The following is a 69,980-nucleotide window of genomic DNA, read 5'->3' on the forward strand; positions in this document are numbered from 1 at the left end:
ATCCATCTAAGGCTAATGCTTCACCAATTGCCCTTAAGTGGAGCAATTGTTCTATCTTAATGTCTGCTTTGCTGACACGTGGATCGCAGCATTTCTCATTTCTACTTAAGGTACATACAGCATTCTTTAATTCATTCTATTTCTTTAATAGAATTCGTTTCACTTTCACAATCCCGCCTTTTGGTCAAGCTTACGCAAAGACCAACAATTACTGGGTTCCACATATTAATCGTTCTTTATCTCTTCGTTCATCAGTGATATTTAACATCATCATATTAGCACACTGTTTTGGGGCAGTCACCTGGGTGGCATACCTTACACAATTCTGGATACAACAGGAGATTAACTGAAAACATACAAAAATCATTAGGATTCCAAACAGGATAGTCAGGGCTCCCTGAAACAGCCAGTTTCCTATGCCAGAGACATTGAACAGGTTACATAGCCACTTCCATAAAGAACTCAGCTCTTCATGGGGAAGATATGGGATTTGTTCTAAGTGGCTAGCGCGATCTATTACCTCACTGGTGTCGTCAGATATAAACACACAACATTCTTTTCCAATGAGAGCACAGGTCCCTCCTTTGGCCGCCAGCACTATGCCCAATGCCTGATGGTTTTGGAGGGCCATCTGTCAGATCGCCCCTGTTTCTTTGGCCAGGGTTTTTAAATTCTCTCCGGTTTCATTTGCCATTATTTCAACTACTGCTTGTAACCTCAGGAGCCTTTTTGCATGGTGTATTACTCCCCCAAGTGGGATAAGGGAACCGCCAATGGCCTCTTCCCAGGTTAAGGGGCTTATGTTATTTACATACCATTGGGCATCTGGTAAATCCCTTCTTCTTCGCCTGAAATTACGGAGGCGTTCTCGTGGGAAGTACCCTAGCACTCGGAATTGTGGGAAGACTCGGGCGGGATAACAGATACCTGACCAGTTAGCTGGTAACACAGTATAAGCTTTGGTCCCACAAACCCAATGATGGCCTATTAAGGCCGGGAAGGGTCGGTTGCACCCATTTGTCACATAGGTGCCTGCAAAGGAGGAGTAATATCCTCCAAAGGGCACAGGGTAATTCTCCTTACGAGGAGTGGTGTTATTTGCATGGCATTGAAAGATTGTATTGTTTTCACTAAGATTACTGTAGGAGGAACAGGAGATTGATTTTTCTGTTTGATCCCAGGTCGAAAAAAAAATTCATATCCCCATACCCGGCCTGCCACTCTTCAGTTTTGTTTGAATAATCCCATACACCATTGGCCACAATATGCTGAAGGCAACGTTTTTTTTCCCAGATCCAGCCCGGTCCCATTACACACCCAACACCAATGACCTTTTCCCTCCACCACACTTATCCATTTAGATACATTTATTCCCACTGCTTCCCAAGTGTCATTGTTGTTCCATGTTTTGTTAAATGGACAAGGTCCTCCAGTGAGGTCTGGGGAATTGAGTGGGATTGCCAGGACAGGAACACCAGCTTGAGAGTGGGCTGGGATGTGACTACAGACCCAGCCATTAGAAATATTAAGGGTCTGAGCTATCCACACTTGCTGCTGGATAAAACAATTGTCATTGTGGACTCCCCAGACCTTAAGACACCAGCAGCCGAGGAACAGGCGCCACCAGAGGCGCATGTTGGAGGCAAGGCCCTTCTGGTTCTGACAACCTCAAGCGAGGGAACCGCAGTCACGGTTTTACATCCACCAGGCAGCAGGCGCTAGGCTCACTAGTGCTCCTTCTCGGGCCTTGCTTGAGGTCGTCGTCTGCTTCTGGCAACACTTACGAGAGTGTAGATTGTAAGGTAGTGCAGGCTGTTCCTCTACGTCTTCTTCCGGAGTCAAAATTGACTCTGCGTGCTCCTGAGGTGATGATTGGTTCGTGGAGGGAGGTGCCTTCTTACACTGCGAAGCATGTATCCACGCTGCGATGCCAGACAGTTTAACAGCCGGCTGGATAGTAAGCAGTACCTGATGATTCTTTGATGTCCTTTAAGTCTCTTTACTTCTTTTTCCTTAACTCTGGCTATAACAATGGCCTTCACAACTTATCTTTCCTGATGCATACATTCCTCATTCACACAAACAGATTGTATTCTCAAACAGTAGTATTCATATCGAGCAAAAAGGCATTGCAAATTGAACCTTGCTAAGTTTTACAATCAATAACCAAGACAATCAAATCATACATAAATTCTTATGGGACATTAATAATCTTAGTGTCAAAAGGGGGATATGTAGGAGCAGGATTTTATAATCGCCAGTGTCACTTCTTATTTAGTCCACGTAATAGAAAATACTGGGAGGTGATATGGGCCTGTGGCTCTAGCTTTGCATACATTTGTTTTATTCAACAGCACATTTCAATTAAACACATACAATTTAAAACCAAAAACAATTAGGGGTAGTAACATTAGTATGCCAGTAGTTGTGGGAGACCATTCAGAAAATATGTTATACCAATGGTAAGCTGTTATGTCTTTCTGCAGTGGCAATTCTTAACATGTCCCCATTTGCGTGTATAATGGTTCACATTGCCTTTTTGTTTTGTTTTTAGGAACTATGTTACCTTTTAACAGATGATTGGTAACTTTCTGCCATCCAATGCCAAGATTGATCGAGAACTCAGCTAAATCAGTGCTTACAGTAAGTGGAGACTATTTGTTTCTCTATTAGATTGTCCTGTAGCTGGTATCAGCTTTTTCTGAAAGACAATAACATTTTTCTACCGCTTTTGGGGTGGCATTTATTATTGCTTAAAATATTCCTTTCTTTCACAAATACCCTTGCTGATTGCAGGCAAAACAAGAGCAATTAACTCCATATTTGCCTGTGGTTTTGTTCTATAGGCAGACCAGGTTTCAATGGCTTCTATCTTTTAAGGGTTATGGGGAAATTATTTCACTGTTCAGTCATTAAATCCATGTGTACCTCAGTCTTTTCATACAGCAGACCAAGTTTGTAATGTTTTTCCTGCTGTGTTAAGCTTTTAGTTTATTTACAGGTAATAGCTGAGAAGCATCGTTACCAAAAAGGATTTTTTTGGAAAAATCCTACACACTATACATTGTTACAGGGGTACTTATTAACATTAAACTCATTTCAATTAAAGGTATCTTGTTATACCATGCCTTTTATTTAGACAATTTGTTTGCTGACCAGGTATGTCCTGTATCTGTAGCTGCTTTGTGCTGGCAGTTTCCCTCCCCCCCCCCCCCCTTCATCAATCAGTTAGGTAATTTGCATCAACACAGACTTAGCTTTTGGATTCAAAGCCATCAGCAGACACAATTAATGTTTACCAGAGTTTTGATTCCTTTTAACTCTTGCTTCCAAAACACACACACATCTGAAAAAGAAAACACAATCTATTGTGGCTCCATTGGAGCCCTGATAGGATTTTAATTAAGTAGCATGTTTCGCTTGCATTTCTTTCACTCCTTCTATAATAGACACTGCACATGTCCTGGGGAAAATGCACATTCCTTCTATAGTTTAACGTCTACACATATCAATCATGTACCCTTATCAAAGTGACAGTCTGATTACACAGAGCCATCCCAAGGCTCAGTGTTTCTAACATTGCTTCTTTTTGTTTTGTGCACCTCACCCCTGCTCTTGTTTCAGAGGGGCACTGTCTTTATCCTTTTACTACAGCTCTCATCTGCTATTTTGTTACAAAAAACAAACAAAAAAGAATCCAGAATCTCTCCCTAGTCTCCTGATTTTGACTGCCCTGCTGCAGCCATGACTTGGTCTTTATTTAAAACCATTTTAAATTTTGTAAAAGAATCAAGTTACCCCGTAAGTGTTAAATACCAAATCCCAAAGCCAAACAACACGGATTACCTGTGTCTGGCAAAAAGGTCGTGTCAGTTTTGCAACTTTGAATTAAAGAGTCAAATGGATTTTTAGTGGCATTATTAAAAACAACACAAAACCGATTTATCTTAAACCTACAAAACAGGAGTTTTACAAACCAGGTGAGTTGGTTTAGGTTCTTAGAACCTCACATATTTCCACAGACAGAAACATACACATTTTCTTTTCCTTAACATTCCTTCTACACTGTTCTGTTTTCCATAGCTGTATATAGATGATATTCCCTTTATACATTTGGATCAGTTAAGTTCCAGTAGAACACCCCCCCGCCCCCTCCCCGGCCCATGTTCTAGCAAATTTGACTAAATTGTCCATAGTCAAATGATTTCAATCAGAGTGTCTCTTTATTTGGATTATTTACAGACATTCTTTTGGAAAAGGGCCCATTTTCCCTTCAGAATGGCTGCAAAGAAACCAAGACTTTTTTCTTTTTTTTTAAAAAAACATGGTCCTTAACATTTTTACAAGGTTTAACTGCTTAATTCTTTCCAGCCTCCGTAGAGTTAACTTTTCACTCTCTTTCCTTAAATCACTTGTTTATCTCCCTTATCAACCCAGATTTCACCATTTTAAGTATTGTTCCAGGGATTCATGCCTTTTCTTACTCCTGACACTATGCCCTTAGGGCTTCCAACCTGTTTCTCAGTTTCTCTCTTGCTTGCCTGGGCCCGATCCTGCTTTTTCCAATGAACCGTTTTTGTGAGGGATATTGTGGTCACCTCACAATTCCGAAAGAAACGTCCAAGGAAAGGGACCAGAAAGGGTGGGGCCAGCCGAGGAGCCCACCCTCCCTGCTGAACCGGTAGTGGAACACTAAAGAATCAGTTTCTGAGGCAGACAACAAAGGGGAACAGAACAAGGGGCTTTTTTTCTTCTTCTTTCTTTTTACAAAGAGATGGGAGTATGAAGGGGGTTGAGATCGATCCGGGGTGTTTTGGTTTTTTTTCCCCTCGGAGAACAGGGTAAAGGGGAGCTCTCGGTCTGGTGGTGGGAGAGGAGGCCAGAGGAGCCCTGGCCGAACCATCCCAGCTGCCCCAAGTCCCTGATCCGAGCTGAGCCCCCCCACCAGCTTATACCCGCCACCCATGCACAGAAATCTACCAGACAGACCCACATGGCACCTGCTTTGTCAGGATGAGGACACTGCTCAAAGACACCTAGAAACCTGGCAGGACCCATCAGTTTGAAAGACACCTTTGATTTTCCCAACAGATGCAGGAATTGGCAAGGAGCAGAACCCCCCCAACTGCCACACCCAAGCAGAAATCTTTCTGCTGCTAGAAATACACCAGGCCGATGCGCATGGCGTACGTCAGCAGCAGATGCCAACACCTGAAGATATGCAATCAGTTCAGAGAGAACTAGGAGTTTTATGGATCTGTCAACATTTCTTCCACGCCTCGGATATGTATGTGAGCCCGAGACAACTACTGGACAAAGCTGCAGGCTGGACATGGGCGCTTTAGCATGATGTAGCCTGCAACGTATCAAGGAGCAGGTGACCAACTATCCCGTCATGAAATACTAGGGTGTGAATGGAGAGACAGCCTGGCAGTGGAATGGGGCTCGGGGTCTCACTCCTACAACAGGGAGAGACGGCAGCTTTCACACCAAGGTCGCTGTCGCCAACACAACAAGGAAACGCTCAGTGGAAAAGGAATGTCGTGCAGTAATATTCACAGGTGATCAGGAAACCGTTTGAGTAATGTCAGGTGGGGGTTGCCAGGCCTGGAGCAGAGGTGCCAGCCACGCGCCTCTGCGCAAACATCAACTCCCCTCCTAGGGGGTCAGAGTTAACCCCTGGAACGACCACCACACATAACAGCACAACACTGTTCTGTGACCCGGGCAAAGCCCGGAGCAGACCCAGGCCAGGATCCCCAGTAGGGGCACACCTGGCTCGACACACACAGACTCTCTGCCCCGTGCCAATGCAACCCCCTCCCCCTGGGGTCAGCCCAGACGGCCCATGATCAGGATGGTGCTGGCGGGCTGGGTGAGCTCAGCCTGGTGGGTCGGTTACTGGTCTCAGCTCCTGTCTGCTGAAGGCTGAGAGTTTACACAAATCCCCTTTTGCCAGCAGCCGGCTCTCCTGCCAGCAGCTCCCGCCCTGCCCCAGCTCAGGGCTCCTGTCCTGCAGCTTCTCTGTTTTCTTTCCAAATTTCCCAGGCTGCCCCACACCATTCGTTCAACCCCCCACCCCCAGGGTCAGAGTTAACGCTGTGTGTTTGAGTGGCACTCCCCCAGCCAATCAGGTTTTTTCAGTGTAGCCTGGGGGGCGGGAGCTCTCTCCCAGCTTCACACCAGAAAGTGACTATACACCAGCTGGTGGCCCCCAAGGGCCTGCCCTACATGCGGCTGATACCGCGATGCCACAGCTCTTAGCCATCAGCTACTAGAAAGGGGCTGGGATGTGCATCACCGACTTCTTACCCAGGGCATTTACTCTGGCACTTTCCGCTCAGAACCACGTCCATTACCTGCAGCCTGGCTGCGGGGGTGGGGGGGAAGGAGGAGAACAGCTGCACTGCACAGCTGGAAAGGCGCCCCCTGGTGGGTGCCCGGGGCAAGGCCCCTCCAGCTAGAAGACCTGCCCTTCACCAGAGGCAGCTGGGTTGGGATCCCCCCCACAGCTCTGCCCCAGGGGCCTTGGCGGGTCTCTGACTTACAACAGGGCTGGATGGGAACTGCAAGGAGAGAATCTCCCCAGAGGAAAGCATTCAGTATTAACGTCCCAGAGACTGGGGAGACCTTGGTGCCTCTGTCGGCGATGGGGCCATCCATAGGCCAGAGTGCCCAGGGCTGGGGAGCTCAGGGACAGGGGGGCAGGTGTATCGGGGTGTGAGGAGCCACTGGTGGACATCACACTTCTGACCAGGGGTTCAGGTCCCTTGGGACTGGAATTGGAGGTGGGGTTGGGTGCAGGTGGCAGTTACATGGCATTGGCTGGGGTTGGCATGAGTTAAGCCTTGAGAGGCCTTTGTTGATTTGGTGTCTCTTTAGAGGACAGCTAGATCCTGGTGGGGGTCTCAGAGGCCTCCAGGGGGAGGAAGAAAAGCAACCAGGAGCCACCATTAGGTGGCTCCTGACCAGGGTACGCTTGGCCCCCCATCTCTTCTTCCCCACATGGAGCCTGCAGCTCTATTTGTGGGGGCAGGGTGGGGTGAATGGCGGCACAGCAAGGAGGCCTGCCTGGGGCACGTGGGCAGCGGAGAGTGGTGGTTTGGGGGATTAAAACGGGCTGGGGGAGGCATCTCAAAGGAGCTCTGTGCTGGGGCCGGGCTGCCTACGGTGTGCTGGGTTCGGAGTTGCTGTCTGTCTATTTCTGTTTGTCTGCTTAGACTGGCAGCTCATCGGGGCAGGGACCGTCTCTCACTCTGGTGTGGGCAGCTCCAAGCAATGGCCCTGGTCCTGACTGGGCCTCTTGGCGCTACCGTAACCCAAATCAACACTAATATGAATGGTCCTGCTCTTCAGTCTGTGCCAGCACAAAGCCAGAGGCTGATATGGCACCACCCTCCCTGATCGGACCCCGGATGGGCCCGCCCGGGCCTTGTGCAGCATAGACCCAGCTGAGTGGTTTGGCTGGGACCTCATTAACTCGGCCCTCCCTGGACGGGACTCGAGGAGGGTCGGCTGGACCCGAGAGCAGCTCGCACGGAACTGAGCATTGCCAGCTGGGATGACAATGACCTCACCCAGCTCAGAACGTCTGATGCCGTTTGGATCCAAACAGTCTGATGCCGTTTGGATCCAAACAGTCTGATGCCGTTTGGATCCAAACAGTCTGATGCCGTTTGGATCCAAACAGTCTGATGCCGTTTGGATCCAAACAGTCTGATGCCGTTTGGATCCAAACAGTCTGATGCCGTTTGGATCCAAACAGTCTGATGCCGTTTGGATCCAAACAGTCTGATGCCGTTTGGATCCAAACAGTCTGATGCCGTTTGGATCCAAACAGTCTGATGCCGTTTGGATCCAAACAGTCTGATGCCGTTTGGATCCAAACAGTCTGATGCCGTTTGGATCCAAACAGTCTGATGCCGTTGGGACCAGAACATTCCAGGACTATTTAGACCACAACAGTCTGGTGCCCCTTGGATCAAACCCTTGGCTCAGGTCAATCGTGATCCTGTCTCTGCTGCCTGCACTGTGAGATCTGGAGATTTAGCAGGAGAATTGGACCAGAACCGCCATCCCTTCCCCAGCAGAGACCCGGACCTCCTGGCTGGTGGAGGACAGAGAATCCAGAAGGTTTCGAGGATTGTGACAGGCACCAGCCTTGGCCCGAGTCCCCAGAGCCAGGACCATGGTGCACAGCCAGGGGCTTCCTGCTGAAGCCCCAGAGACGATTCCTGGAGCTGCCCAGGAGGGGTCAGGTGAGCAGGACGTTCCCTGGGCCCACAGGACACTCGGGGGAGAGGCTGGCAGGGGTCCTAGGTCAAGGATGAACTCGAATTCTCTCTCTGCCTGCTTCAGGGAGGTCTCAAAGGGGGAGGGGGAGAGAAACAGAGACCCCACCAGGGCACAGTGGGGGAAACAGACTCCAAGTGGGGAGAGACAGAGCCCTCTAAATGGTTAAATGGAAAAGAGGAAGGGGGAGACACAGACACCCCCCCACCCCAAGGGTGAAGGAGACACCAGGAAGAGGCGATATCTGGGGGCACGAAATGGCTCTTCCATGTAGAGATGCCAGTGCAGAGTCCTGGGCCCGTGGGGTAACGAGCCTAAGCCAGGGGCCTTGGAGATGGGCACAGCCAGGTCTCAGGCTGGGGCAGACCAATGGGGCAGAGCGTCCATCCCCCCCAGGGCCAGGGCAGCATCGACACCGACAGGACGTTGTCTAGGGCTCTGTCCAACCTAGTTGCCAGTGTGCCAAGCAAGGGGGCTCCGGCCCTTCCCTGGGTGCAGCGTGTCAGATCCCTGACTGGTCGCTCCCCTGATATTCGTACTCAGTGAGTCCCCTTCCCGACCCCCTCCCCCTGCCCACAGAGGCCCCTTTGGGCCTGGGACACAGGGCTGGGAGCCGGAGGGGGACGCACCGCAGGGGGCGATGGCCGCAGGAGTTAGGCTTTCATTCTGCTTTCAGAGTCGCAGAGATCAGGGGAGTCGCCCCCTCGTCAGGGGGTCTCTGCCGGGAGCTCCGTTCCTGGGGAAACAGCGGAGCAGGGGGTCTCTGCCTCTGCAGGCCCCAGGGACCCAAACCAGCAGACCTCCACAGCCACATCGGTCACCAGCCACACCTCCGCCCGCGGCGTGCAGCCTGCGGCCTCCAACCGCCTGTGTGCACAGCCCCCAGGGGATCCACCCGGCGCGGGCGTGAAGAGAAAGCGCTCGGCACGTGTCAGAGAGGCCGAGGGGGAGGGAGAAGAAAAGTCCCTGTTCTACATGAAGATCAGGGCCGTGAACGGCGTCTCGGTGGCCTGGGAGACCAGGGCTGGCTTTGGAACCATTAGGAAGCGCCCCCGCATCTTTAAGGCCAATTACAGGGGAGGAGAAAGCTTTGCCGGCTCGGACCTGAGCAGCTCCCACACCAGGTCCGATCTGGGGGACGTGGACCCCGAGTCAGAGAGCGGCGCGGGGGGGCCAGCAGAGGAGGCTCCGCAGCAGCCGATGGGAGCGCCCCCTGAGTGGCTCCTCACCCCCGAGCAGGGCCTGCGCTGCCTGGCCTGCTGCCGAGTCTTCCCCAGCCTGGAGGCCCTGACCCAGCATGTGAAGCAGGGGCTGCGCGAAGGCTTCAGCTGCCGCGTCTACTACCGGGTGCTGGGGCAGCTCAGGGCGGGAGAGCCGCCCCGGAAGAGACGGCAACGTGGGGGCCGCGAGTGCAGCAAGTGTGGGGGAGAGATACGGCGCCCACGCAAGGCTGCCAGATAGGCCTGGCAAGGACGCGCCGGGGGAGCCCAGCTGCTGGCTGAGACCAGAGACCACTCTGCCAGCGGAGACCCGAATACACAGGGTGGTGACCACAGCCAGCAGCGGTTCTGGGCACACACGCCAGTCGCTGCGCCCGGCTAGGAAGCCCTGCCCGCTGCCGGCTTGCCAGCCAGACCCGATCTCCACGTGAGGCCAGGACAACGAGCTCTGGGACTCGCCGTGATACACCCGGGCCCCTGCTTGGGAAACGCCAGCGCTACGAGCATCGGGGCTGAGAACTGGCAGCTCCAGCAGTGCCAGGCCAACGGCATCCCAGCCCAGCGCGCCAGATCCACACCAGGCTCCCCCCCGGGGCCAACAGGCCGAACCGGAGCTGCCAGGCTCCCTCCCCTCCCCCAGCCCGGAGGAGCAACCTGCAGCTCCCGCAGCAAGGCCCTGCCCGATGCCAGCAGAGCCCCAGACAGCAACGCCGAGCCCCACCCCTCCATAGGGCTCTGGCCGCACCGCACCCAGCCACCAGGGACAGGGAAAGAACTGACGCCATCAGCCAGCCTTCGCCCTGCCGGGACCCAGCCTAAAGCCTTCGCCACCGCCCAGACGTATGGAGGGTCGGTAGCAGATCCGCATCCTTAGAGACACACACGGACTCCGGCCCATCGACGGGAGGAAGGTAATGAGAAGACGTCTCTCTGCAGCATCCCCAGAGACGGACGCACAGGGCGGCTACGACGCACAGCCCCTGAAGGCTGAGCCACGGAGCCAGGAGCTGGGAGCGCACCCCACCGGCACAGACATCAGCTAAGTAACTTACTGCGGGGGTCTCGTCTGGGGGCGGGGGGAGGACGCCCTAGGTTCCCAGAGCATCTCAGGGGCTTGTGAGCTAGGGCAGGTAGCTAAATGGTCTGGGCAGGGAGCTGGAGGTCAGGAAGGCAGATGTGGTCAAGGGCTCGGTGAGAGAAAGGGGGGTGTGGGCGGGGGCATGGGTCAGGATGGGAGGAAGGGAGGTGTGGGCGGGGACTAGATGGACCCAGCCCATCCTCCCCCCACCCCACAAAATTCACCTCATCCCCTCCCCCTGCCATTACCCCTCCCTCCTTTCTCCCCACCACAAAATCAAAGTCCTCGGCCTCCCACCACGACCAAATCCCTCCCTCCCCTAGGACCCCATCTGGCTCTCACTACCTCCCTGTGACGGGGTTGGGGACTCACCACCGCAGCGTCTCCTACTGGTTGTCTCGGGAATTAGCTCTGTCCAGTGGAGCGCCCCCTCCTGGTGGTGTCCCGTCCGTCGTCTCGCCCTCGATTGGCTTCTGAGCCCGCGTCGCTCCCAACTCACGGTGTCCTCTTCTGGACCACTGCCCTCCGGCAGTGCCCCTTAGTCCATCCACACCCCCTTCCGGGGCGGGGGGTCAATCAGCAGTCAATGCCCCCACCACCATGTCCAACCACACACCCCAAAGTCTAATCCCTCTTGTCAGGGATCTGGTGTAGTCTATACTGGCTGCTCCCTATGGCCGATGGCTGGGTGTACTGCAAGGGGGGGAAAAGGGGGACTCAGGCCGACCCACTACTCTGGGTCCCAACCCAGGGACCCTCTAGTGGCAGCCGTCCTACCCTCCTTCTCTCCCTCCATCTGTCCACGTCCCTGGGCCGCTTCCCCTTTGGCCCCTCGCACCGGCTAGGCCCTTCCCCTCAGGGCCTGCAGCCTGGCAGACACCGGGGTGGAGTTACCCTCTGCTCCCCCGGGCCTGCCCAGCCCTGCGCTGTCCCGGGTGCTAATCTCCCAGCTGTGGAGCCAGACCTTCCCCTCTCGAAGACCTGGGACAAACTGCCTCTCCTCTCTCTGAGCAGCCTTCTTATAGGGCTGAGCCTGGCCCGGATTGGCTGTCTCCAATCCGGGCCCTGATAGGCTCCCAATAAGCCCTTCTCTTATTGGCTGACGGGCTGCACAGGCCCACTGGCCTGCTGCAGCCCCTTCTAACATGGGGGTGGGGCAGACACCCCCCACACTCCCCCTCCTCCCAGTCCATCCAGCCCACCTCCTCCCCAGTCCCCAAATCCACCTCTCCCCCTTCACTGTCCCACAGAGTCCAGCTCCTGTCTTGCTCTCACCCCAAAATGGTTCTGCCCTTTCCTCCCCTCCCCTCCCCAGCTCCTCTTCCCCCATCCGTTTCCTCTGCACCCCACCCCATGAGCGGGATTCAGCTGTCCCAGGTCCGGCCTTGGCTCCTGACCACGCCACACCTCGACCAGCCACAACGGAGCTAAAGCTCTTACCTGCATCTTCACTAGGAGCAGGTGTAGCTGATCCACATTAGATCCACCTGACCTAAACCCCAGCCCATGTTTTAGTCCAGGCAAATGGCCGGTGTCCTGCTCAGCACCAGGCCCAGCTCGGTCAGGTGCTAAATTGAGCAAGAGGGACATAAAAATCTGCTCGGCGGCTTTGACATGCTCAGGCTGGCGCTCAGATGCCAGCTGTAAAGCAGGGGAAACATTCTGTGCTCCAAAGTGCACCAAACGCCACAGCCGCCCGCCCGCCCTTCAGCTGAGGGGACGAAAGGCTTTCACCAACATTCATTAATGAAGCTTCACGCCCCTTGTCAGGAGTGTTAGCATCCAGAGCCTTGTGCTGCCGACCGGGAAACTGAGGCACAAAGAGGCAAAATGACTCAACCGAGTTCACACAGTCACTCTGGGAATCTGACATTTCTTTGTGCCAGACAAAGGCAGAACCCCTTCCATGCAAAACAGCAACTAACCTGGGAAGGGAAGCAGTGTGTGTGACCATCAGAGTATCCCCCGTTTAGTTTGGCTACTAAGGAGCACAGCCTTAACCCCCTGTTCATATGTTACATTCCATGCAGCTATCCATTGTTATCAAGGGCACTAAGCCCTGTCGGAGGCAGTGTCACCTAGTGGATACAGCCCTGGACTAAGCTGCAGGACACCTGGGTTCTAGTCCTGGCACTAGCCAGCTGTGTGACTTTGGGCAAGTCACTTCCCTGCTGCGTGCCTTAGTTTCCCTGTTTGTACAAAGGGGACACTGACCTCCACTGTAAAGTGCTTAGCGATCTATGGATGAAAAGTGCTGTATCACAGCGAGGTATTAGTATTAATTCCTTTTCTCTTCCTCCCATTTGTGAGCCCCAGCTACTGCCATAAAGACCCCTGTGTTCCAGAAAGAACGTCAACCAAATGCTTCCCGAGTGACCTACTCAGGGTGCCACTTGCCCCCATCCAGCCAGGAGGTAAATATCAGAGTGTGGTCGACGTACCGGGTTGACTAAAACAATCGCTTGCCCTTTATCCACAAACCTGATGATTCTCAGACCCAGTTTTTGGTCTCCACCAACCGTCCCGCTTGGTAGCAGAGTTTTAGTAGCAGAGGCTGTAGTGAGGACTCGCAGGGCTAAGATCATGCTAAAAACACTGTGGAACATTCATATATCAACCTAAAGGAACAGAGTGCATTGTGGGATATGTTGGCCTCGCCTATCTTTATCATGTGTGCAACTTCCTGGGGGATAGGGTGACCAGACAGCAAATGTGAAAAATCGGGATTGTCCCTATAAAATCGGGACATCTGGTCACCCTACTGGGGGAGGGAGCGGGGGTTGTTTGCAAATTAGCAAATAACCAAACAACAATAGTCACTCCCCGAATTAACGAGGTTTGGCTAGAGAGTTACTAAGGGGCAGCTGGCGCTAGGTGCCGCTGTTGGCTAATGGTAATATCTGTAGCAGTGAGACGTTTCTGTACTTCCACAGCGCTGGGCTAGCAGGGACTTGGCCCTGCAGGCAGCAGGCAGGTGCTTTGGCAGAGCTGGGGCAGGGAGGAGAATTGGACTGGCAGGGGATACTCCAACCTCGGACAGCAGTGCATTGGCAGAGCGGGTGGGAGCTGTGCTGGAGTAGCTGGGAGCGTGGCAGGCCATGGTCATGGTGTATGGACCAGTCTGTGTTGGGGGACCACAGATTGCAATAGCACAAGATGTAGGTCCGATTGAGGTGTGTTGTCAGAGCTGGGGGAGGCAAGTGCCCACAGCAGCAGCCCCGCAGCATCGTGCCTGGGCCCAGGCAGCTCTGTCAGCCTCCTGCGTTCAAGAGACCCGATTTCACTCCAAAGAGGAGAGCATTTCCGGAACAAGTGCCTTCGTTCCCAGCACGCTCACAGTAACTGCCCTGGCCGCATGGCTGCCTGCCATGAGCAGAGTCTGGGTGTGACTCTGCATTTCTTAAGGGAACCTGCCTCACAGCTCTCTCTCTGTTCACAGAGTGACACTCGCACAGGGGAAGGTCCCGGAAGGAAGTCTGCGTTGCTACGGTTTGCGTCCAGGTTGCGGGGCAGACACAGCAGGAGCTGACCACATCCCCAGCTTAACACTCCCCATTCTTATAGCATCGCCGGGTCCTTTGTTAAGGTCAGACGTCGGCAGCTGAAAAGGAGCTTTACATCTTGTATCACAAGATCTCATTCAAACAGGAAAACAACGAAAGGCAGAAGGCAAACTTTGAGCCCTCTTTGAATTCCTCCTGGTGGTTTGAAGCAAAGCAGTCCCACTGAAAGCAACAATTCTCCATTCTTCAGTAGGGGCCCAATCCTGTGACAGTTTTTGTTGTTTCGGCCGGGCAGCGCGGGGGGTGTTTCGGCGGCACGGCGCTGCGGGAGGGTTGGGGCTTTGGGTAGCCCGGCCCGGCGCTCCAGGGGTTTGGGCGGCCTGGCCCCGCCCGGCGCTCCAGGGGTGGGGGTTTGAGCGGCCCGGTGCGGCGCTCGGGGGGGGGCGTGGGGGTTTGGGCGGCCCGGCGCGGTGCTGGGGGGGCGGTTTGGGCAACCCGGTGAGGCGCTCGGGGGGGGGCGGATGTTTGGGCGGCGCAGCACTCGGGGGGACGGGGGTTTGGGTGGCTCGGCGCTGGAGGGGGCGGGGGTTTGAGCGGCCCGGTGCGGCGCTCGGGGGGGGCGTGGGGGTTTGGGCGGCCCGGCGCGGCGCTGGGGGGGCGGTTTGAGCAACCCGGCGAGGCGCTCGGGGGGGGGGGCGGGGGCTTGGGCGGCCCAGCGCGGCGCTCGGGGGGGGGCGGGGGCTTGGGCGGCCCGGCGCTCGGGGGGGGGCGGGGCTTTCGGCGGCGCGGCGCTCGGGGGGGGGGTTCGGCGGTGTGGCGCTCAGGGGGGCGGGGTTTGGGCGGTGTGGTGCTGGGGGCGGGGGGGGTGTTACGGTAGGGCGGCGCTCTTCTTTTTTGCCTGGGGCAGTAAAAAAGTTAGAGCCGGCCCTGCCTGAAGCTCACAGAGATGCAGGGTCTGCAGAGAAAGACTGTTAGCTGGCCCCAGAAGAGCAGGGGTACCAGGGCTAAGTCGGGCCTACCTAAATCTGGAGGGAAATTGTCTACATGGTAAGTTAGTGCGCAGCACGTTAGCATGCTCTAGATTCACACCCTGGCTTGCCGTGCACTAACTCGCCCTGTGGACAAGCCCTGAGAGAGGTGCAGCTCATCCCTGAACTGGGACAGGAACAAACTATCAACTTCCACCCTTTCAGTTTACGGACACTGGTCCAAAATTTTCCATTGCAAGATTTTTTCTGTTGAGAGAAAATGGCCTTTCTCTAGCAAAAAAATCCATTTTCACCTGAATTGTTGGGGGGGGAGGCTGTAGCAATGTGGGACTCACCCCTGCGGCACCTCCTGCTGGTCATCTCAGGGAATTACCTCGCCAGCCTCCGGAGCACCCTCTGCAGGCCAGTGATCTGCCTTACCGCTGTCCCCGTGTCCCTCCCATACCCCAGTGCCCTTTTATCTGGGGTGCTGCCCCCTGGCAATGCCCCCACACTCTGCCTCTGGGTCTCCCCTCTCTGGGGAACCCCCAACCCTCTAATCCCCACCTTGCCTCACTGTGGGCTACTGCCAGTCACCAACTAGCCCCCACGCCCTGGGGCGCTGCAGTGTCAGCCACTCATCAGAGGCAAGGTCAGGTCTGGACCTGTTGCCTCTCTCTGCAACCCAGTGCCTCTATGGGGCCTTGGATAGGGTTACCATACGTCCGGTTTTTCCCAGACATGTCCGGCTTTTTGGTAATCAAACGCCCGTCTGGGGGGAATTTCCAAAAAGCCGAACATGTCCGGGAAAAATACTCCCAGTTTTGCCGGCATCCCTGGCTTACCTTACAGCAGGCTCCGGCGACTGCTGCTGCTCCCCCCAGACACCTCATCTCTGTGCAGCTGAAGAGCTGAGCTGCCCGAGCGCTATCGGCTTCACGGTTTGCCGGGCAGCCCCCAGACCTCCAGACCCTGCGTCCCCAGCCGGGCGCTTCCCCTCCCGGGCTCCGGCTGCGCTGGGGAAGCGCCCGGCCCGGGGCGCAGCGGGTCTGGAGGCTGCCCGGCAAACCGTGAAGCCGGTAGCGCTCGGGCAGCTGTTTCGCGTGGCTGGGAGGGAGGAGGGGGAATGCGGGATGCTCAGGGGAGGGGGCAGAGTTGGAGCTGGAACTTTGGGGGAGGGGCAGAGTTGGGGAGGGGAAGGGGCGGGGCCAGGGTCCCATGGAGTGTCCTCTTTTTTAAACCTTAAGTATGGTAACCCTAGCCTTGGACAAGGCCCTGCAGCCTGGGGAGTTGTCAGCCTGGAGCTCCCTTGCCCCTCTGGCCTTTCCCCAGCCCTGCCTCACTCTGGGTACCCTGAGCTTCCCAGCAGCCAAGCCAGGCCGCGCCGCGCCGCCCCGCCCCAGCCTCCCTGGAGGCAGAGAGAGTCTGTCTGCTTCTGGCCCACTCTCCTCTTATAAGGGCCAGCTGTGGCCTGATTGGGGTGTGGCCACAGCTGTGGCTACTTCCCCAATCAGCCCAGGTTTCAGAGCTGCAGCTGCAGGGAGCAGAGGGGGTTATATGGGTCAGGAGTTCTGGGGGGGGCCTGTCAGGGGGTGAGGAGCGGTTGGATAGGCGTGCAGTCCTGGGGGTCTGTCTAGGGGCAGGGATGTGGATAAGGGTAGGGACAGTCAGGGGACAGGTAGGGGGTAGGATCCTAGGGGGGCAGTCAGGGGACAAGGAGCAGGGGGGGTTGGAGGTTCTGAGGGGGGCAGTCAGGGGGCGGGAAGTAGGAGGGAGTGGATGGGGGCAGGATGGGGGTGGGGCTAGGGCAGGGTGGGACTCCCTGGGTGCACACTCTAATGAAATGGGCTGCGCACACCTATACGCCTATGTGTATAACATCTGTATCCTATATGGCAAGGTAGTATTTGAGCAGTTATATTGTAAGCCTCTGTAATTTTATAAATCACCTGACTGGAGAGAGAGATTAACTAGTGTGATGGACGGATCTGCAACTGAAGGTGTTACGTCCTGCTTAGCAAGAAAGGCCCATTGACACCAGATGGACTATTGTGGACAAAGGACAAAAGACTTTGTTGCTCTGCTCTTCCTCCCTCCCAATGAAGATGAGTCATGCAATTGGATTCCTCACATCAGTTGAGTTTGCAACTCAGAGCACATGAGAGGAGGGGGGATAAAACCCCTAACAAGGAGGCACTGATTATCTTTGTGCTGCTTGGAGTCTGGGGGGGGGCAAGGTTTGTTAGGCATAAGCAAGAGATCCCCAGTTGCTTAGTCTTAAAGGACATATAGAGCTTGCTTATTATAGACTTCTATTACCTTTTGAAACTTAAGATTGTAACTCATTTGTGTGTGTATGTTTACCTGCTTTAACCTTGTAAATAACCCTCTAGTTTCCTTTTCCTATTAATAAATCCCTATATAGTTTATTATAGGATTGTCTACAAACGTTGTCTTTGGTATGAGATTTAAGGTACAATTGATCTGGGGTAAGTGACTGGTCCTTTGGGACTGGGAGTAACCTGAATATTGCTGTGTCTGATGAAGTGGGCATTCACCCACGAAAGCTTATGCTCCAATACATCTGTTAGTCTTAAAGGTGCCACAGGACTCTCTGTTGCTTTTTACGGAATATTGCTGTGATTCTTGGTGTAAGGGACCATCTATCACAAGGGTAGCTCACCTGGGTGGCAAGACAGATTGGAGTACCCAGGGGGACTGTCTGTGACTCCATGGTTAGGCTCTTTTAGTGCCTGAGGAGTTTGCACTCGATGGTTGGTTGGTGAAATCTAAGGGTAGAACTCACAGCCAGTTTGGGGTTTGTGCCCTGGGGTTGGTACGCAGGCTCTTGGGGCCTGGCAGGCACCATGACAGAGATTAGCTGTAGGGGTAACAGTTTACAGAGGTGCTGAGACAGGTTTTCTAACCTTAGCAGTAGATGGGGCTGTGACCACAGCATTGCTCAGCCCAGGCATTTGAGCACCACTAGTCAGCCTGGCTTCAAAACCATGAGATTTTTTTCTTAGAGTTACACCTGTCTCCCATCCCCGTAGTGTTGGAGCATCCCCCAGTCTCTACAGTATTTACCCTCACAGCACCTCGTGCGGCAGGGCTGGTATCCCCATTGGACAGCCGGGGAGCTGAGGCTGAGACAGACTAAGGCCCAGACGCTCAAAGGTGTTTAGACTCAATGGAAATTAGGTCCCACAGGGAGTCTGCGGCAGCGCAGGGGCCTGAAGCCAGTCTCCCTGTGTCCCAGGCTGGAGCGCTGACCTAGGCCCACCGCCGCTGTCTTTTATTTGCCTTCTGCTTTTGAACCTCGAGGGGTCACGTTTCAAAGAAAAACGAAAGCCGAGAGTCCCCTGGGATCACAGGAGTCTGGGAGCTGGGGCTTTAAGCAAAAACACCAAAATCATGAGCTGCCCGTGCTGTGACACTGGTTTTGTAAACGAATAGACCCTCTGGTGACGTCTTCAGTTGGATTCTCACCTAAGCTTTGCCCCTGTTACGATACCGCCTCCCAGCGATGTTCTTACACTACGTCATTGCAGGGCTGCCCCGGGGATCTTCCTTAAAGGGTTAAAAAAAACATTGCCACTTTGAGCTGAACGCCGCAAACCGTGCCGGTGCACGTTCCGCTGCAGCCTTGTCTGCACTATTGCTACAGTAACCCACGGTCACATGGTGTCTCTGTCCCCCTCTAGTGGCCAGGCCATATACAAAGGTTTACGTCCCCTCCAGCGCTTGGGTTAACACAGCTGGGTCCTTTAACATGAGCAGCGACCAATCCTGCTTTTAGAGTCTCTCGGACGTCAGCTGCGAACGCTGTTTTAAGCGCTCTATCCATGATACCTACTCTGAGCAGGGACAGCTAACACGGTGTGTAAAAAAAGCCAGCAGCCCACCTACCCTCAAGCTCCCACGGCCGCTATGACCCATGGGGCTGGCCCGGTGCTGGTGGGAAGTGTTTGCAAACTTTCCCTGGCTCAGACAGAGTTAAGGAAATTCAGAAACCAGGATCCCGACATGAACGTAAATCCCGACCGATTGCGACTTAAACTCACTGCTCGCAAAAACGTATTGGTGACGGGGGGAGCGGAAAAGCCCCCGACAGCTCGTGCCCTCGCAGCTAACGGCTGCTGCATTAGGACCACAAAGGCAGCAGGCCCGGAAAGAATTTGTACCACCAGTGTCAGAGGTCATTGCATCTGGGAGGCAGCAGTGCCAGCAGATGCGCTGTATTTACTCAGGCAGTCACTAGAGGGCGCTGGCGCCATTGTATTGTTGCCTTGAACCTGTTGCCCAAAGCACCTTACGCTTAAGCTGAGATTCATTTTTACCCATTGCCACAGGCTGGGTCCTGCCATTTGGACTGTCGGGGCTGTGCGGGGCTGTGATGACTGTGATGCCGGAAGCAAACCCCTCCCAAACAGCCTGGCACGCAGCACGCTCCCTGCACCATCCAGCTGCCCACAGTGCCCCTCTGCAGACCAACGGGTACAGCCAGGACCCTGTCCCTTCCCCACGCTAGGTGGGGGCTGTCTACTTTGTCCATGTGCCTCTAGGGGAACAATCTGCTGCCCTAAGCCATTGTTCCTGGCAGCCTCCTCCTCTCCCACCCCCCGGGGGCGGACCCCAATCCAGCGCCTAATTAGCAGCCATAAATCAGTTCCCTTTCTAGCAGACAACTCCACTGGTGCTCCCGGGGCGATCTGCGGCACACTGAGGTGATCACCTGAGCGGGCGACACCGTTCTCACTCCTGCTGGCGTCGCTCAGGCTGTGAGAGCTCGCGGGGACATTTCTGTAACACACAACAGCCCATCCGTTAGTCCGGTAGCAATCCACGTGAGGCTAACGTGGCTAAGCCACTGGGCCACTCTTCAACCTCAAAGATTGGAAAAGGACGTCCCGAAGCCTTGAAAACCACCACTGGGACTGGGTTGCGTTAACCAACAGCTGGCAAAAAGCCAGTGAGAGGAACCACGTAGAAGCTGGATTACATATGAATCAGCATGTCTGGCCAAGGCATCCCGGCATGTTTAGAGATTAGCTACTGACTTTACCAACCCAATGGCACGTGGCTTTGAAAAGCCACAGGGGAACTAAAGTCCCAGAGCTTGTCTGCAGGGGGAGATTCACTGGCATTATCATACCAGTATACTTATAGTGGATCAGGATGTGAACTGAACTAAACTTGAATTAAGGCCAATTTTATTCCAAATTAAAGTGTGAACATAGGGGATTAATCCAGTTTAACTAATCCAGTTTTAATTCACACCTTTACTGGATCCAGATTAATGTTCCTGTGTAGACAAGGCCCAAGATAAAAGCAAATGAGCTGCCAGTCTTCAAATACAGTAATGAGAGATCCTTAAAGTCCCTCCTGGAAAATCTAGCTTTGATTTCGAGTAAGATAATGGCAGAAATAATGCGTGGAGGCCTCAAGGATGATGGGACCATGAGCAAACGACAACGCTGGGGGTTAGGTGAGACAGGCCGTGGCCACAGCTGAGGAGGCGGTCAAGATTTCATACAATGACTAGTGATTTTGAGGGCCCATCTTCAGACACATGCAAGAGGCCTTATTTTCAGTGCTTATTTTCACCCTCTGAAAATTGGGCCTCTTTAAACTGTGTCCAGGTGGGGCCCAAAAATCGAGGGACCCAAAATCGCTGGGCACTTTTGAAAGTCTTGGCTGGGAGTCTGAGCCAATCGTGCCCAGGGATTAAAAACGGCTCTGATCCCTGTGCTAAGAGGTGCCACAGCAGGCTGATGGTACTCTGAGGTGGCATCGCGGGAACCTCTGAACCGCGGGGAAGTGCCGCATGGTGACTTGCTCTCCCTCTCAGACATCACTGGCAACATTAGCCATCCCGAGTGAGTTCATAGTGTTCTACAGGAATGTGTATTGTACAGCGTCGGGGCCCATCTCTGTCACCTCCCCTAGTGACATAGAGCAGGGGATAAATGGCAGGACACCACAGCAGCAGCGGGGGCCAAGCTGGGAGGAGAGAGAGCGGAAGGAGAGCTGGAGCCATGGGCAGAGAACTGAGATCCCGCCTGAGACAGTGAGGGAACGCAGGGCGCGCTCTCAGGAGTTGCCCTGTCTCTCGAGGGACATCCACACTGTAGATCCACCTTCTGTGAAAGCAGGTGAGCCCGTGGGTGCCAGGGAGAGCCCGGACGGCAGAGGTGGGAGAGGAGAGCGCTGGCGGCGGGAGAGGGGGGGTTGCATTGCAATAAATCACCAGGGAATGATGGGCTCACAGACCTGTAGGTAGCAGAGCCAGGGACTGGGGCAGCGAAGGGTCTTCACTTGCGGGGATGGGAGAGTCTGGCTCTCGGGGTGAGTGTGGTGGGTCCTGGCCTCCTGCCTCTGGCAGACGCACGGGAGCCGTCCGTGGTTCCACACGCAGCCTGGCTGGTTGCTGGTCTCCCTGGGGCGGAGAGCTGGCGGGATGCTGGAATCAGAGGCAGATGGGTGACCATCACTGCCCGGCAGCCCGCTGTAGAGCCCCAGGAAAGCCAGCAGTGCCCGGCCCTAGGGCAGGAGAGGCCAGTGGGCAGCTAGAGACCCTGTGCTGGAGGAGCTGAGCTGAGCCGCAGCCTGCCAAACGCCCAATGGCTGGCCGGTCGCGGCAATGCTGCGGAGAGGCAGGGATGGGGCTCTCAGAGTCTGCTGCTCTGCTGGTCAGTCTCTCCAGGGGAGCAGAGCCGTGGATTGGGGACCTGGCTAGCACTTCCTGGCCAACACTGGGTCAGTCATGCCCCCCACTTCTCCACAGGGGCAGGCACCTCTGTGCATGGGGTTTGCCCCTCCCCCAGCAGCACTATCTTCCCACAAACCCCTTGAAAGGGGTGCTGAAGACAGGCTTCTGTGGAAGTGGGGGTGCTGGTGCCCCAGAGCCGGTGCCCGGGCGCAGAGCCCAATGCAGATGACCCCAATGTCCCACAGGACCCATGACCTACTGGGACTGTCCCATGGAGGGCGCTAACCCCGCCCCGACAGAGCAGGTCAGGAGTTGTTCCTCATGGGTGTGGTGCTGGGCTTTCTCCCAGCGGGGAGGAGGGTGCTCTGGCCCAACGCCGCCCCCTCCCCATGGCAGGCGTTTCTAACTGGACCCCTCAGGCGGGTGGCCGGGCACACGTGTGACCAGCTCTGGGCACATGCCATCTCCAGACTGGCCGACAGGAATCGGCAGAACAGCCAATGGGCCCCCTGGAAAGGGATGGCTGAGGTTTTTGGGCGGTGCTGCCGGCTGCGCTGCTGGGCATGCGCTTCCGGCTCGGCTAGGGCGTCCACGTGCCCACCCGGCTGCCTTCGCCGCAGCCAGTACCACCCCGTGCGTCCCTGGGAGCCCTGCGGCCCACCCACGCGATTTAAAAGGGCCCAGGGCCATGGTCGGTGGGTATCAAAGGCAGGGGGAGGATGTACCTCCCCAACAGCCTTGCGTGGCCCTGCCCACACTCAATCCCCTTCCTGCTTCCTGGGCTGTGCTGCTGGGGGCTCTTCCCCCCATGGCTGGGGCCTCAAGCTGGGGGGCTAAGAGGGACCGGCCTGTGCTCTGGGGATGGGGCGCGTCTCCCGCTCACCCTCCCTCCCGGCACTCCGGGGCTGGAGACACTCGGGCGGCCTGGGAGTGTGTAGGGAGGGCTGGCTGCCGCGCCAGGAGGGGGGGCTCTGCGGGAGAGGCGGGGCCTCCGGCAGAAGGGGTGGTCTGGACCGAGGGCTAGCCTCCCCAAACCCGGGGTTCACCGGCCGCCCATGCCCGGGGCTACCGCAGCAGTGGGCAGGGGCCTCCAGGCCCTTTTAATTCGTCTGGGCCCTTGGGCAGTTGCCCCCTTTGCCACCCCCTGCTGGTGGGCCTGGGGCCTGGGGCCAGTCCCACGCTCCCGGGGCTTACGGAGCCCCCCACGGGTGAGGCGGCTCCGCCCAGCCCCCAGGGCCGGCCCTAAGGATCTAGTGTCCAGCCAGGGATCCAAAGGACAGTGACGGACTCCCCTCAACTGCAATGGGCGTTGGGCCAGGCCCTACCAGCATGGCGCCTTCTCCTCCCCGATGCCCACGGAGGGAAACGGCCACAGTCGTCAGCCCTGAGTTCCCCTCCAGACAAACGCAGGGCCCAGCACTTCCTACTAGTGCCGGGCGCCTTCGTTCCAGACGCTCCTTACCCGCCCCTGCTGGCTCCGCGCAGTCCTCACACTCCCACGGGCCCCTGGTGGCCCCCAGCGAGGAGCAGCGGCGGTGGGTCCCCTGGGAGCCACACGAGTTGCACAGCAGCAGCTGCCACGGGCTGGGAAAGCAAAGAGGTCGGTGTCGGCGTCTCCCAGCTGGAGGCCCAGATCCTCTGAGGGTCCCCAGGCTCCTAACTCCCTTGGGTTTCAGTGGAAGTTAGGAGCCTAAATACATCTGAGGATCTGGGCTGCAGCCCCGGCTCCTCCCTGCAATGAGATGGCGGAGACCAGAACAAAGGCACCCGCCTCCCTTCACGCCCGCGGGCCGGCACACCCCATCCGCCAATCGCCAGCCGTTGCTGTGTGACGCCTGCTGGGCAACAGCTGAGCTGCCAATGGCCAGCAAGGGGCGGGACCTAGACTGACTCCAACCCCACCCCCTCCCCAGCGCAGCATGGACAATGCGCCTGCGGCAAAGCCCTGGGAAGTTAACTGCCTACCCGTCTTCTGCGAATTGCTCTCTGCCGCCCACGTACAGGCAGCAGCCGGCGTCACAGCGGCTGTGTCTGTGATACTGGTCGCTGAACGCGCCGTCTTCCTCCCAGGCGGCGTCCCTGAGGGAGCAATGGGGGGGAATTAACGTTCCTCTAGCAGGCATCCACAGGGTGCTAGCACTTCAAATGCTGGGTACCAGGCTGTAAGCTCCCTGGGGCAAGGACCGTTTCTTTCATCTGTGTTTGTACAGCACCTAGCGTAATGGAGTAATGGCCAGGTGCCAGCTCATGCCAGGTCCCCGTGTCCCAGCCGGGCACTGACAGTTACAGAGCTGGAATCTGTCTGGCTCACTTGTGGGTTAATATTGATAAAATAGGTATAAGAACGGCCATACTGGATCAGACCAAAGGTCCATCTAGCCCAGTCTCCTGTCTTCCGACAGTGGCCAATGCCAGGTGCCCCAGGGGGAATGAACAGAACAGGTAACCATCAAGCGATCCATCCCGTCGCTCATTCACAGCTTCTGGCAAACAGAGGTTAGGGACACCATCCCTGCCCATCCTAGCTAATAGCCATTGCTGGACCTATCCTCCATGAACTTATCCAGTTAGAATGATAAGAAAGTGGTTAGTGTTCGGAGTCTATCGGATGCTCTGCGTTGCTGCCTGCATTGATCTGACTTGTGAGATCTGCGTTCCACATTGCAATGTAACATTTGAGTGGGTGTCGTGTGAGATAAGTGAGTGTCTGAATCGCTAGACAGGAGAGGGACACTAATTAGTGTGGAGAACTGCTCTTCTACAGAAATTGTTACACGTCTCCCAAAAGCGGAGACCTATCCATCCCAGATGGGCTCTGGGCGGATCGTACAACACCCCACAGCTGGGTTGAGAAACCCTCAACAAAAGGACTCTAAGGATATCCTCAGAGGTTTTTAAGGCCCGGCTTGACAAAGCCCTGGCTGGGATGATTTAGTTGGGGTTGATCCTACTTTGAGCAGGGGGTTGGACTAGATGACCTCCTGAGATCTCTTCCAACCCTAATCTTCTTTGATTCTATGATTGAAGACTCTTGTTTGTTCTGCTCTCCTCCCCATGAAGATGAGCCATGGAGGTGGACTCCTATCAGCTGAGTTTGCAGCTCACAACACATGGCAGGAGGGGGATAAAACCCCAAACCAAAGGAAGTAGGATCTCTATGTTGCTGGGACTCTGGGGGGTGGGGCAAGGGGCTTCTAAGCATTAGCAAGAGATCCCAGCTGCTTGGCCTGGGCTAGCCCTCAAGGACAAATAGAGCTTGCTCATTATAGAAGCCCATGTTCCCTTTTAACACCTAAGACTGTAACTCATCAGTGTGTCTAGTGTCACTGGCTTTAATCTTGTAAACGGCTCTCTAATTTCCTTTTCCTAGTTAATACATCTCCGTAGAGTTTATTATACGATTGCTTGCAAGTGTTGTCTTTGCTGTGAGATCTAAGGTGCAACTGACCTGGGGTAAGTGACTGGTTCTTTGGGACTCAGAGTAACTGACTATTGCTGTAATCCTTGGTGTAAGGGGCCATCTATCACGGAGATGTGCTCACCTGGGAGGCAAGGCAGACCGGACACCCAGGGGGACTGTCTGGGACTCTGTTCCTGAGGAGTTGGCACTTGGTTGGTGAAACCTAAGCTTAGAACTCGCAACCACTTAGGGGTTTGTGCCCTGGTTGGTTACAGCCTGCCCTGGTGTTGCCACCATTGGGAGTGTCATAGGGGCCCCTATTTACACCTAATAAATCATCAGCATAGTAATAATATACTAAGGCTCAGCGAATCCAGGCTCTTCTGGGGCACCTTCCCTTTGGTCAGTGTGAATCCCCCTCTTGCCATGGCAAGCCTCATGCTGCGGATTCAGCCAGACAAAATGACTCCGAGAACTATTCTGGAGTTTCCAAGGTCATCAGATGTGCTACCAAAATAGACGTGGAAATATAACGCCGCCCGGCAGTTCTTCGAGAGCGCTCCCCAGCCATAGACGTCAGCATGCTTTACCACGGAGGTCAGTGCCGTTAGCCCCATGGCACAGTGACTTGTCCGGGATCGGCTAGTAGTAAAGCCAGGAGTAGAAGCCACGTTTTGGAAGTGCCAGGCAGGGCCCCGCCCGCCGGCCCATGGCAGCCTTAGCCCCTTTCCAAGCCCTGGAACACTGCACTCTTCCCCCTCGTCGCTTTCAGCCTAGGCAGGAGGCTGTTGTGTCCCTGTCTCTGCAGTCTAGGAGCTCTGGTTCTCTCCCAGTGGGGTGCAATTTACAAAGCGGAGGCTGGTGCAGCCTTTTACAGGCCTGTGCTGTGTTACTAAGAGGAGCCCAGAGCTGGGAGCTGGAGTGGGGCCGGCCTGGAGCCCGCACCACAAGCCCCAGGCTCTTTTTCCCATTTCACGGCACATTTTCTAAGCAATTGAGGACGGCTGTGATCATCCAGCCTGAGCTCCTGCATCAGGGCAGAGCAGATCACGCGGTGAGTCCTGCTTCAAGCCCATATCTTGTGGCTGAGCTGGCGAACAAAGAGCACCAAGCTGGGGGGAGAGGTAGATACGCTGGAGGGCAGGGATCGGATACAGAGGGACCTAGACAAATTAGAGGATTGGGCCAAAAGAAACCTGATGAGGTTCAACAAGGACAAGTGCAGAGTCCTGCACTTAGGACAGAAGAATCCCATGCACTGTTACAGGGTGGGGACCGACTGGCTAAGCAGCAGTTCTGCAGAAAGGGACCTGAGGATTACAATGCACAAGAAGCTGGATTTGAGTCAGCAGTGTGCCCTCGTTGCCAAGAAGGCCAATGGCATATTGGGCTGTATTAGTAGGAGCATTGCCAGCAGATCGAGGGACGTGATCGTTCCCCTCTATTCGGCACTGGTGAGGCCACACCTGGAGTATTGGACCCCCCACTACAGAAAGGATGTGGACAAATTGGAAAGAGTCCAGCGGAGGGCAACGAAAATGATTAGGGGGCTGGGGCACATGACTTATGAGGAGAGGCTGAGGGAACTGGGGTTATTTAGTCTGGAGAAGAGAAGAGTGAGGGGGGATTTGATAGCTGCTTTCAACTACCTGAAGGTGGGGTTCCAAAGAGGATGGATCTAGACTGTTCTCAGTGGTGGCAGATGACAGAACAAGGAGTAATGGTCTCAAGTTGCAGTGGGGAAGGTCTAGGTTGGATATTAGGAAAAAACTATTTCACTAGGAGGGTGGTGAAGCACTGGAACAGGTTACCTAGGGAGGTGGTGGAATCTCCATCCTTGGAGGTTTTTAAGGCCCGGCTTGACAAAGCCCTGGCTGGGATGAATTAGTTGGGGATTGGTCCTGCTTTGAGCAGGGGGTTGGACTAGATGACCTCCTGAGGTCCCTTCCAACCCTGAGATTCTATGAGTTGCTCTTTGTGAAGGTACAAAGGGAACCGACCTGTCAGGGATTTTGATGCCCATTCGAAACATCTCTCTTTGGAATGTCCCCATGTCCCGGCACCTGGGGCATCGGAAATGGTACAAGGCAGCGCGGAGAGCGTGTCCCTGCGGGATAGACACAAACCGGGGAGCAGAGATCACATTCCTGCAGAGGAAAGAGGCGTAAACCCAGCTTGGGGAGACAGGGCTGTGAATGAGCCATTGACTAGCAAAGAGCAAAAGCAACACGCAACTAGCTCGTGTCGGCAAGTGCTGCTCGCGGACGAAACGAGACCGGGAATGAGAAAATCCCCCGGAGCAGGAGGTGGTGGTGCAGGTTCCCAGCCCCACGAGTCGAGCTCTAGGGTAGTAAATGGGCTGCCGGAAGGGTAGAAAATCATCCTGGAAGTTACCTTCCAAGTAGGGGAGCTGGCTCTGCCCCTCCTGTACCAGCCCGACAGCCCATAGCCCGCAGAGCAGTGGGGCCTGATTCACGCAGTGGAGAGGAGCTGCTGCTCAGGGTGGATATGGGGGTGATAGTAGGCGGCTGCCGGAAGAAGGGTTCACTCTGGGTCCTAGGTGGCTTTCACCCCACCCTTGCTCTGGCCCTTTGCCAAAGTGTTTCTCCAGATAGGGGTTCGAGCCTCCCCCACTGCTGGACTTTGTGGGGGCCCAGGGACCCTGAATAGGGCTTGTGATCCTAGAACTGCTCCATAAATACTCGCTGAGCCCTCCTCCTGCAGCAGCCAGGCAGATACCTCAGGCCGCGCCCCCAGGGACTGTCCCCAAACATTAATATCAGTGAGGGAACATCTAACAGCTACAGCTCGCGCATGGTTTGGCTCGAAGGTTTTCGTGGCCGTGGGGTTTCCAACCCACCCCCAGGAACCAGCGCGGGAAAAGGATTCGCACCTGGATGCAGCCTCGGTGGAACCAGGCGTGCTTGCAAGCCGGGCACACCATGGCGCTGTGGGAGGGTTTGCCTGGCATGGACTCCAAGCAGATGATGCAGATGGTTTCCGCCTGCTGCTGCCGCCGTCTCACTCGCTGCACTGGCCGGTGCTTCCAGCAGAAGGATCTGGGATAGGGACAGCACGAGGACAGAGCCGATAGGTGCTACAGTCACTAGATCATGCCTGGGGCTGCAGAGGCCACGGGCTGCAGTGGCAGCTCCACTGCTCTGGGAGTAGGGTGGCCAACTTTCTATTTGCAGAAAACCGAACACCCCTGCCCCGCCCCTTTTATGAGGTCATGCTCCCCCACTCACTCCATCCCCCTCCCCAAAGGTTAAAGGAAGCCGGTACAGTCCAGTATGGTGTTCTGGCAAGAAAGTGTTGACTGTACCGGCAGGGCCGCTGATGGGGGGGCAAAAGTGGCAGCTGCCCTGGGGCCTGGCGATTTAAAAGGGCCCTGGGTTCCCGGCAGCGATTTAAAGGGCCCAGGGCTCCAGCCGCAGGCATGGTAGTGGCAGCAGTGTCCGGGAGCCCCGGGCCCTTTAAATCTGAAGCTCTGGGTGGCGCGGGCCGGGCAGCGCTGAAGGGCTGGCTGGGGGATTTTGGCCCCAGTCCCCACCTTTCCACCTGAGGCCTTGCCCCTTTCGCCCGAGGCCCTGCCCTTTCCAGGGGCCAAGCGCCACCCCTGCCTTGCCCAGGACCCCAGCTGCTCTGCGTACTGGTAAGTCATCTAAGTTACTTTCGCCCCTGCCCCTCCCTTCATCCCTCGCTCTCCCCCACCCTCGCTCACACGCTCATTTTCACCGGGGTGGGGCAGGAGGTTGGGGTGCGGCGGGGAGTGGCGGTGAGGACTCCAGCTGCGGGTACTGGTAGGGGCTCTGGGGTGGGGCCGGAGATGAGGGGTTCAGGGTGCAGGAGTGGGCTCCGGGCTGGGGAAGGGGGTTGAGGTGCAGGAGGGGGTGCAGGGTGCAGGTTCCAGGCAGCGCTTATCTCAGGTGGCTCCCGGGAAACTGCTGGCATCTCCCTCCGGCTCCTAAGCAGAGGCGCAACCACGTGGCTCCCTGCAGGCACCGCCTCCTCAGCTCCCGTTGGCCGCAGTTCCTGGCCTAGGAGCCAGAGGGAGATGGCAGCAGCTTCCCGAGAGTCGCGCGGAGCCGTTAGGGAGCCTGCCTGTGCCACCAACCGGACGTTTAGCGGACGTTTAGCGGCCCAGTCAGTAGTGCTGACCAGAGCTGCCAGGGTCCCTTTACGACCGGGTGGTCTGCTCGAAAACTGGACACCTGGCAACTGGGAGCGGTTGCAGCATTTTAGAGCTCTTAATCTCCTTGTGCCTCTGGTGCAGGGGCAAGCACTGGTGCCAAGAATCCACACACCCAGGGAGTTTGGCTGCAATTGTATTCTTTTGGAAAAGAGGGGGAAAAAACCAAAGATTTTCCAACCCCTACACTCGGAATCCGTGCCAGGCCTTTGAAGGCTGCTCCTGATATCGGAGTCTCTCAGTACTGGAGCCATCCCTTGGTTTGCCCCTGTAATGCCAGCTACAGGGCTCTGCCTCCCCCCTGGTGCCAGGGAAGGCCTGGAAGGGCCCCTGTGCCCCACAGTTGTGCTGTCACCAGCATTTTCACAAGACACCCGCTACCCCAGGGGTGTTTTTGACCGGTGTGTTGTGTCCCCTGCAAAAGCTGACAGAGCCCTTCGCTCCGAGAGGTGCTAAGTAGGCTTCCAACCAGAGACTTTGCAGCCACACTTACTTAAACTCCCCGAAGAACTGATAGATGCAGCCTCTCTCGGAGCCGCAGGGGAAATGGAAGTTCTTGGAGCACTTCCTGCCCTGGCAGGCGATGGACGCCCCTTTGCAGCCACACACACAGCAGGTCTGGAAACAACGGGACGGTGAGCAGAACAGGCAGCAGCTCCCAAGGTCCCCGCCACAGCCCTTTGGAGACTAAGGGAATCCTCCAACCGGCTTCATGTCCTACATCCACACCTGGGGGATCACTGTCCCTGCCATGCTAGGGAATCCGTGGAGATCACAAAGAGTCTCGGGGTGGGAATGTCACACAGAGCTGGGGGGAAAAGAGGCTACCTCTCCCCCCGGGAATGCTGAGATTTCTAAACAGCATTTTGTCCCAGATTGGGAGGGGGAGTCGAAATCTCAGAATCATTCGCAAAACAAAATCTTCCAAAAAGATTTCCTTGCCACTCTTAGATTATATTGTAGGGTCACAGAAATATAGGACTGGAAGGGACCTCCCCAGCCCAGCTTAGCCATTAACAAAAGTCAAACCAGGAGAGTCGAAATGAAACATTTTGATAATTGCCCGTCCAATATGTGGGTGACATGGAGACGTTCCCACCAAACACTGTGGTTTTGTCAACTCAGCATTTTCCAGCCAACATATGTGTTGTCAGACAGCGTTTGCTCGGCTAGCATCACACTAGCTCCTGTGCTGGAAGGAGGGCTGGGAGCCAGGGGCCCATGTCCTACCTCAGTCTCTCTGCACACCTGCCCCTTGCAACTAGGGTTCCAACTTTCTAATCATACAAAACCGAACACACTTGCCCCGCCCCCTGCCTTGCCCCTTCCCCAAGGCCCTGCCCCTTCCCCAAGGCCCCGCCCCACTCACTCCATCTCCCCTCCCTCTGTCGCTCACTCTCCCCCACCCTCACTCACTCATTTTCACTGGGCTGAGGCAGGGGCTTGGGGCGTGGGAGGGGGTGAGGGCTCCGGGCGGCGCTCACCTCAGGCGGCTCCCAGAAGCGGCGACATGTCCCTTGGTTCCTAGGTGGAGGCGTGGCCAGGCAGCTCTGTGCACTGTCCCCAGCGGTAGGTGCTGCCCCAACAGCTCCCATTGGCTGCAGTTCCCGGCCAATGGGAGCTGCGGAGCCAGCACTCGGGGCGGGGGGAGCACACAGAGCCCCCCTGGCCACCCCTGTGCCTAGGGGCTGTAGGGACATGCCAGCTGCTTCCAGGAGCCGCGTGGAGCCAGGTAGGGAGCCTGCCAGCCCCAGCCTCCGGACTTTAAATGGCCCAGTCAGCACCGCCGCCACAGTCCCTTTTCCACCAGGTGTTCTGGTCGAAAACCGGACACCTGGCAACCCTACCCAGAGCCTCCTCCTCTTCCCCTGCTTGGACCCCCACCTCTCTCCCTTCCCTGTGTAGCGAATCCCCTCCCAACTAACTCCAGCCCCCACGACATTTGCCACCATCACATTGTTCTCTCTGCTTGTGTGTGATACCCCTCCCCCCACCCTGGGCCTGTCCTGTCTAGTTAGTCGGTACACTAATTAGGGGGGAGGGATAGCTCAGTGGTTTGAGCATTGGCCTGCCAAGCCCAGGGTTGTGAGTTCAATCCTTGAGGGGGCCACTTGGGGATCTGGGGCAAAATCAGTACTTGGTCCTGCTAGTGAAGGCAGGGGGCTGGACTTGATGACCTTTCAAGGTCCCTTCCAGTTCTATGAGATAGGTCTATCACTCCTGGGGACCAGCTACTCCCCTGGGTTTGTTCCCGCTCTTGGCTGGTCTCTAGGCACTACTGTAATAACCATGCTAGATAATAATAATAATACAGCATGGCTCGGCCTCACCTTCTGAACTGCCCGCTTCAATTCCTGCCTGATGTCCGGATACAGGAACCCGTAAAATCCCTCCTCATCCTTCCCCCTCTGGACCAGCCCGCTGGCGTGGTACTGGAACACAGGAGCATTGGCACACTGTAACCTCTCTCTCGTCCCCAGAAATTCCAGCCTGGACCTGAGAAACCTCCTTAGCCACATTTTCACCCCAAACCACAAGAAGTCGCCACAAAAAGTTTCCATTCAACATATCAGCATTTCCCGATGAATTTATTTTTTGGTCAGAATAACCCCCCCCCCCCCCCCAGCTCTAATTAACGACTCTAAATGAGCTGAGCTGCTTAACGGCTAGTAAGCCTGGGATTTGCAAGGGGTCTAAGGCTTCACTGCAGCAACTTCTGCACCCGTCAAAAGCACCACTGCATCTCAGCTGGATGGGAGAACAGGGAGGAAAGGGAGCCGTGCTGAGGGGACTTCTCCCAGGTGAGCCGGGACACTTAACAATCTGATGCTGTTTAAGTTCATTATAAGAAGATCCAGGATCTCTGGATCTCATTATATATTTTTAATAAAACAGTGCGTTCAGCTGAAAATGCGACGTCCTTCATTTCGAGGGGTGTCCCTCATTCGGAGAGTCTCTGCCCTTCGGGGCTCATTTCAGAGTCCCGGGATTGAAAAGTCTGGAGCTGGCCCAGTCTGAAGTTCGGAGGAAAGCAAAGAGGGTGCTGGTTGTCCTGGAATGCTAACCTGTGTGAGACTGGTCAGCAGCTAGGTGGCGCTGTGTGGGACATACCTTATCTAGGGCTAACCTCCGGCCAACCTGCCTGAGCATTAAAGGGTCCTCCTGCGAACACAACTGGTGGCTCTCTCTGAGAAGGAAGCTCTGGCCTCAGTCTATATCTGATGCAGAAGCCTGACCTGCTAGTAGCAGCCCTGCCATCTACCATGTACATGACACTGACCTTCGAAAAAGGGTACCGGGAGCAACCCTGACAGTTTCTGTGTGGTAAATCTAATTTAAATCCCAGTTATGCAAGGGGGCAAATGTGAGGAAGTTGGTAAGCGTCAAGAGGATAGATGCAACCACGAGCAATAAGCGGCTTTGCGTGCCTGTGAGGAACAAATCAGGAGGTTTGGGTGCCTTTCAATGTAGGTCAGGGGTTTGTTACAGAAGTGGGTGGGTGAGATTCTGTGGCCTGCGTTGTGCATGAGGTCAGACTAGATGATCATAATGGTCCCTTCTGACCTTAAAGTCTATGAGTCTATGATGCTAAAGCACTCAGGCATTTTTGAAAATTTTCCCTGGTCACCCTAGAAAACAGATCTGTGATGAAGAGTAAAAACCAGGGCCGGCTCTAACTTTTTTGCCGCTCCAGGCAAAAAAAAAAGAGCGCTGTCCCGCCGTAACACCCGCCCCCCCCCGAGCGCGCCGCGCTGCCGAAACCCCCGCCCCCCCCCCGAGCGCCGCACCACCAAAACCCCTGCCCCCCCCCCAGTGCCGCACTGGGCCACCGAACCCCCCGCCCCCAGTGCTGCGCCGCCAAAACCCCCGCCTCCCCCCGAGCGCTGTGCCGGGCCGGGCCGGCGAAACCCCTGCCCCCAGGAGCGCCGCACCGCCCAACCCCCCCGAGCGCCACGCCACACCGCCCACCCCCCCCCCCCCCCCGCCAAGCGCCATGCCGCCCAAACCCCGAGCGCCGGGCCGCGCCGGGCCGCCCAAAATCCGAGTGCCGCGCCGCGCCAACCCCCGCCCCGCCAGCGTCACGCCGCCGAAGCCCCCGCCCCCCCGTGCTGCGCCGCTGAAACAAAAACAAACAAACAAAAAACCTCGAGCGCCGCCCCACCGAACCAAAAAAACCAAAAAACCCCGAGCGCCCGCGCCACCCCAAGATTGGCCGCCCCTTCCAAGGTGCCGCCCCAAGCACGTGCTGGGTCGGCTTGTGCCTGGAGCCGGCCCTGGTAAAAACCCTGCACTGGAAAGGAAGGGGTTAACTAGTGACTTTGGGCTCACTTTCAATGTAATTACCGAGGCAGTGACAAGAAGGGATTGCTGTCCTAGCCTGCATTCGACAAATCCTTCGATTCGGTGCCGCGCCATTCAAAAATCCACTTGAATCGGCTTGGGCGTGAAAACAGGCAGCTGGCGACAAGGGGTCATAATAATAATGGGCAGCAGAACAAGTTGGGCAGAAATTCTAGGAGGCCAGGCGGCCTGGTGCTAAATAGGGTCCTTTACCCTTCGGGTTGGCAGTCACTGACGGGTCTGTAATGCATGTTTCCAAGGACGGTACGGGCTGCACCTAGAAACTCATGTGACAGCCACGTCTGAGCAAAGCCGCTCATGAGGACAATGAAGGTCTAGGAATGACCGTGAGGAGCAAGAGCTCAGAGCAGGAGAAGCCAGCCAGCATTATACAAAGGTCTGGGGTCACAGCACAAAGAGATGGCCGTTCCTCTCCGTACAGCCACAGCGAGATCACAGCTGGAATGCAACAGCCAGGTCAGGGCAGCCCAGCATCAGGCAGAGAGAGGCAAACTGGGGGTGATGCAGAGAAAAGCAGCCAATGGGCTGGCTGGATGAATTAGTGAGGTCAGATGAACAGAGCAACTTCCCAGGCTCTGGGATGGACTCTCCATGCCTGGGAATTTTAAAACCAAGATTGCACACGTTTCCATGAGATCTGCTCTAGTTCAAAAAGGGATTAACTCCGGGACGTTCTCTGGCACACAGGAGGGCAGCCTAGAGACGATCACAAGGGAGCAGCCATCTCTCTGTGCTGCGGGATCCAGGAAAGGGCTGAATGCACCCAAGCAGGAGCGTTGAGCGGTGGCCCAAGGAGGTGCAGTATAATAATAGCAGGTGAAAACTTGGCTCTGGGGGAGGTTTGCCATGGATGTCAGTGGGGCCAGGACTCCACCCCGGGACCCTGCGAGGTGAGTGGTGGGAGTCTCGTCGAATGGGTCATTGAGATGCAGGCGGATCAGCCCGGCCCCTCGGGAGAACCATCAGCCCCCGGGGAAAGGGAGAGCTACTCACCAGGCAGTTCTCGTGCACACACAGCTTACCCCGCTGGCATTTCTGCCCATAGGTGTCGGGGTCGGAGTCAGCCCGGTGGCAGAGCCCGCACTCTGCAGGGGAGGGAAAGGAGACGCCGCTGAATCAGACAGGCTGCTCCTGGGCACAGCAGTCCTGGCACAGCCATCCTGGGGTGGGGAGCAGCTACCAGGGACGAACAGCGACTCCCGCCGGCCAACGCGGGAATCACGCTGATGGATTGCCGAGGCCTGCCCACTCCCCGGCTGGCTGGGACGCAGGGGCTCAGTGGGGCTGTCAGATGGAGTCAAACAGCAGCGTGGAAAGAGCAGCGGGATGTGTTGATAGGAATGTGGACAGGTAAGCTCACCAGTACCCAGGGTGTGCTGCGTAGAGGGTGAGATACACGTCCCCGTGGGGGATTGTTACTTATCAGTGCTAATACTGGCGCTGGGTGCAGTACATCATGGACTCACATCCAACCCAGAGCCCCCTAGATCTCCCCAATGGATCCAGAGCTTCTCCAATACCCATCCACACCAGATCTGGATCCCCTCCTCACAGCCAACCCAGAGCCCCCTGGCCACCCCCAACGGCTCTGGAGCTCCCCCAACACCCCCACATCCCAGATCTAGGTCCCCGCCTGTCCCAGGGGGAATAATCTGGCCCGTTTTGGAGCTCCCTAAATCACTGTCTCTGGCCTCTGCAGCCACTGCTCTGCACTGTAATGTGCCTTCCCCTTGCTTTACCCTCTGCTCCCCCTGCCCCTTCCCTTTGTTCACTGTCACCCACGGCCTGCGCCCTTCCCTTCCCCGGCATGGTCTCCGTTACAACAGCAGTTCCCTCCCAGAGGGGAAGGCCGGCCCCATGCATGGACCCCTTCCTCTGGCTCCCCAGCATGGCTCACAGCGAGTGCCACTGCCCAGGGATGCGCTCGCGTTGCCCCTGCTACAGCCCACCGCAAGGGAGTTTATTCTCACCCTCCTCCTTCAGCTTCAGGGCCCGGCGGTTCATTTCAGGAGCGCTGCAAAAAACAAGGAGGGTTTCATAGAATCATAGAAGATTAGGGTTGGAAGAGACTTCAGGAGGTCATCTAGTCCAACCCTCTGCTCAAAGCAGGACCAATTCCCAACTAAATCATCCCAGCCAGGGCTTTGTCAAGCCGGGCCTTAAAAACCTCTAAGGAAGGAGATTCCACCACCTCCCTAGGTAACCCATTCCAGTACTTCACCACCCTCCCAGTGAAAAAGTTTTTCCTAATATCCAACCTAGACCTCCCCCACTGCAACTTGAGACCATTGCTCCTTGTTCTGTCATCTGCCACCTCTGAGAACAGCCTACCTCCATCCTCTTTGGAACCCCCCCTCAGGTAATTGAAGGCTGCTTTCAATCAGCTCCTGGGAAGCCATTGTGCCGTGACTACACTATTGGATTCTAGTTGGATTCATAGGGGTAGCTTTGAAGAGTTGGCTAGTCCTAGCTTAAAGAGGTAGGCTGGGAGGTGGGTTCAATTCCTGCCTCTGCTACAGACGGCATCTGTGTCCTTGGGCAAATCCGTTAATCCCTTCGTTTTTCCCACCTGTAAAAGGGAGCTCAGTCTCCTTCCACCCTTTGCTTGTTTAGATTGTACATGCTATGGGGCAGGGCCTGTCTCTTGCGGTTTGTTTGTACAGCACCTGGCACAATGGGACTCTGAGCTCTCGAGGTGCCTGGTCTGGACAATTGAAAACTCCCACCTCTCCCATGGAGGTTCCTGCATCTCCAACTAGGCCCCATCCGGAAATCACCCTCAAGCTGGTTGTTGGAGGAAGAGGCTCCCTTGACCGGGACTGGCTGCCTACCTCCGCATTTACCCCAGACGTCATTAGTCTCAACCCCACACAAAGGCAGGGGAGGCCTTATCTGGTGTGATTTTGGTGATGTCTGGGGAAAGGTCTCTCCTCTGGGGCTGGAGGGCTCATGATGGTCATTTCTGGTCCCTCCCGTACCCTGTGTGCAAGAAGCCACGCGTCACTGGCAGGCCCTCCTGCGGGAGGAGTTATTGGGTGGTTTACTTGGACTGTGAGCTCCTCGGGGCAGGGGAAATCATGCAGCGCCTTAGCAAAAGGGGGCCCCGAGTCGGGTGTGCAGCTCCTAGGCTCTACGGTAATACAAATAATAGTAATGTTCTGGTTGGTCAATAGCGCCGAATCTTTTTCCTTTTACTAGCGAAAGCCACATCCACCTGGCATGTGCTCTGTCCCCATCTACCAGTGGCTAGGTCAGCCGGAGATTGATGAGCCTGCTACAGCCATAGCTAAAAAAGCCATGTCCTTTAGCTCAGGTGGTAGAGGCTCATTGAATACTGATCCCGAGGTCCCAGGTTTGATCTCTGTAGCTGGCAACCCACCCAGCTGTGCTAGAGTTACAGTAGCGAGAAATGAGAAAAGACTCGTGGGAGCAGTTCCCCTTTCCTGCTCCCTACACATTCTCCCCACACCCTTCCCCTTAGGGAGAAGGTTAGGCCCCTCACTTGGGTCTCAGGAGACAGGTTCCAGTCCCTGCTTTGACACAGACTACTTATGTGACCTTGGCCAAGTCCCTTGGTCTTTCTGAGCTTTGGTTCCCTGTCTGCATAACAGGGATTTTAGCACTGCCCTGCCGTGCGAGGTTGTGAGACTAAATGAAGGCATGTGAGGTGCTCAGACAGCGTGGTGAAAGGGGCCAGATAAATACCTCAGATAGGTAGATCTGACAGGGGCTGTGACCTTATTAAGGTATAAGGTATCACATACTCACTTCAGACCGGTCTGTGGTCTGCTCTCCCCCAGCTCCTGGTAGCTGCCCAGTGCTGTCCGGCTGTGGCGTGTCATTTCATTATTCCGGGGCTTTGCATTCACTGGGGGGGAAGGGCAGAGGCAGGGGTCCAGACCCCCGTCTTACCTAGGGAAAAAGCAATATTTAGTTACGATTGCTCTAAATACATTTAAAAAACATCACACCCCAATCCAGGGCCGGCAAAACAAATCTGCCTTTTTCCTTTATTAACTGAAAGAGCCAACCCTTCGGTCTCTGGGCAGATAAGGAACAAATGTTATGCACTAGAAACCAATTGGCTTCTAACAGCTAATGAAACAAAGCAAAGGAGCTCAAAGACCATGCAGCTGCCAGAATAATACTTCTAAGACACAGCTGACAGGAGGCCAAACACTGCAGACCCCAAGAACCTCGGATCAGTGAAAACAGACTATGACCCATCAATGACTACAGGGGACTCCATGAGACTATGACATCCAGGGCTGGAGGGCAAGCACCAGCCGAGACTCATTTGGGACAAGCTCCCAGGGCCCACACCACACAATGGGGATGCAACACCCATCGCGTGCGTCCCGGGGCTCAGCAAATCCGCCTTCCCCAGCAACGGAGCTACCGTGGGGTCCTAGCAGTGGTGTCCCCATGGAGCGCTCCACCCTGCACTCCCCTGTACGCGCCCCGGCTGGGTTCTGAATGCTTTGTTCTCTGACTCCTGGAGGTGCCAGGCAGGCGCTAGCTGGATCCTTACGGGGAAGGGAGACACGTTGGTGTCTATAAGGGAAGTGTCTATTGCTGAGTCTTACACTAGGTGTCCTCCGGGGAAATACTTATGTCCATGTCCAATGGATCTGGATCCAAATCCATGGCGGACACTCAGCAGGACTCCAGCCCTTTGCATGTGTAACCCAATCAGCGGGGAGCTCTGTCCCCATCTCCCCGTCTCACAGGGGCGTTGGAACAGGTTTTATAGCGGGGGTGCTGAAAGCCACTGAACAAAACTGTACACCCTGTGTATGATGGAATCCACTTCAAGCCAGCACCGCCAGCGCCCCTAGCTCCAGCACCCCTGCCGTCTCGCAGTGGTTGGGCCCCATATAGAGCTTGCTGAGTCTACTACAGCCTTGACCACCAGAGGTGGGTCTTTGAGCTCAGACAGTAGAAGGTCCCGCGCTTGGACTCAGAGGTCTCAAGTTCAGTGCCTGGCCCAGGGGTGTAGAATTACACATCCCTGAACACTCACCTGCTTCCCTCTGGGAGCCTGGTCTTGTAAGGGTTAAGTCTGTTGCCACGTGCAACTCCTGTGGCCTGCAATCCCCATAGCAACCAGGTAAATACACAGCCCATTGACATGTCACCAGTGACCTAGGCAGGAATCCAGGTGCAAACTGCCCCCTACTGGATGGGACCAGAGCTACACAGCTGCATGTCGCAGCACTGTCCTGAGGGCAGGCAGTGAAGATTTGCCTTTCACTCCAGCGGTGAGGGCCTATGCATTTGGAGCAGGGCAATCTGGTTCCTGTCCCCAGGAAGTTACAAGCGGTGCAGCATGGGGACAGCTGCGTAGCTCCTAGATAGACAGAGATTATATTTATACCAGGGTAAAGTCATCCCTAGGATAATGCCAGTAGCTTCCGTGGAATTACTCTGTGACTGATCCGGCCACTGTGTCTAAAACATGGTGGGTTTCATGAGGCTGCGTGCTGGGCAAGGCCGGCTCCAGGCACCAGCTTAACAAGCAGGTGCTTGGGGCAGCCAAGGGAGGGGGCGGCACCTGCGGCAATTCGGGGGCGGCAGGTCCCTCACTCCCTCTAGGAGCGAAGGACCTGCCGCTGAACTGCCGCCGCCAATCGCGGCTTTTTTTTTTTTTTTTTTTTTTTTTTTGCTTGGGGCGGCAGAAATGCTGGAGCCGGCCCTGGTGCTGGGGCCACACAGAACTTCACAGCCACAGAGGAGCGAAAACTCAGAGCTTCCTGCTGCAAAAGCACCAGCCCCTACCACTGGTGCCAAAGGAAAATATTCCATAGCTGTTAGCAGTGAGGAGTCCCGGACACACAGTCAGGCAGCTGTGATTCAGCCCCGTAGAGAGCAATGCACCGTTATAAACTAGCCAGGGTCACCCAGGTAGTCAGTGATAGACTGGCAATAAAACCCACCCATCTGCCAGCCTTCAGAGCCAGGACTAGAACCCAGGAGTCCGGGCGGCCAGCCATAGTTCTAGCCTACAAGTTACAGAAGAAGGCAAGGTGCAAACTCAGTCCCGAGGGTTAAGGCCAGAAGCATCAGTCCACACCACTGGAACAGGTCAGAGTTGATGAACCGCACCAGGTCCGAGCCAAGTAGGTCAGCCAAGGCAGGGCAAGGTGTCAGGAGCAGAGCAGGAAGGAGGAGCAAGGCCAGGTATCAGAAGGAGGGCTGGGGCCAGGACCCAGGAGCAGGGCTGGGGCCAAGAATCAGGAAGGAGGAGCAAGGCTGGGTATCAGAAGGAGGGCTGGGGCCAGGAATCAGGAAGGAGGAGCAAGGCCGGGTATCAGAAGGAGGGCTGGGGCCAGGACCCAGGAGCAGGGCTGGGGCCAAGAATCAGGAAGGAGGAGGAAGGCCGGGTATCAGAAGGAGGGCTGGGGCCAGGACCCAGGAGCAGGGCTGGGGCCAGGAGCAAGGCCAGGTATCAGAAGGAGGAGCAAGGCCAGGTATCAGAAGGAGGGCTGGGCCAGGACCCAGGAGCAGGGCTGGGGCCAGGAACAAGGCCAGGTATCAGAAGCAGGGCTGGGGCCAGGACCCAGGAGCAGGGCTGGGACCAGGAACAAGGCACGGTATCGGGAGCACACAGAAGGGTCTGTTACAGCACCAAGCCAGAGATCCCCCTAGTTGCACAGCAGCCTACAGGTGTTTTCCCTATGCCTTATATAGCATGCCTGGGCCAATCAGGAAACACCATGGGCACTGCCAGTCAGGGCCTCTGTGGGCGGGACATCCGGTGGGGCGTGAGCCAGTAGGACTCATAGCTTGCAGTTCTCCCAGTTGCCAGAGGTGGCAGTATGGACACAGCAGCTGCCTAGGAGCTACCCAACCTGGGTTCCAGGCCTGTGGCTCCTCCCACCTGTTGGTTCTCAACTGGGGGTCCTGAGTCGTGGGAGGGGGTGTCATGAACAGGAATCAGGGGGTCACAACCACCCTCTCCTTCCCATGTTGCTAAGTCAGGGAGGGGGCCTAGTATTGAAAAGGTTCAGAGCCAGTGTTCTAACCACCAGGCCATACTCCCTCCCCCATCTTTGACTAGAGCTGTTCACTCGTGTCTCCAGCCCTGGCCCCACACTGCTCCACTGCAGGCAAATTTCACCCTTGTTTTATAAATATAACTTGGTTTTTCAACCTTATCCCTTTAACTTCCAGCTGTAAAAGGTTGGGGTTGGATTATTTTAATTGGAAATTGGTATCACCAGAGGTATGCTGCTGAGACCCTCATCCCCCCAGATCAGGGATCACTCCTGCAAAAGCTTCAGAGAGACAGCCCGGAGCATTCAAAGGTGCGCAGGCCCAGAGATATGTGCAAACACATCACATTTTATGATCTTGAATCCTAAATCCTCATTAACAGGCACAGCCGAAGATTTCAATTGCCTTTTTTTATTTTGTTCAATCAAAAAAAATTGACATTGATTTAACTTAAACACAAATAATTTAAATATAATAAATTGTTGTTCTAGTTCAAAAATAAACATTACAAATAATATATTAAAATAAGTTCTTTGTGGGAGGAGCAATTGCCTCCCGCGACCTTCAGGGGCTTTCGGGACGGTCGCCAGCAGCTGTTGCCGTCAGGGGCTCGTCAGTTTTGTTTCACGTGCTTGATGTACTCCTGGACCCATCGTGTATTGGGATCGGAGCAGACTTCCCGGCCTTTTTTAGTGGTAAAGCTGCAGAGATAAAAACTCGGTTCAGAATCTTCACAGGGAGAAGAAGGAAAGTGGATCCCCTGGGACACAAGCTACGGCAGAGCAGATCGTGGACACCAGATGGATTCTGTGTTGGCCAACAACACTGAGCATTTTTAAAGAATAATCAGCCAATGAGGACTCTGCTTTTTTAAAGGTGAAACCTTCGCTGAACCCTACTGTGGAGAAGCTGATCTGTGACTGACTGCCGCACATGTCAGGCCTATTGTCTCAGCCAATCAGAATGCAGCAGGTCAATAACGTTACAGCGAGTGCCTGTCACTCAGCTGTAGCACCATCCCCCAGACAGAGGGATTTAAGCTGCCTCCGACCTTGGATATCATGGGGATAAAATCACTGGATCAGCGTCTCCAGCTTTGACTTTACCACCGGGGCCTCACCCCAGCAGGTGACCTTACCCTGGTGCAATGTCCAGCCCTTGACATAAGGGACATCCTCCTAAATTCTGGTCCCACTGAGCCACTACCCTGGTGTGACAATGCGGTTCTGGCGGGACCCAACTGAGAGTGCCAACTCAGGACAAATTGCTAAAACAGGGCAGTTACAGCCCAAGGCTGGGGTTTCTCTACCTCTAAGGCAACCAAACCAGCCAGACTAAGCGGACTTCGGTCTCACCCCACTGGCTAACCGCAACCTCATAAGCAATTTCCTTAGACACTCCAGTTTCCCAGTATCACCACCAGTGCCGCTCGTTATGGGGGATAAATGGCTATGAAAACCAATATCCCAATATACACAAAAAGGGTTCTCTCGATCCCAAAGGACCAAGCCCCAGATCCAGGTCAATATACAAATCAGATCTTTCCCACAAATCACGCTGTTACCAATCCTTTAGAATCTAAAATCTAAAGGTTTATTCATAAAAGGGAAAAAGATAGAGATGAGAGCTAGAATTGGTTAAATGGAATCAATTACATACAGTAATGGCAAAGTTCTTGGTTCAGGCTTGCAGCAGCGATGGAATAAACTGCAGGTTCAAATCAAGTCTCTGGAATACACCCCCACTGGGATGGGTGTCCGTCCTTTGTTCAAAGCTTCAGCTTGTAGTAAAGTTCCTCCAGAGGTATGAAGCAGGATTGAAGACAAAATGGAGATGAGGCATCAGCCTTTTATAGTCTTTTCCAGGTGTAAGAACACCTCTTTGTTCTTACTGTGGAAAATTACAGCAACATGGAGTCTGGAGTCATATGGGCCAGTTCCTGCATACTTTGCTGAGTTACAAGGCGTATCTGCCTTCTCTCCATGGGTCCATTATATAGCTGATGGTCCTTAATGGGCCATCAAGGAGGCTAGGCAGAGCTAATCCCAGCTTGTCTGGGATGTCACCCAGAAGCATAGCATAAGTTTGCCATACAGACAGTATAGTGCCAAGATTCATAACTTCAACTACAAAACTGATACACACATATAGACAGCATAATCATAACCAGTAAACCCTGACCTTGTCTAAGACACCCCATTTGACCCCCTTTATACAAGATTTGGGTGCCACTACAGGACCTTGGTTGCAACAATGATCTATATGGTCCCAATTAATGTCAATAACGTCACACCTGGTTCCATGCATATCCCTTCTGCTGACTCACTTCTTCCTCCATGCCCATGCAATGAGTATCAGCGATCATCTAAAATGGTGTGTATCCCTAATCTGAGCGACCCAGGGGGATCACTGCTGCAACCCTTCTTCTTCCTCAGTCTGTCCCCTGCCCACCCTTTGTTACTCTCGCTAGTGGTGTGCTTGCAGGTTAGATCCGCAGCAGGTGTAGCTATGCCCATTTACCCCAGCTGTGGCTCTGGCCCCGTCTGCCCCTACTGGAATGCTCAAGATACCCCGGCTTTCTTGCTGCCCGCTCAAAGAGAGCTGCATGAGAATGCTTTCGCAACCCCCTGCTGCTGAGTTACTCGTGGAACTGAAAGCTGTGTCAGTCCCTGATGCAAGAACCCAGAGCAAGGGCTCAAGCATGAACCTTCTCCATGAGTCTGCAAAACATCAATCTGTCCTTGTTCTCTTAAGCTACCTATTGTAGGTATTTTGAAGGCCTCTAGAGGCCACAGGGGAACGTGGAGAACTTTTGAATAATTGTCTTTTACCCAGGGGTTAAAAATGCCTGACATTTGTATTACAAGAGCCCTGAAGATTCCCTCCCAAATCCGTTCATCCTATAGGGTTGTTTCTCTGCATGAACATAGAACATCTGCCCGAAAATCATACTCACATTACAGCCGGCAAGGAGCACTTGATGCTGGTGTGCTGGTACTTCACCACAAGGCTCCGTGGGATTGGCTTGGAAACATAGCTGAAGCAGCAGGAAGTTGGGGTGTTGACGCCATCTGGAAGGAAAGAAGAGACTTGAATGATTCTCTAACCCATCGCTGACGGTGTCTGAGGATCTGAAGGCTTCTCCTGCAGTCCCAATAGGGTTAGCTGACCCTCAGCTCCACCCCTTGCTGTCACTGCTCACGGGCATCTCAGAGAAGGAAGACCCCTGAGATACTTCAGCTAGACCAACTGAAGTTTATGGCTGTTTCATGGGCTCCCTCACTACAAGCCTTCCTACACCTGAAACCAACCTTGACATAGTCTGAACCGCAGTGAGAGTGAGAGTGAGAGCTCCGAGCGCTGCAGGAAGGCAGAAGAGAAACAGGACTTACCAAGCTGAGAATGGGCCTGGGAGCAGAGGGCAGCGATGAGGAGAACAGCGAAGGCAGCCACACAGACCTTCATGCTTCTGCTGGGTGAGGAGGAGCGGCAGCAGCTGAACAAGAGCAGGAATTCTTTCAAGTTCTCCTCCTTCGTCTGATGCTGAACCACAGACCTTTGTGCCAGCTTTATACAGCAGAATTTTAGGGAAACACAGACATCAGATCAAGTACGTGATGACACACAGACCCAAATTTTGCTGAGTTGAGAAATCAAAGAGGAAGTTGAAATCTAGAGTGACTCTCAAATTCCATTTCGGTGTTTAGGTCATCAAAAGTCCTGGAAAAAAGGACAAAGGAAGCGAGGACATGAGTCCATCGTGGTAACGGTGGCAGGTTTGTCTTTGAACTAACACACCTGCCTTTGTGGGGGAGTAGGTGTGACACAAGACTCATAATGAAATCGGAAGTCTTGAGTCCCTAATTCAAATCCAGCCCAGGTCATTGGTGATTGAAGATCATTACCTTAAGCTTCTGGGGACAGGAACCTACTGTCTGTGTGAAGCTCGTTGGGGAAGGGGGCGTCTTTTTCTTCTCCACTGATGGGGATTCCACAACCTCCCTTGGAAACCTGTTCCAGAGCTTAACTACCTTTATATCTAGAAACAGATATCTTGCATGATCTAAAAAATAAAAAGGAGTCCTACAAAAAATGGAAACTAGGACAGATTACAAAGGATGAATATAGGCAAACAACCCAGGAATGCAGGGGCAAGATTAGAAAGGCAAAGGCACAAAATGAGCTCAAACTAGCTACGGGAATAAAGGGGAACAAGAAGACTTTTTATCAATACATTAGAAGCAAGAGGAAGACCAAAGACAGGGTAGGCCCACTGCTTAGTGAAGAGGGAGAAACAGTAACAGGAAACTTGGAAATGGCAGAGATGCTTAATGACTTCTTTATTTCGGTCTTCACCGAGAAGTCTGAAGGAATGCCTAACATAGTGAATGCTAATGGGAAGGGGGTAGGTTTAGCAGATAAAATAAAAAAAGAACAAGTTAAAAATCACTTAGAAAAGTTAGATGCCTGCAAGTCACCAGGGCCTGATGAAATGCATCCTAGAATACTCAAGGAGCTAATAGAGGAGGTATCTGAGCCTCTAGCTATTATCTTTGGAAAATCATGGGAGACGGGAGAGATTCCAGAAGACTGGAAAAGGGCAAATATAGTGCCCATCTATAAAAAGGGAAATAAAAACAACCCAGGAAACTACAGACCAGTTAGTTTAACTTCTGTGCCAGGGAAGATAATGGAGCAAGTAATTAAGGAAATCATCTGCAAACACTTGGAAGATGGTAAGGTGATAGGGAACAGCCAGCATGGATTTGTAAAGAACAAATCATGTCAAACCAATCTGATAGCTTTCTTTGATAGGATAACGAGTCTTGTGGATAAGGGAGAAGCTGTGGATGTGGTATACCTAGACTTTAGTAAGGCATTTGATACGGTCTCGCATGATATTCTTATCGATAAACTAGGCAAATACAATTTAGATGGGGCTACTATAAGGTGGGTGCATAACTGGCTGGATAACCATACTCAGAGAGTTGTTATTAATGGTTCCCAATCCTGCTGGAAAGGCATAACGAGTGGGGTTCCGCAGGGGTCTGTTTTGGGACCGGCTCTGTTCAATATCTTCATTAACGACTTAGATATTGGCATAGAAAGTACGCTTATTAAGTTTGCGGATGATACCAAACTGGGAGGGATTGCAACTGCTTTGGAGGACAGGGTCATAATTCAAAATGATCTGGACAAATTGGAGAAATGGTCTGAGTTAAACAGGATGAAGTTTAACAAAGACAAATGCAAAGTGCTCCACTTAGGAAGAAAAAATCAGTTTCACACATACAGAATGGGAAGAGACTGTCTAGGAAGGAGTACGGCAGAAAGGGATCTAGAGGTTATAGTGGACCACAAGCTAAATATGAGTCAACAGTGTGATGCTGTTGCAAAAAAAGCAAACATGATTCTGGGATGTATTAACAGGTGTGTTGTGAGCAAGACACAAGAAGTCATTCTTCCGCTCTACTCTGCTCTGGTTAGGCCTCAGCTGGAGTATTGTGTCCAGTTCTGGGCACCGCATTTCAAGAAAGATGCGGAGAAATTGGAAAGGGTCCAGAGAAGAGCAACAAGAATGATTAAAGGTCTTGAGAACATGACCTATGAAGGAAGGCTGAAAGAATTGGGTTTGTTTAGTTTGGAAAAGAGAAGACTGAGAGGGGACATGATAGCAGTTTTCAGGTATCTAAAAGGGTGTCATAAGGAGGAGGGAGAAAACTTGTTCACCTTAGCCTCTGAGGATAGAACAAGAAGCAATGGGCTTAAACTGCAGCAAGAGAGGTCTAGGTTGGACATTAGGAAAAAGTTCCTAACTGTCAGGGTGGTTAAACACTGGAATAAATTGCCTAGGGAGGTTGTGGAATCTCCATCTCTGGAGATATTTAAGAGTAGGTTAGATAAATGTCTATCAGGGATGGTCTAGACAGTATTTGGTCCTGCCATGCGGGCAGGGGACTGGACTCTCGAGGTCTCGATGACCTCTCGAGGTCCCTTCCAGTCCTAGAATCTATGAATCTATGAATCGAGCCGCACTCCGGCTGTGTTCACCGGGCTTGGGTCCGGCCCAGAGTCCCTCGGGGGGCCGGGGCCGGGCCGCGGGGGCCAGGCCGGGCCGGGCCGGGCGGGCCGAATCTGAAGCCGCGGGGGCCGGGCCGGGCGGGCCGAAGCCACGGGGGCCGAAGCCGAAGCCGCGGGGGCCGGGCCGGGGGGTCCGAAGCCGAAGCCGCGGGGGCCGGGCCGGGGGCCGGACCCGAAGCCCCGGCGCGCTCGGCCGGAACTGGGGCCGGACTAGGCCGTGCCTCCCCGGAGCCCTTCTCGCGCCCCCCGCCACCCCGGGTTACCTGTTGCTGCCTGCCCCTGCTTCTTTTCAGACTTCCCACGAACCACTGATTCGCGGGAAGCAGGGGCTGGGGAGGAGCAGGGGGCGGAGCGTTCAGGGGAGGGGAGGAGGGGGAAGTGAGCTGGGGGCGGGGTGGAGAGCTGCGGCGCGGGGCTCTCTTGGCGCGGGGCCCAATTCAGCTGAATCGGCCTAAAGCCGGCCCTGCACAGACCTGTAGGTAGCAGAGCCAGGGACCGGGGCAGTGAAGGGTCTTCACTTGCGGGGACAGGAGAGTCTGGCTCTCCAGGTGAGTGTGGTGGGTCCTGGCCGCCTGCCTCTGGCAGACGCACCGGAGCTGCCCCTGGTTCCACACGCAGCCTGGCTGGTTGCTGGTCTCCCTGGGGCGGGGAGCTGGCGGGATGCTGGAATCAGAGGCAGATGGGTGACCGTCACCGCCGGGCAGCCCCCTGCAGAGCCCCAGGAAAGCCAGCAGTGCCCGGCCCTAGGGCAGGAGAGGCCAGTGGGCAGCTAGTGACCCTGTGCTGGAGGAGCTGAGCTGGCCGGTGGCGGCAATGCTGCGGAGAGGCAGGGATGGGACTCTCAGAGTCTGCTGCTCTGCTGGTCAGTCTCTCCAGGGGAGCAGAGCCGTGGATTGGGGACCTGGCTAGCAGGGGCGTAGCCAGGTTCTAAGAGCAGGGGGAGCGAACACACACAAAAAGGCATCACCAAGGCCGGCTCCAGGGACCAGACAACGAAGCACATGCTTGGGGCGGCACCTGGTAAGGGGTGGCCAATCTTGGGGTGGCGGGGGGCAGCGTGGCGCAGCATTCCGCGGGGGGGGGCGCTCCGGCGGCACGGTGCTCGGCCGGGGGGGGGGCGGCACGGGACGCGGCGCTCGGCGGGGGGGGGCGGCGCGGCGCTCGGCGGGGGGGGGCTCGGGGAGCGGAGCTTTTTTTTGCTGCTTGGGGCAGCAAAAAAGTTAGAGCTGGCCCTGGGCACCACCCGCTGCAAAATGCTTCAGGATGCTCAGAGAGAAGCATAAGTACAAAGTACTATGATGAAGGACCCGTGTCATATCCTTGTAAGTGCCCCCTGCTGGCCACCCACTAACATTGCTGTGAGGGGCATTCCAGCCTGTGAGCGCTTTATCCCTGGGATAAAGAACAGAATCCAGCCACTGCCCCAATCTCGGGATCCCTAGGCCCACCCTTAGGGCACAGACTTTGGTGCATGTTGGAAGCTGCTATCCAGCTACCTAGTCCCTCTGGTTGCTTCCCTGACCCCTCTGACTTCCTGATATTTAAACACACCTCTCTCCCAGATCTCCATAAGGTGTGATGTGTCAGTTTTAGCATTGAACCCCTCGGGGACATGCAGTAGTTGTGAAGAGCGAGACACTTTCCTGAGAGTCTAACACATTAATGCACTTTTATATTTAATCATGTAGAGCACAGGAGAGCGCAGATCATACAAAACAATCAACACTAAACTCATGTCCCTCACCGCTCCAGGGCATTCTCTGGGCTGGGGTCCAAGTCCCTCGGCTTGTCTGCAGTCCTTGGGCTCAGGAAAGTGGGCATGAGGCTGCTACATACTGAGGAGTGCTCCAGTCCTTTAAAAAAAAAAAAAAAAAAAAAGTACTGGAACAATGCCACCGCTAAGTGATACTGGCAGTACCCAAATGCCATTGCAGCTCTTCAAGAAGGTGCTAGAATGGCGTTCCGGAGTGTTCCGGCACAATTCAAGCCCCGGTGCTGAGTGACCTCTCTCGCTGGAGCCCCGTTACCTAGCTTCTGTAACCTTGCTCTTTCCTGCCCAGTGCTTTCTCTTCCTGTAGGACTCCTATTCGTTCTGCTCCTGCTACAGTTTTCCAATGCTCCTACCTTCCCTCCCCTTCCCTCCTAGAGTCAGCTAAACTGGTTTCCTAAGGGTGCAGCTCACTCATTATCCCAGATGTTTACATCTGAATAGGGTCGTTAAGTCCTAAGCACCTTCTTAATGCATCTGTTGGGTGCATATGTGCTCCAGGGCCTGTCAGCAGTACTGGCTCCACTGGTAGAGAGACATTCACAATACAGCAGGTTTGCATAATCAGCTTCACAATATCAAGCAGAATTCATAAGTTGTACAGATCTAGCCCTAATCCAGCACAGGAGGATCCTATGGGACATAGTTGATGCTCAAAGGATAGCTCTTCTATGGCCAAAGAGGAATGAGAAGCAAACATAGCCATATAAAAAGGTACACTAAGTACTAAAGACTAATAGGGAGTGATACTTAGAAAACACAGGAAAGCAGCAAGACGTAGGGCCAATAAGCCCCGAAGTCTGCTTTCAGTTACCCCCAGGCCTCCCCAGTCTCATGTTGGGGAATATGGAAGAATAACCAGTTCAGTGTTACAGCCCACAATGTAGATCCCCCCTGACCTGGGCCAAAGAGGGCCATGCTTCCGGAGAACCTCGTTCGCTGTGTCACCAGGGGCTCAGGGACGCAAGCGGGGGCCAGGCACCTCCCACAAACTCTGCAGTCTTGCCTCAGCGTGCCCAATAAAGCTCTCTCCCCCTCCCTGCCCCTATTGAACCCCTTCCCAAATCCCGGCCCGACTCCGCCCCTCCCTGCCCCTATAGGACCCCTCCCCAAATCCCCGCCCTGGCCCCACCTCTTCCCCAGCATGCCCCATTCCTACCCCTCTGTTCTCCCCTCTGTAGCATGGACTGTTTGTACAATGCCTGACGGGGGCCAGGCACCTGAGCCTCCCAGAGCAAAGTGCAGACAAACCCCGCCCCAAAGATGACATCACAGAGACACACAAGCACGGGTGGCGTGTGAACCTCCACTTCAGGGACGCGAGAGCCCCGGGCCCACCCCTTCCGCCCGAGGCCCTGCTCCACCCAGCATCTTCCACCCCCCTCACCCGCCGGAGCAGAGGCCTGACAAAGTCAGACTCAGGACTCACAATTTGTCAGACCACTCTGTTTTATTAGCACAGCGCTCTGCTAATACATTCAGATAATGTGAGCCCCCATGCAAGACCCAAAACAGTGTTATTTATACAGATTAAAGGGCGCGAACTAAACAAAGGGACAAAGAGAGCAAAATTGTAAAATTTACCTGGGGCACAATATGCATATCCTGCTTCCTTACTAACTCGTATCCATCTAAGGCTAATGCTTCACCAATTGCCCTTAAGTGGAGCAATTGTTCTATCTTAATGTCTGCTTTCCTGACACCTGGATCGCAGCATTTCTCATTTCTACTTAAAGGTACATACAGCATTCTTTAATTGATTCTATTTCTTTAATAGAATTCATTTCACTTTCACAGGTCCCACCTCCCAGCACGGACAGAGGAGCCCTGGCTGAACCATCCCAGCTGCCCCGGCCACCAGCTGGCCCTGGCCACCCTGCGCCAGCTGCCCCAAGCTCCAGGCCACTGATCCGAGCTGAGCCCCCCACCAGCTTATACCCGCCACCCATGCACAGAAATCTACCAGACAGACCCACATGGCACCTGCTTTGTCAGGACGAGGACACTGCTCAAAGACACCTAGAAACCTGGCAGGACCCATCAGTTTGAAAGACCCCTTTGACTTTCCCAACAGATGCAGGAATTGGCAAGGAGCAGAACCCCCCCACCTGCCACACCCAAGCAGAAACCTTTCTGCTGCTAGAAATACACCAGGCCGATGCACATGGCGTACGTCAGCAGCAGATGCCAACACCTGAAGATATTCAATCAGTTCAGAGAGAACTAGGAGTTTTATGGATCTGTCAACATTTCTTCCACGCCTCGGATATGTACGTGACCCTGAGACGACTACGGGACAAAACTGCAGGCTGGACATGGGCGCTTTAGCATGATGCAGCCTGCAACGTATCAAGGAGCAGGTGACCAACTATCCCGCCCTGAAATACTAGGATGTGAACGGAGAGACAGCCTGGAAGTGGAATGGGGCTCGGGGTCTCACTCCTACAACAGGGAGAGACGGCAGCTTTCACACCAAGGTCGCTGTCACCAACAGAACAAGGAAACGCCCAGTGGAAAAGGAATGTTGTGCAGTAATATTCACAGGTGATCAGGAAACCGTTTGAGTAATGTCAGGTGGGGGTTGCCAGGCCTGGAGCAGAGTTCACAGCCACACGCCTCTGCGCAAACATCAACTCCCCTCCTAGGGGGTCAGAGTTAACCCCTGGAACGACCACCACACATAACAGCACAACACTGTTCTGTGACCCGGGCAAAGCCCGGAGCAGACCCAGGCCAGGATCCCCAGTAGGGACACGCCTGGCTCGACACACACAGACTCTCTGCCCCGTGCCAATGCAACCCCCTCCCCCTGGGGTCAGCCCAGCCGGCCTGTGCTCTGGGTGGTGGGTCGATTACTGGTCTCAGCTCCCGTCTGCTAAAGGCTGAGAGTTTACACAAATCCCCTTTTGCCAGCAGCCGGCTCTCCTGCCAGCAGCTCCCGCCCTGCCCCAGCTCAGGGCTCCTGTCCTGCAGCTTCTCTGTTTTCTTTCCAAATTTCCCAGGCTGCCCCACACCATTCGTTCAACCCCCCACCCCCAGGGTCAGAGTTAACGCTGTGTGTTTGAGTGGCACTCCCCCAGCCAATCAGGTTTTTTCAGTGTAGCCTGGGGGCCGAGAGCTCTCTCCCAGCTTCACACCAGAAAGTGACTATACACCAGCTGGTGGCCCCCAAGGGCCTGCCCTACATGCGGCTGATACCGCGATGCCACAGCTCTTAGCCATCAGCTATGAGAAAGGGGCTGGGATGTGCATCACCGACTTCTTACCCAGAGCATTTACTCTGGCACTTTCCGCTCAGAACCACGTCCATTACCTGCAGCCTGGCTGCGGGGGTGGGGGGGAAGGAGGAGAACAGCTGCACTGCACAGCTGGAAAGGCGCCCCCTGGTGGGTGCCCGGGGCAAGGCCCCTCCAGCTAGAAGACCTGCCCTTCACCAGAGGCAGCTGGGTTGGGATCCCCCCCACAGCTCTGCCCCAGGGGCCTTGGCCGGTCTCTGACTTACAACAGGACTGGATGGGAACTGCAAGGAGAGAATCTCCCCAGAGGAAAGCATTCAGTATTAACGTCCCAGAGACTGGGGAGACCTTGGTGCCTCTGTCGGCGATGGGGCCATCCATAGGCCAGAGTGCCCAGGGCTGGGGAGCTCAGGGACAGGGGGGCAGGTGTATCGGGGTGTGAGGAGCCACTGGTGGACATCACACTTCTGACCAGGGGTTCAGGTCCCTTGGGACTGGAATTGGAGGTGGGGTTGGGTGCAGGTGGCAGTTACATGGCATTGGCTGGGGTTGGCATGAGTTAAGCCTTGAGAGGCCTTTGTTGATTTGGTGTCTCTTTAGAGAACAGCTAGATCCTGGTGGGGGTCTCAGAGGCCTCCAGGGGGAGGAAGAAAAGCAGCCAGGAGCCACCATTAGGTGGCTCCTGACCAGGGTACGCTTGGCCCCCCATCTCTTCTTCCCCACATGGAGCCTGCAGCTCTATTTGTGGGGGCAGGGTGGGGTGAATGGCAGCACAGCAAGGAGGCCTGCCTGGGGCACGTGGGCAGCGGGGAGTGGTGGTTTGGGGGATTAAAATGGGCTGGTGAAGGCATCTCAAAGGAGCTCTGTGCTGGGGCCGGGCTGCCTACGGTGTGCTGGGTTCGGAGTCGCTGTCTGTCTATTTCTGTTTGTCTGTTTAGACTGGCAGCTCATCGGGGCAGGGACCGTCTCTCACTCTGGTGTGGGCAGCGCCCAGCAATGGCCCTGGTCCTGACTGGGCCTCTTGGCGCTACCGTAACCCAAATCAACACTAATATGAATGGTCCTGCTCTTCAGTCTGTGCCAGCACAAAGCCAGAGGCTGATATGGCTCCACCCTCCCTGATCGGACCCCGGATGGGCCCACCCTGGCCGTGTGCAGCATAGACCCAGCTGAGTGGTTTGGCTGGGACCTCATTAACTCGGCCCTCCCTGGACGGGACTCGAGGAGGGTCGGCTGGACCCGAGAGCAGCTCGCACGGAACTGAGCATGGCCAGCTGGGATGACAATGACCTCACCCAGCTCAGAACTTCTGAGCCATTTGGATCCAAACAGTCTGATGCCGTTTGGATCCAAACAGTCTGATGCCGTTTGGATCCAAACAGTCTGATGCCGTTTGGATCCAAACAGTCTGATGCCGTTTGGATCCAAACAGTCTGATGCCGTTTGGATCCAAACAGTCTGATGCCGTTTGGATCCAAACAGTCTGATGCCGTTTGGATCCAAACAGTCTGATGCCGTTTGGATCCAAACAGTCTGATGCCGTTTGGATCCAAACAGTCTGATGCCGTTGGGACCAGAACATTCCAGGACTATTTAGACCACAACAGTCTGGTGCCCCTTGGATCAAACCCTTGGCTCAGGTCAATCGTGATCCTGTCTCTGCTGCCTGCACTGTGAGATCTGAAGATTTAGCTGGAGAATTGGACCAGAACCGCCATCCCTTCCCCAGCAGAGACCCGGACCTCTTGGCTGGTGGTGGACAGAGAATCCAGGAGGTTTCGAGGACTGTGACAGGCACCAGCCTTGGCCCAAGTCCCCAGAGCCAGGACCATGCTGCACAGCCAGGGGCTTCCTGCTGATGCCCCAGAGACGAATCCTGGAGCTGCCCAGGAGGGGTCAGGTGAGCAGGACCTTTCCTGGGCCCACAGGACACTCGGGGAAGAGGCTGGCAGGGGTCCTAGGTCAAGGATGAACTCGAATTCTAACTCTGCCTGCCTCAGGGAGGTCTCGGAGGGGGAGAGAAACAGAGACCCCACCAGGGCACAGTTGGGGAAACAGACTCCAAGTGGGGAGAGACAGAGCTCTCTAAATTGTTAAATGGAAAAGAGGAAGGGGGAGACACATACACCCCCCCTCAAGGGTGAAGGAGACACCAGGAAGAGGAGATATCTGGGGGCACGAAATGGCTCTTCCATGTGGAGACGCCAGTGCAGAGTCCTGGGCCCGTGGGGTAACGAGCCTAAGCCAGGGGCCTTGGAGATGGGCACAGCCAGGTCTCAGGCTGCTCCTGGTAACCATGCCAGGGTCATAGATGTCAGGGCTGGGGCAGACCAACGGGGCAGAGCATCCATCCCCCCCAGGGCCAGGACAGCATCGGCACCAACAGGACGTTTCCAGTATGCCAAGTGAGGGGGCTCTGGCCCTTCCCTGGGCGCAGCGTGTCAGATCCCTGACTGGTCGCTCCCCTGATATTCGTACTTAGGGAGTCCCCTTCCCCACCTCCTCCCCCTGCCCACGGGGGGCCCCTTTGGGCCTGGGACACAGGGCCGGGAGCTGGAGGGGGATGCGCCGCAGGGGGCGATGGCCGCAGGAGTTGGGCTTTCATTCTGCTTTCAGAGTCGCAGAGATCAGGGGAGTTGCCCCCTCGTCAGGGGGTCTCTGCCGGGAGCCCAGTTCCTGGGAACACAGCGGAGCAGGGGGTCCATGCCTCTGCAGTCCTCAGGGACCCAAGCCAGCAGGACTCCACGGCCACAGCCGTCACCAGCCACTCCTCCACCCGCGGCGTGCAGCCTGCGGCCTCCAACCGCCTGTGTGCACTGCCCCCAGGGGATCCACCCGGCGCGGGCATGAAGAGAAAGCGCTCGGCACGTGTCAGAGAGGCCGAGGGGGAGGGAGAAGAAAAGTCCCTGTTCTACATGAAGATCAGGGCTGTGAACGGCATCTCGGTGGCCTGGGAGACCGGGGCTGGCTTTGGAACCATTAGGAAGCGCCCCCGCATCTTTAAGGCCAATTACAGCGGAGGAGAAAGCTTTGCCGGCTCCGACCTGAGCAGCTCCCACACCAGGTCCGAGCTGGGGGACGTGGACCCCGAGGCAGAGAGCGGCGTGGGGGGGCCAGCAGAGGAGGCTCCGCAGCAGCCGATGGGAGTGCCCCCTGAGTGGCTCCTCACCCCCGAGCAGGGCCTGCGCTGCCTGGCCTGCTGCCGAGTCTTCCCCAGCCTGGAGGCCCTGACCCAGCATGTGAAGCAGGGGCTGCGCGAAGGCTTCAGCTGCCGCGTCTACTACCGGGTGCTGGGGCAGCTCAGGGCGGGAGAGCCGCCCCGGAAGAGACGGCGACGTGGGGGCCGCGAGTGCAGCAAGTGTGGGGGAGAGATACGGCGCCCACGCAAGGCTGCCAGATAGGCCTGGCAAGGACGCGCCGGGGGAGCCCAGCTGCTGGCTGAGACCAGAGACCACTCTGGCAGCAGAGATCTGAATACACAGGGTGGCGACCACAGCCAGCAGCGGGTCTGGGCACACACGCCAGTCGCTGCCCCCGGCTAGGAAGCCCTGCCCGCTGCCGGCTTGCCAGCCAGACCCGATCTCCACGTGAGGCCAGGACAACGAGCTCTGGGACTCGCCGTGATACGCCCGGGCCCCTGCTTGGGAAACGCCAGCGCTACGAGCATCAGGGCTGAGAACTGGCAGCTCCAGCAGTGCCAGGCCAACGGCATCCCAGCCCAGCGCGCCAGATCCACACCAGGCTCCCCCCCGGGGCCAACAGGCCGAACCGGAGCTGCCAGGCTCCCTCCCCTCCCCCAGCCCGGCCGGAGGAGCAACCTGCAGCTCCCGCAGCAAGGCCCTGCCCGATGCCAGCAGAGCCCCAGACAGCAACGCCGAGCCCCACCCCTCCATAGGGCTCTGGCCGCACCGCACCCAGCCACCAGGGACAGGGAAAGAACTGACGCCATCAGCCAGCCTTCGCCCTGCCGGGACCCAGCCTTCGCCCTGCCGGGACCCAGCCTAAAGCCTTCGCCACCGCCCAGACATATGGAGGGTCGGTAGCAGATCCACATCCTTACAGACGCACACGGACTCCGGCCCATCGACGGGAGGAAGGTGATGAGAAGACGTCTCTCTGCAGCATCCCCAGAGACGGACGCACAGGGCGGCTACGACGCACAGCCCCTGAAGGCTGAGCCACGGAGCAAGGAGCTGGGAGCGCACCCCACCGGCACAGACATCAGCTAAGTAACTTACTGCGGGGGTCTCGTCTGGGGGGCGGGGGGGAGGACGCCCTAGGTTCCCAGAGCATCTCAGGGGCTTGTGAGCTAGGGCAGGTAACTAAATGGTCTGGGCAGGGGGCTGGAGGTCAGGAAGGCAGATGTGGTCAAGGGCTCGGTGAGAGAAAGGGGGGTGTGGGCGGGGGCATGGGTCAGGATGGGAGGAAGGGGTGTGTGGGCAGGGACTAGATGGACCCAGCCCATCCTCCCCCCACCCCACAAAATTCACCTCATCCCCTCCCCCTGCCATTACCCCTCCCTCCCTTCTCCCCACCACAAAATCAAAGTCCTCGGCCTCCCACCATGACCAAATCCCTCCCTCCCCTAGGACCCCATCTGGCTCTCACTACCTCCCTGTGACGGGGTTGGGGACTCACCACCGCAGCGCCTCCTACTGGTTGTCTCAGGAATTAGCTCTGTCCAGTGGAGCGCCCCCTCCTGGTGGTGTCCCATCCGTCGTCTCGCCTTCGGTTGGCTTCTGAGCCCGCGTCGCTCCCAACTCGCGGCGTCCTCTTCTGGACCACTGCCCTCCAGCAATGCCCCTTAGTCTATCCACACCCCCTTCCGAGGCGGGGGGGGTCAATCAGCAGTCAATGCCCCCACCACCATGTCCAACCACACACCCCAAAGTCTAATCCCTCTTGTCAGGGATCTGGTGTAGTCTATACTGGCTGCTCCCTATGGCTGATGGCCGGGTGTACTGCAAGGGGGGGGAAAGGAGGCACCCAGGCCACCCACTACTCTGGGTCCCAACCCAGGGACCCTCTAGTGGCAGCCGTCCTACCCTCCTTCTCTCCCTCCGTCTGTCCACGTCCCTGGGCCGCTTCCCCTTCGGCCCCTCGCACCGGCTAGGCCCTTCCCCTCAGGGCCTGCAGCCTGGCAGACACTGGGCTGGAGTTCCCTTCTCCTCCCCCGGGCCTGCCCAGCCCTGCGCTGTCCCGGGTGCTAATCTCCCAGCTCTGGAGCCAGACCTTCCCCTCTCGAAGACCTGGGACAAACTGCCTCTCCTCTCTCTGAGCAGCCTTCTTATAGGGCTGAGCCTGGCCCGGATTGGCTGTCTGATAGGCTCCCAATAAGCCCTTCTCTTATTGGCTGATGGGCTGCACAGGTTGCACTGGCCTGCTGCAGCCCTCTCTAACATGGGGGTGGGGCAGACACCTCACCACACTCCCCCTCCCCCCCCAGCCCATCAAGCCCACCTCCTCCCCAGTCCCCAAATCCACCTCTCCCCCTTCACTGTCCCACAGAGTCCAGCTCCTGTCTTGCTCTCACCCCAAAATGGTTCTGCCCTTCCCTCCCCTCCCCTCCCTAGCTCCTCTTCCCCCATCCGTTTCCTCTGCACCCCACCCCATGAGCTGGATTCAGCTGTCCCAGGTCCGGCCTTGGCTCCTGACCACGCCACACCTCGACCAGCCACCACGGAGCTAAAGCTCTTACCTGCATCTTCACTAGGAGCAGGTGTAGCTGATCCACATTAGATCCACCTGCCCTAAACCCCAGCCCATGTTTTAGTCCAGGCAAAGGGCCGGTGTCCTGCTCAGTGCCAGGCCCAGCTCGGTCAGCTGCTAAATTGAGCGAGAGGGACATAAAAATCTGCTGGGCGGCTTTGACATGCTCAGGCTGGCGCTCAGATCCCAGCTGTAAAGCAGGGGAAACATTCTGTGCTCCCAAGTGCACCAAATGCCACAGCCGCCCGCCCGCCCTTCAGCTGAGGGGACGAAAGGCTTTCACCAACATTCATTAATGAAGCTTCACGCCCCTTGGCAGGAGTGGTAGCATCCAGAGCCTTGTGCTGCTGACCGGGAAACTGAGGCACAAAGAGGCAAAATGACTCAACCGAGTTCACGCAGTCACTCTGGGAATCTGACATTTCTTTGTGCCAGACAAAGGCAGAACCCCTTCCATGCAAAACAGCAACTAACCTGGGAAGGGAAGCAGTGTGTGTGACCATCAGAGCATCCCCCGTTTAGTTTGGCTACTAAGGAGCACAGCCTTAACCCCCTGTTCATATGTTACATTCCATGCAGCTATCCATTGTTATCAAGGGCACTAAGCCCTGTCGGAGGCAGTGTCACCTAGTGGATACAGCTCTGGACTAAGCTGCAGGACACCTGGGTTCCAGTCCTGGCACTAGCCAGCTGTGTTACTTTGGGCAAGTCACTTCCCTGCTGCGTGCCTTAGTTTCCCTGTTTGTACAAAGGGGACACTGACCTCCACTGTAAATCGCTTAGCGATCTATGGATGAAAAGTGCTATATCACAGCGAGGTATTAGTATTAATTCCCTTTCTCTTCCTTCCAGTTGTGAGCCCCAGCTACTGCCATAACGATCCCTGTGTTCCAGGAAGAACGTCAACCAAATGCTTCCCGAGTGACCTACTCAGGGTGCCACTTGCCCCCATCCGGCCAGGAGGTAAATATCAGAGTGTGGTTGACGTACCGGGTTGACCAAAACAATCACTTGCCCTTTATCCACAAACCTGATGATTCTCAGACCCAGTTTTTGGTCTCCACCAACCGTCCCGCTTGGTAGCAGAGTTTTAGTAGCAGAGGCTGTAGTGAGGACTCGCAGGGCTAAGATCATGCTAAAAACACTGTGGAACATTCATATATCAACCTAAAGGAACAGAGTGCATTGTGGGATATGTTGGCCTCGCCTATCTTTATCATGTGTGCAACTTCCTGGGGGATAGGGTGACCAGACAGCAAATGTGAAAAATCGGGACTGTCCCTATAAACCTATGTAAGAAAAAGACCCAAAAATTGGGACTGTCCCTATAAAATCGGGACATGTGGTCACCCTACTGGGGGAGGGAGCGGGGGTTGTTTGCAAATTAGCAAATAACCAAACAACAATAGTCACTCCCCGAATTAACGAGGTTTGGCTAGAGAGTTACTAAGGGGCAGCTGGCGCTAGCTGGCACTGTTGGCTAATGGTAATATCTGTAGCAGTGAGACGTTTCTGTACTTCCACAGCGCTGGGCTAGCAAGGACTTGGCCCTGCAGGCAGCAGGCAGGTGCTTTGGCAGAGCTGGGGCAGGGAGGAGAATTGGACTGGCAGGGGATACTCCAACCTCGGACAGCAGTGCATTGGCAGAGCGGGTGGGAGCTGTGCTGGAGTAGCTGGGAGCGTGGCAGGCCATGGTCATGGTGTATGGACCAGTCTGTGTTGGGGGACCACAGATTGCAATAGCACAAGATGTAGGTCCGATTGAGGTGTGTTGTCAGAGCTGGGGGAGGCAAGTGCCCACAGCAGCAGCCCCGCAGCACCGTGCCTGGGCCCAGGCAGCTCTGTCAGCCTCCTGCGTTCAAGAGACCCGATTTCACTCCAAAGAGGAGAGCATTTCCGGAACAAGTGCCTTCGTTCCCAGCACGCTCACAGTAACTGCCCTGGCCGCATGGCTGCCTGCCATGAGCAGAGTCTGGGTGTGACTCTGCATTTCTTAAGGGAACCTGCCTCACAGCTCTCTCTCTGTTCACAGAGTGACACTCGCACAGGGGAAGGTCCCGGAAGGAAGTCTGCGTTGATACGGTTTGCGTCCAGGTTGCGGGGCAGACACAGCAGGAGCTGACCACATCCCCAGCTTAACACTCCCCATTCTTATACCATCGCAGGGTCCTTTGTTAAGGTCAGACGTCGGCAGCTGAAAAGGAGCTTTACATCTTGTATCACCAGAATCTCATTCAAACTGGAAAACAACGAAAGGCAGAAGGCAAACTTTGAGCCCTCTTTGAATTCCTCCTGGTGGTTTGAAGCAAAGCAGTCCCACTGAAAGCAACAATTCTCCATTCTTCAGTAGGGGCCCAATCCTGTGACAGTTTTTGTTGTTTCGGCCGGGCAGCGCGGGGGTGTTTCGGCAGCACGGCGCTGCGGGGGGGTTGGGGCTTTGGGTGGCCCGGCCCAGCGCTCCAGGGGTTTGGGCGGCCTGGCCCCGCCCGGCGCTCCAGGGGTTTGGGCGGCCTGGCGCGGCGGTGGGGGGCGGGGGTTTGAGCGGCCCGGTGCGGCGCTCGGGGGGGGGGGGCGTGGGGGTTTGGGCGGCCCGGCGCAGTGCTGGGGGGGCGGTTTGGGCAACCCGGCGAGGCGCTCGGGGGGGGCGGGGGTTTGGGCGGCGCAGCACTCGGGGGGACGGGGGTTTGGGTGGCTCGGCGCTGGGGTGGGGCGGGGGTTTGGGCGGCCCGGTGCGGCGCTCGGCGGGGGGGCGTGGGAGTTTGGGCGGCCCGGCGCGGCGCTCGGGGGGGCGGTTTGGGCAACCCGGCGAGGCGCGCGGGGGTTTGGGCGGCCCGGCGCGGCGCTCGGGGGGGGGGGGGGGTTTGGCGGTGTGGGGCTCGGGGGGCGGGGTTTGGGCGGTGTGGTGCTGGGGGGGGGGGTGTTACGGCAGGGCGGCACTCTTCTTTTTTGCCTGGGGCGGTAAAAAAGTTAGAGCCGGCCCTGCCTGAAGCTCACAGAGACGCAGGGTCTGCAGAGAAAGACTGTTAGCTGGCCCCAGAAGAGCAGGGGTACCAGGGCTAAGTCGGGCCTACCTAAATCTGGAGGGAAATTGTCTACATGGTAAGTTAGTGCGCAGCACGTTAGCATGCTCTAGATTCACACCCTGGCTTGCTGTGCACTAACTCGCCCTGTGGACAAGCCCTGAGAGAGGTGCAGCTCATCCCTGAACTGGGACAGGAACAAACTATCAACTTCCACCCTTTCAGTTTACGGACACTGGTCCAAAATTTTCCATTGCAAGGTTTTTTCTGTTGAGAGAAAATGGCCTTTTTGTAGCAATGTGGGACTCACCCCTGCGGCACCTCCTGCTGGTCATCTCAGGGAATTACCTCGCCAGCCTCCGGAGCACCCTCTGCAGGCCAGTGATCTGCCTTACCGCTGTCCCCGTGTCCCTCCCATACCCCAGTGCCCTTTTATCTGGGGTGCTGCCCCCTGGCAATGCCCCCACACTCTGCCTCTGGGTCTCCCCTCTCTGGGGAACCCCCAACCCTCTAATCCCCACCTTGCCTCACTCTGGGCTACTGCCAGTCACCAACTAGCCCCCGCGCCCTGGGGCGCGCTGCAGTGTCAGCCACTCATCACAGGCCAGGTCAGGTCTGGACCTGTTGCCTCTCTCTGCAACCCAGTGCCTCTATGGGGCCTTGGATAGGGTTACCATACATCCGGTTTTTCCTAGACATGTCCGGCTTTTTGGTAATCAAACCCCCGTCTGGGGGGAATTTCCAAAAAGCCGAACATGTCCGGGAAAAATACTCCCAGTTTTGCCGGCATCCCTGGCTTACCTTACAGCAGGCTCCGGCGACTGCTGCTGCTCCCCCCAGACACCTCATCTCTGTGCAGCTGAAGAGCTGAGCTGCCCGAGCGCTATCGGCTTCACGGTTTGCCGGGCAGCCCCCAGACCTCCAGACCCTGCGTCCCCAGCCGGGCGCTTCCCCTCCCGGGCTCCGGCTGCGCTGGGGAAGGGTCTGGGGGCTGCCCGGCAAACCGTGAAGCCGGTAGCGCTCGAGCAGCTGTTTCGTGTGGCTGGGAGGGAGGAGGGGGAATGCGGGATGCTCAGGGGAGGGGGCGGAGTTGGGGCGGGAACTTTGGGGGAGGGGCAGAGTTGGGGCGGGGAAGGGGAAGGGGTGGGACCCCGGCCCCCAGTCCCCGGCCCTGGCCCCGTGGAGTGTCCTCTTTTTTAAAACTTAAGTATGGTAACCCTAGCCTTGGACAAGGCCCTGCAGCCTGGGGAGTTGTCAGCCTGGAGCTCCCCAGCCCCTCTGGCCTTTCCCCAGCCCTGCCTCACTCTAGGTATCCTGAGCTTCCCAGCAGCCAGGCCGCGCCGCCCCACCCCAGCCTCTCTGGAGGGAGAGAGAGTCTGTCTGCTCCTGGCCCACTGTCCTCTTATAAGGGCCAGCTGTGGCCTGATTGGGGTGTGGCCACAGCTGTGGCTACTTCCCCAATCAGCCCAGGTTTCAGAGCTGCAGCTGTCTCCAGGGCTGCTTTCAAGCCCTTCAGGGCAGGAGCGGGTGACCAGCCCGCTACAGGGGGGTTGCCACAAACCAACATTTGGGGGTTTCAGCAACTGATAACATTTTGGGGGCTTGGGGGTTCCTGTTTTTCAACAAAAGCCCCTGAAAACTTCAAAGAAAACAAAACAAAAGTTTGTCTACATTGTTCCCATTTCCTGAGCAGCTCTGCAGATTCAGCTTTGCTCTGAATGTGCTGGGTTTCTTAATGGGAGGTTTCCTGTTTAACTTTAACATTCCTGAAGGTAACATACCCATTGCTGCATGCCTGCAATCTAACATCACCTGTATGTACCCCACTGCCATCAGGTGATGGCCTAGTAACCCCCATTGGACACCCCACTGGCCTCAGTGGGCTCACTCAAGTGCGAATGTGGTGACTGATGCACAAGACCCCAGCTCCCCTCCCATGGGCACGTTGGCTCTGCAGAGCTAACCAGGGGAACAAGCAGGACCACACGGTTTTAGACAACTCAGCAGCTGTGCCGCAGATCCACTGAGCTGTGCAGCATTGACAGACACGTCTCAGAGCAAAACTAGACCCGGATCTAATTTTCCGTGGGGGTTTCTCTGCTGCTACGGGCTGCACAGACCTACAACGCTCCACCGCCATGAAATCCCCGGGGAGCTGGTCTTCCGGCAAAATAGCGATTTGTATCCACTCTCGGTGTTCTGGGCGGCAGCACCTTGCTCCGGCAGGGCTGGGATGTAACGGAGATGAGCAGCCGCAGGGAAACCCCGGGGGTCCACAGCTCTTCCCAGCACTGGTGCCCACTTGCTGTGAAAGAAAAAAGAGAGATTGCAGCATTATTTGCTTTCACAGGGGATTCCATTTGCAGACAAGGCTGAGGGGGGCAGGCTGTCTCTGCTATGGTCCTGCATACGTTTTCTCATCCGAGCTCTGGCTTCTCTCGAGAGCCTGCTGCTCTCGGCAGGTGCCGCGTGAGATTGTGACGCTGGCAGACCAGGTGCCAGCTCATGCCAAGGTCCCCTGCCTCTGCTGAACACAGCCATATACAGAGCTGGAAACAGTCTTGCTCCCCTGTGTATTTGTGTTGTTAAAAGAGGTATTCGAATTATAAGAATGTGTTTAGCGTTTAGACTGCATTAAATGCATGTGAGTTGCTGCAGCTTTAAGCTAATGTATAACCATAGGCGTGCGCACGGGGTGTGCCGGGTGTGCCCCGGCACACCCTAATGCCCTGAGCTCTGGCTGGGAAGGCTGCTCCTCCCCCCTCCCCTCCTCAGGTGTTTGCCGGGCAGGCTCAAATCAACTGCTTCCTGCCTCCCTGCTCCGGCAGGGGCCGAGTGAATCTCTCACACACACACACAAGCCTTAGGGTTAGGTGTGGGCAGGAGTGCGGGGCTATCAGCAGCCGCACAGCCAGCCCCTGCTTGCCTAGGGCTGCCCCACACCTCTTGGGCTGGTGGCCATGGCATCCTCGTGTAGGGCTGCTCCCTGCCAGCCAGGCTCCACTCCGGCCACAGTTGGCAGCAGGTGACCCAAGGGAGCCCAGCTAGGCTAGGGCTGGGTGCAGTGGGAGAAGCTCCAGATACCAGCAGGAGCCATGCGGGGGTGGGGGAAGAGAAGCCCCAGACGGGGATAGAGCCACGTGGGGGGAGGGAGTGGGGGTGGAGGAGAAGCCCAGACCCCTGCAAGAGCTGCACTGGGGGGGGCGGGGGGAGAAGCCCAGACCCTGGCAGGAGCCACACAGGGGCAGGGAGGAGAAGCCCGGACCCTGGCAGAAGATGTGGGGTTGAAGTCCCCGTCTCGGGAGCCCCAGCCACCCTAGTGGCAAAAGTTGCAGGGCTGAAGCCCTGAGCCCACTCTGTGTGGAGCTGGCCTGAGCCCCTCTGTCTCCCATCCCACCTGTGGAGCTGGGGCTGCGTGCTTCTGCGGGGCAGTGTTTGGCTCCGCGGGGAGGCTAGGACCCTCGCCTCATGGTAAGGGGTCCAGGGCCAGGGGGGTTGGATAAGGGGTGGGGGCAGTCAGGGGACAGGGAACAGGGTGGGTTGGATAGGGGGTGGGATCCCGGGGGGGGGTGGTTAGGGGCAGGGGGTCTCTGGAGGGGGCAGTCAGGGAGCAGGGGGGGTTGGATGGGGCATGGGAGTCCCACGGTCTGTCAGGGGGCAGGGGGTGGATAGGGGTCAGGGCAGTCAGGGGACAGGGAGCAAGGAAGGTCCTGGGGAGGCAATTGGGGGGGGGTCTTTGGAGGCGGTGGTCAGGGGACAAGGAGCTGGGGGGGTTGGATGAGTCAGGAGTTCTGGGGGGGCTGTCAGGAGGCAGGGGTTGGAGAGGGGTTCGGGGAAGCAGGGAGCAGAGGAGGTTGTATGGGTCAGGAGTTCTGGGGGGGGCTGTCAGGGGGTGGGGAGCGGTTGGATAGGCGTGGCAGTCCTGGGGGTCTGTCTAGGGGCAGGGATGTGGATAAGGGTCGGGGCAGTCAGGGGACAGGTAGGGGGTAGGATCCTAGGGGGGCAGTCAGGGGACAAGGAACAGGGAGGCTTAGATAGGGGGAGGGGTTCTGGGGGGCAGTTAAGGGCAGGGGTCCCAGGAGGTGGTAGTCAGGGGACAAGGAGCAGGGGGGGTTGGGGGTTCTGAGGGGGGCAGTCAGGGGGCGGGAAGTAGGAGGGAGTGGATGGGGGCAGGATGGGGGTGGGGCTAGGGCAAGGTGGGGCTCCCTGGGTGCACACCCTAATGAAATGGGCTGCGCACGCCTATGTGTATAACATCTGTATCCTATATGGCAAGGTAGTATTTGAGCAGTTATATTGTGTAAGCCTCTGTAACTGTATAAATCACCCGACTGGAGAGACAGATTAACTAGTGTGATGGACGGATCTGCAACTGAAGGTGTTACGTCCTGCTTAGCAAGAAAGGCCCATTGACACCGGATGGACTATTGTGGACAAAGGACAAAAGACTTTGTTGCTCTGCTCTTCCCCCCTCCCAATGAAGATGAGTCATGCAATTGGATTCCTCACATCAGTTGAGTTTGCAGCTCAGAGCACATGAGAGGAGGGGAATAAAACCCCTAACAAGGAGGCACTGATTATCTTTGTGCTGCTTGGAGTCTGGGGGGGGCAAGGTTTGTTAGGCATAAGCAAGAGATCCCCAGTTGCTTAGTCTTAAAGGACATATAGAGCTTGCTTATTATAGATTTCTATTACCTTTTGAAACTTAAGATTGTAACTCATTTGTGTGTGTATGTTTCCCTGCTTTAACCTTGTAAATAACCCTCTAGTTTCCTTTTCCTATTAATAAATCCCTATATAGTTTATTATAGGATTGTCTACAAACGTTGTCTTTGGTATGAGATTTAAGGTACAATTGACCTGGGGTAAGTGACTGGTCCTTTGGGACTGGGAGTAACCTGAATATTGCTGTGATTCTTGGTGTAAGGGACCATCCATCACAAGGGTAGCTCACCTGGGTGGCAAGACAGATTGGAGTACCCAGGGGGACTGTCTGTGACTCCATGGTTAGGCTCTTTTAGTGCCTGAGGAGTTTGCACTTGATGGTTGGTTGGTGAAATCTAAGGGTAGAACTCACAGCCAGTTTGGGGTTTGTGCCCTGGGGTTGGTACGCAGGCTCTTGGGGCCCGGCAGGCAGCATGACAGAGATTAGCTTTGGGGTAACAGTTTACAGAGGTGCTGAGACAGGTTTTCTAACCTTAGCAGTAGATGGGGCTGTGACCGCAGCATTGCTCAGCCCAGGCATTCGAGCACCACTAGTCAGCCTGGCTTCAAAACCATGAGATTTTTTTCCTTAAGTTACACCTGTCTCCCATCCCCGTAGTGCTGGAGCATCCCCCAGTCTCTACAGTATTTACCCTCACAGCACCTCGTGCGGCAGGGCTGGTATCCCCATTGGACAGCCGGGGAGCTGAGGCTGAGACAGACTAAGGCCCAGACGCTCAAAGGCGTTTAGACTCAATGGAAATTAGGTCCCACAGGGAGTCTGCGGCAGCGCAGGGGCCTGAAGCCAGTCTCCTGCGTCCCAGGCTGGAGCGCTGACCTAGGCCCACCGCCGCTGTCTTTTATTTGCCTTCTGCTTTTGAACCTCGAGGGGTCACGTTTCAAAGAAAAACAAAAGCTGAGAGTCCCCTGGGATCACAGGAGTCTGGGAGCTGGAGCTTTAAGCAAAAACACCAAAATCATGAGCTGCCCGTGCTGTGACACTGGTTTTGTAAATGAATAGACCCTCTGGTGACGCCTCCAGTTGGATTCTCACCTAAGCTTTGCCCCTGTTACGATCCCACGTCCCAGCGATGTTCTTACACTACGTCATTGCATGGCTGCCCCGGGGATCTTCTTTAAAGGGTTAAAAAAGCCATTGCCACTTTGAGGTGAACCGCCCCCTTCATTGCTTGGCTGCAGGGCTGTGCGCCACAAACCCTGCCGGTGCCCGTCCCGCTGCAGCCTTGTCTGCACTATTGCTACCGTAACCCACGGTCACATGGTGTCTGTCCCCCTCTAGTGGCCAGGCCATATACAGCGGTTTGCGTCCCCTCCAGCGCTTGGGTAAACACAGCTGGGTCCTTTAACATGAGCAGGGGCCGATCCTGCTTTTACAGCCAGAGTCTCAAGTCCCTATCAATGGTGCCCCGTCCATTACATTGGCACTGCTCTGGCTCTACCTCTCTCGGACGTCAGCTGCGGACGCTGTTTTAAGCGCCCTATCCATGATACCTACTCTGAGCAGGGACAGCTAACACGGTGTGTAAAAAAAGCCAGCAGCCCACCTACCCTCAAGCTCCCACGGCCGCTATGACCCATGGGGCTGGCCCGGTGCTGGTGCTGGTGGGAAGTGTTGGCAAACTTTCCCTGGCTCAGACAGAGTTAAGGAAATTCAGAAACCAGGATCCCGACATGAACGTAAATCCCGACCGATTGCGACTTAAACTCACTGCTCGCAAAAACGTATTGGTGACGGGGGGAGCGGAAAAGCCCCCGACAGCTCGTGCCCTCGCAGCTAACGGCTGCTGCATAAGGACCACAAAGGCAGCAGGCCCGGAAAGAATTTGTACCACCAGTGTCAGAGATCATTGCATCTGGGAGGCAGCAGTGCCAGCAGACGCGCTGTATTTACACAGGCAGTCACTAGAGGGCGCTGGCGCCATTGTATTGTTGCCTTGAACCTGTTGCCCAAAGCACCTTATGCTTAAGCTGAGATTCATTTTTACCCATTGCCACAGGCTGGGTCCTGCCATTTGGACTGTCGGGGCTGTGAGGGGCTGTGATGACTGTGATGCCGTAAGCAAACCCACGCTAGGTGGGGGCTGTCTACTTCGTTCATGTGCCTCTAGGGGAACAATCTGCTGCCCTAAAACATTGTTCCTGGCAGCCTCCTCCTCTCCCACCCCCTGGGGGCGGACCCCAATCCAGCCCCTAATTAGCAGCCATAAATCAGTCCCCTTTCTAGCAGACAACTCCACTGGTGCTCCCGGGGCGATCTGCGGCACACTGAGGTGATCACCTGAGTGGGCGACACTGTTCTCACTCCTGCTGGCGTCGCTCAGGCTGTGAGAGCTCGCGGGGACATTTCTGTAACACACAACAGCCCATCCGTTAGTCCGGTAGCAATCCACGTGAGGCTAACGTGGCTAAGCCACTGGGCCACTCTTCAACCTCAAAGATTGGAAAAGGACGTCCCGAAGCCTTGAAAACCGCCACTGGGACTGGGTCGCATTAACCAATGGCTGGCAAAAGGCCAGTGAGAGGAACCACGTGGAAGCTGGATTACATATGAATCAGCATGTCTGGCCAAGGCATCCCGACATGTTTAGAGATTAGCTACTGACTTTACCAACCCAATGGCACGTGGCTTTGAAAATATACTCACAGAGCTCACCACGGGATATCCCCCTACAAATAAGAAAAAGGGGAAGCCACCCCAGCATCAGTACTTTAATGTGGGGTCACCTTTAGGAAAGCGGTGGACTGCTGAGTGTCAAGAAGCTTTCCTTAAAATCTTTCAACAGTTCACTCAAGCACCTGTTTTGGTGTATGCCGATCCCACCCAGCCATATGAATTTCACGTCGATGCGAGCTACACCGGGTTAGGAGCTGTCCTTTATCAAGAGTCTGAGGGAAAACTCCAACCAGTAGCTTTTGCAAGTCGAGGCCTCACACCACCTAAGAGAAACTACCTGCTTATCAAGTTGAGTTTCTGGCATTAAAGTGGGCGGTGACAGAGAGGTTCCATGACTATCTCTATGGAGCCAGGTTCACTGATGTACGGCAAGACGATAGCAAAATTATCCGTAGCAGGATATTTTTCCTGAGGTGGGAAGTGCTGATTGTTTCAGAAGGAAGAAGTGCTGTTGGGAGGGGGAGCAGAGAGAGAAGGGAGAGCGACCGGGTGTGTGTGTCTGGAGCTCTGGGGGAGAGAAGGGCTGCAGCGAGCAGACCCTCACAGAGTGAAGCAGCCAAGAACCTGCCCGAAGCCTGGGAGGCCCAGAGCGGCCGACAGGGACACCCCACGACAGGAGGCAGGAGGAAAACTGTGGCAGGGAGGAATCACCCGAGAAGGACAAACCAGAGCTGGACCCAGTGTCACTGCTGCCAGAGCTGCATGGGGCTGTGAGTACTGGGGCCTGTGACTTTGCATTGGGAATAAGGAGGGAGGCTGTTAGCTAGTTAAGTGGGGAGGTGGTCGCCTTGTGTGGCTTTGCAGAGAGCGGCAGAAGAGGGCACCGGAGGAGTTTGTTGGGGAAAGTTCACTGGCGCCGAAGACGACCAGGAGCACCCAAGACTCACCACTGGACTGGAGCTTTGCCCAGGACTCCTGAACTCTGTGTGCAGACACATTGCTCGGTGTCTGCCCTTCCAGACTGTGCTACCACTGGGCCTGTGGGGCCTTGTGTTGAATGCAACCCTGTTTTACTGCTCCCCCTATATTTCCCCTTGTTGTTTTTCTCCTCTCATCCCTCTGTAAATAAATATTTCCCTTTCCTATATTCATTGTACTCTTCCACTGTGTGTGGGTTCACTCTGGGGGGTGGGAACAGGTGCCCCTGGGGTGAAAGGGACTTTCCCTGCCACATTCCTCAACGTGCCGTTTCTTGGCCAGAGCTGCCGGCAGAGCAGATTCTAGCTTGGCCACGCGTGCGCTAAAGTTACAAGTGAAATGAGGAAAATGAAGCCTGAGGGCAATCTCAGAGTGACAAATTTACAGCTAGGGCTCTGGTGGAACAGGACAGTTATGCTGCCCAACAAGAAATGCAGGAGCTTAGTTTTTATGTGATAGGTGGGGTTTGGAGACTCATGAATCCAGGAGATTTCTGAGCTGTGACACTGGGAGTTAGAGCAGGATATTGGTAACTTCTACCCACCCGTGCAAATGAGGGAACTTCACAGCATGGTAAGAATGTGCATTTGTCATTACTGCCAGGGAGCAGCATGGAAGTGGAGCAGTTAATAAGGTGCAATATTACAGCAGGATGGAATTAATCCTGGAAATCTTAGAATCGTCAGAGGTCACCTAGTTCAGTCCCCTGCCCTCATGGCAGGACTAATTTTATCTAGACCGTCCCTGACAGTGTTTGTCCAACCTGCTCTTAAAAACCTCCAGTGATGGAGATTCCACAACCTCCCTGAGCAATTTATTCCAGTGCTTAACCAGCCTGACAGTTAGGATATTTTTTCTATTGTCCAACCTAAACTGCCCTTGCTGCAATTTAAGCCCATTGCTTCTTGTCCTGTCCTCAGAGGTTAGTGAGAACAATTTACCTCCCTCCTCCTTCTAATGACCTTTTTTATACTTGAAAACTGTTATCATGCCCCCTCTCAGTCTTCTCTTCTCCAGACTAAACAAACCCAATTTTTTCAATCTTCCCTCGTAGGTCATGTTTTCCAGACCTTTAATCATTTTTGTTGCTCTTCTCTGGACTTTCTCCAATTTCTCCACATCTTTT

The 69,980-nt window shown here is 55.6% G+C and overlaps 2 protein-coding genes across 2 annotated transcripts; one reads left to right on the forward strand and one right to left on the reverse strand.

Moving 5' to 3' along the window:
• Positions 1–8,188: 8,188 nt before the first annotated feature.
• LOC135891052 (protein FAM170B-like) lies at positions 8,189–9,753 on the forward strand. The gene is made up of 2 exons (XM_065418540.1): positions 8,189–8,258; positions 8,969–9,753. Exons 1-2 carry the CDS (start codon positions 8,189–8,191, stop codon positions 9,751–9,753), a joined length of 855 nt encoding a protein of 284 aa, XP_065274612.1.
• A 31,583-nt stretch (positions 9,754–41,336) lies between these two features.
• Positions 41,337–44,188, reverse strand: LOC135890953 (C-C motif chemokine 3-like). Its single transcript, XM_065418432.1, has 3 exons — positions 44,116–44,188; positions 43,680–43,794; positions 41,337–41,424 (listed from the first exon to the last, which is right to left on the reverse strand). The coding sequence occupies exons 1-3, from the start codon at positions 44,186–44,188 to the stop codon at positions 41,337–41,339; spliced, it is 276 nt and encodes a 91-aa protein (XP_065274504.1).
• Positions 44,189–69,980: the final 25,792 nt, after the last annotated feature.

This window comes from Emys orbicularis, chromosome 17, assembly GCF_028017835.1.
Source record: "Emys orbicularis isolate rEmyOrb1 chromosome 17, rEmyOrb1.hap1, whole genome shotgun sequence".
In the NCBI taxonomy this organism is placed as follows: Eukaryota; Metazoa; Chordata; order Testudines; family Emydidae; genus Emys; species Emys orbicularis.

Coding starts and splice junctions, on each gene's coding strand:
- LOC135891052 (XM_065418540.1), top strand. CDS start 8,189: ATGGTGCACAGCCAGGGGCTTCCTGCTGAAGCCCCAGAGACGATTCCT. Junction 8,259..8,968: donor AGCTGCCCAGGAGGGGTCAG/GTGAGCAGGACG, acceptor TTCTGCTTTCAG/AGTCGCAGAGATCAGGGGAG.
- LOC135890953 (XM_065418432.1), bottom strand. CDS start 44,188: ATGAAGGTCTGTGTGGCTGCCTTCGCTGTTCTCCTCATCGCTGCCCTC. Junction 43,795..44,115: donor CCAGGCCCATTCTCAGCTTG/GTAAGTCCTGTT, acceptor CTTTCCTTCCAG/ATGGCGTCAACACCCCAACT. Junction 41,425..43,679: donor TGCTCCTTGCCGGCTGTAAT/GTGAGTATGATT, acceptor TTATCTCTGCAG/CTTTACCACTAAAAAAGGCC.